We start from the raw sequence: 72,089 nt of genomic DNA, 5'->3' as shown, positions 1-72,089 counted from the left end.
TAATTAGTGTAAAGAGTGAGGTATTAACGAGGGTACAAACCCCCTCGTATACATAATAAAAATATAAGATTATGAAAGTTTGTTACGTAAGTTAATTCTTAAGTTACGTATATTTTTTATTAATAAAAACGTTCATGAAAAATTAAACGTTCTAGTTGCCTTTTTAAGTAACCAAAAAATGGAGGGCAACTAGGCCTCCTTCCCCACCCCTTATTTCTCAAAATCGTCTGATCAAAACTAAGAGAAAGCCATTTAGCCAAAAAAAGAATTAATATACAAATTTCATTTTAATAATTTATGTGTGGAGAGCAAAAACCAAACATGCATTAATTCAAAAACTTTCAGAAATTAAATAAAAAAAACTAATTTTTTTAGCTGAAAGTAAGAAGCGACATTAAAACTTAAAACGAACAGAAATTACTCCGTATATGGAATGGGTTGTCCCCTCCGCATTCCCTCGCTCTTTACACTAAAGTTTGACTCTTTGCCACAATTCTACTTTTTAAAACAATTAAAAACTTTAACGTAAAGAGCGAGGGATAGCGGAGAGGACAATCCATTTCATATACGGAGTGATTACTGTTCGTTTTAAGTTTTAATGTCGCTCTTTACTATCAGCTAAAAAAAAGTTTTTTAAATGAAAGCAAGGAGCAATATTAAAACTTAAAATGAACAGAAATTACTCCGTATATGAAAGGGGCTTTTCCTTCTCAACGCCCCGCTCTTTACGCTAAAGTTTGACTCTTTCTCTTAACTCTACATTTTAAAACAGGAAAAAACTTTAGCCTAAAGAGCGGGGCGTTGAGAAGGAAAAGCCCCTTTCATATACGGAGTAATTTCTGTTCGTTTTAAGTTATAATGTCGCTCCTTACTTTCATTTAAAAAACTTGTTTTTTTTTTATTTAATTTCTGAACGTTTTTGAATAAATGCATGTTTTGATTTTGGCTCTCCGCAGAGGAATAATTGAAACGAAATGTTTATATTTTTTGCTTTTTGCTATTTGGCTTTCTCATAATTTTGATCAAATGGTTTTGAGAAAAAAAAGCGGGGGAGGAAGCCTAATTGCTTTCCGATTTTCGGTTAATTAAAAAGGCAACTAGAACTTTTAATTTTTATTACGAATCTTTTTATAAGTAAAACATATACGTAACTTATAAATTAGCTTATGTAAAGAACTTTTGTATTATTATATTTTTATTACATATATGAGGGGGTTCGCCCCCTTGTCAGTACCTCGCTGTTTTTATTAAAACTTAAATTTTGTCCCAATTCATTAAGAATGACCCCTAAATCACAAAAGCCGCAGAATAAATAGTTGAAATTACTAAAAATACTTTGGCGTAAAGAGCGAGGTATTAGGAGGAGGTATTAGGAGGAGGTATTACCCTCATATGGGTAATGCTTTCAGTTCGTTTTAAGTTTTAATGCTGCTGCTTACTTCCAGCTGAAAAAAAAACTTTTTCATTGTTTTTTTTAAGTAATGCTAGTAAATCCTGCGCTCCCTTCATCGACATTTTCTTCCCCCATGACAAATTCCTCGATGGAAAGTTCCCCCAGCATATTCCCCTCTTCTCAACTCCCACCTCAAACCAAAAAATCCTCCAGAAAACGCCTGTACACTTCCCAATAACCATTACTATATGTAAGCACTGGTCAAAGTTTAGAACTTGTAACCCTTCCCAAGGGGACTGTGGGGGAGTAAGTCGTCCCCAAAGACATAGTTATAAGGTTTTTCGACTATGTTGAATAAAATGGCTATCTCAGAATTTTGATCCGTTGACTTTTGGAAAATAATTAGCATGGGAGGGGGCCTACGTGCCCTCAAATTTCTTGGTCACCTAAAAAGAGCACTAGCACTTTTCATTTTCGTAAGAATGAGCCCTCTTGCAACATTCTAGGACAACTGGGTTGATACGATCACCCCTGGGGAAAAACAAAAAAAAATAAAAAATAAACACGCAGCTTTCTGGTAAAAAATATAAAATTCCACATATTTGTAGATAAGAGCTTGAAACTTCTACAGTAGGGTTCTCTGATACACTGAATCTGATGGTTATTTTCGTTAAGATTGTATGACTTTTAATCGGTATTTCCCCCTATTTTAAAAAAAAACGAAAATTTTCTCAAGCTCATAACTTTGGATGAGTAAGACTAAACTTGATGAAATTTATATATTTAAAATCAGCATTAAAATGCAATTCTTTTGATGTGGCTATTGTTACCAAAATTCCATTTTTTAGACTTTTGGTTACTATTGAGCCGGGTTGCTCCTTACTGCAGTTCGTTGCCACGAACTGTTTGATTTCTATGTTATTGCACCAGATTATATTCGCAGTCGATTTTTCACCCGATGTTTTTTGTACAGGGCAACTTACACCCATCTTGAAAACAGGAAGGAAGGTAGCATTTTTCCTCGGATAGCCCAATCACTGTGTTTCAGTTGTATACAAGCTTCTACGAAGGCCTATATTGTCAAATTTTTGACACGATTGCTAAATGCTAAATCACCACTTTGATTTTACGGTAGGGCTGAATGGTACTGATGCTTTCTTCACCCTAGCTGCTATTTGGTCTGATTTTGTGGCAGCGGGTGATTCTCTTGTCATTATCTCTTTTTATGTGAGCTGGGATTTCGATTCGCCGGTGCATGCGCATATCCTTCTAGAAGCGCTTTTAAAAGGGCTAGATTTTTATATTTTCAGATTAATATATTATAGTTACAATAACCTTAGAGCGCAAATTAAAATGCCCTCAAATTTTGAGGAATAAACTGTTTTACCTGTCCGTAAGAGAGCATAACAAGGTTCAGTTGTGTCTATAAGTTTGCACAGCAATAGTATTTGACAGATGCAAGTCCAAGTAACAAAGTCTTGTGTTTCAAAATAGACTGATGTTATTTTGATGATGTATGCGAACGATCTGCTTGATTTTAGTTGGTCAGCTCATCAATTATCGAGGAGTCCTGATGCATTAAATAGGAAATACAATAACGTGGGTTTGTCATTTAATGTGTCAAACTCTACCGTCTTGTTTTTCAATAGGGACCACTGGAAATAAGAAGTCCTTCTGAGTGATTTAGTTGTGAAACCATCTGGGAAAATTTCTTACCTTGGTTTAACTATCTGTTGAAGCTACAATTCCACCGGGAAAAAGCTTGTGTTGCATAGAAGTGAAAATACGGACTATGTAAGGGTCAATTATTTGTAACAGACGTAGGTTGTGCCATAAACATCTTGCCTCGCTGTATAATGCCAGCGCCCTTCCACTTGTACTGCATATAGCGCCTTCTAAGATATTCTCATCGTCTAGTCAGTTCGAAAGTACGAAATATATTTTTCGATTCACAGAGTTTTCTTTGAAACTCTTACCATGAACGAGTAACTGCTTTATCCAGAGTTATTATGGTGTATAATATCTTGCTGTCTTTGTTAACTCTGTCACCAAGAAGTTTCTGAAAACCCTTAGGTGACAGTGAGCCCATTAATCTTGTGGCCAGCCATCCCTTGCCTGTACTTTTGCTGATGTACATAATGTGTAAATACGCCTGGTGTTATGAAGTACGACTTTTTCTTATTTTTATTGGTTATGCTGTATTAATTCATTTGAATTTTCGGGCAATAATTTTACTTACTGAATTAAAATATGAAATCTTAGTTGGGAGATATTTTGTTCTTGAAAAGTTACTCGTCCTGCGTTGGTATTCCAGTAGCTGTCAATCGAATATATTTTGAATAGAGGTTCAAAAACTCAACCGGTTTTTGAAGTGCAGAGAATAGATACCCGTTTGGATGAAATTGGCTAACTCTTACCAGTCCAAACAATGAATTAAGTTGTAGCATTTTAAGGACACTCCAAGGGTGAGGTTACTCAGAGATGATTTTTATTTACGGAGTAATGATATAGCAATAATTCTTAACACGGAAAACATATAGGTATAGCCTATTAAGGATGTGTTACCAAAGATTTGGGTGAAATATCGCAATAAATTAATTATTTGGATTACTCAAATGATTTTTCGTGAAATAATTAAGTGTTTTTGAGTTTCAAGATAGATTGAAGAATAAGTGTTTTCTTACATTTGGTATGTAGCATAGAGACAAATTAAGGCATAAAATGTAACAGTTAATCAGGGCGATGCACATTTTCAGGGAGACTGCATTGATAACATAAGGAGTAATTTGAAAATAATATTTATTATAATCTTCAGAGTTCAATATTACTATTCTAAAATTATTTTGAGTTTCCTGTGAGCTGAGAAATAAGGAGGCAGCTTGTTCCTAAGGGGTATTGTGCAAGTTCAGCAGCAAAAATCGTGGTGCTCTAATGAAATTTTACTATTTAAAGCTGAAGAATAGATATTCAGGATATTAAACAGAGAGGTTCGGGTTCTGTTCTGTCTATTTCAGTGTCTTGCAATATAATTTGGACAAGTTTCTTTTGTCTCATTATAAGATCTTAGCCTACTTTTAAACAACAGATTATCCGTATTTAAATTTGAAGATTCTATTTTAGTTGAAAGAGGAGGTTGGGAAGTAACCATAGGGGTAACAAGCTCTAGTTCATTCAAGAGATTACAGGGGAAAGTAGAATTGGGATTTTTGTTGAAGAACATAAATAAGCTAAAAAAAATTCAGGCTTAATACTACCAGAAACAACCAATAAAGCAAAAACAATTGAAAAACAACATTGCAAGAATAAACAGATAATGGAGTCCTGAGGTTGCGCAGTGGGTTTGACCTTAGCTTGGTAATACGGGACCCAGAGATCGAATCATGCTGCAGAAATTCACTGCAGGGCAGACGCAGGGACCTTGGTAGTTAAGAACCGTCGTTAATCCGATACAACAGATAATGGTAGAATGACTGTTTATTTAATAGGAAGTTTCATCGGCACCAAATAAACATATATCAACTCCAGGTTTCTACTTTTTCCAAACCCTGTCAATGTGCGTAAGGAAGAGAGAGTAAGTTGAAGATATCTCATACGGAGGGGGGGGGGGTAATTTTCATTAGGTTGACCAAAAACCTAGATCCAAAAAGTAGTTAACATAAAAAAATAATGATGCAAAGAACTTTTCCTGGATATTGAACATCCGAACCAGGATAATGATAAATATTGTAATTAATTAGGTTGTCTAATAAATATGAAAACTAACAACTAAGAAAATCCTTGTAAAACAGGAGGAAAGGATGGAGATACCGAGAGGGCTATAAAAATGTGCCATCCCGACAAAAGACAGAAGCACGATGATCCATTTGAAAGGTATAGACTATATGCAACAAATATAAATCTTCAGTAAGCACGCCCTGAAGACTTTTTTTAGCCCACCATGTCAGCTTATTCCTAGAAAGTGGTAAGGGTCTAATATCTGCAGTCTTATGGAAATTGTGGACCTCAGGCTGGATTGATGAAAATGGCTTTTTACTTTGGAAAGCTTCTTAGACCTCTTACCTAGGGACAAAAATCTATTGTTTCTACCCATTTCGACGGTTCGACAGTACTCGATAGCTCTTAATGAGCTGATCAAAGTATGTATCATCCAGTTTTTGGTAAAAAAATTCCTTCATGAGATATATCGGTTTGAAAGTCTAAAGGGGCTTAGAACTTCAGTAGTATGGTACACATTGAATCTAAAACTAGACCGATAGAGAAATGATATCAGACTCGTATCTTATATTTTAGAAGTTCTCTTATTGCTAAGGAAATTAGAGTTTATCTTGTGACCTTTTTTAAGTGATTATGTTTAAAACTTGGCCCACGGCAAAAGGGTCAACTTTTGAAATAAGACAAATATTTTTTTTTCGACGGCAGTCGATAGTTCTTGATAATCTGATCAAAATACGTGTCACCAATTTTTTTGAAGAAAAATTTCTTTTTGAGGCTTACCATTTTGAAAGTTTTAAGGATTTGATAACTCCTAATAGTAATAATAGAGTAGTAAGGTGCACACTGAACCAAAAAATCGACCGATAGCAATTTTGAGACATACAGGGGAGTTCTATGCAGCAATTGCCTATTAGCTTATAATCATATTCGAAAGTGAGAGGTTTACAACTTTTACTAGTTCCAATTAGGGATTTGCAACTTTAGCGAGATGCAAACTCGCAAAAGTAGGTGTACCTTGAATTTTGTTTACGATCCTTACAGATTAACAGTTCCAGCATTTAGTCACATCGAGGAAACAACACCAAAGTGCTACTCTCCCTAACCTTTACTCGGTGAAGCCAAAAAAAGGCGAAGCCGTGAGGGGTCCCGCTACACCTCACGTTGCTCTGGCAATGTAGATCTAGTTTTTGCATACGTAAGAGTTCAAGATTGAATCGATAATCACAAAAATCTAACAGTCTGGATTCTAAGCAATTTGAGAATTACTTAGCATGAAACTATAAACTGGAAACACAATAAACCACAATATCAACAGAAAATAGAGGAAATGTCCAAACATTCTTTGAGGGTTCAAACTTGCATTCGGAATGAACTCATTAATAATATAACCATAACTATTCATTTCAGACAGTGACTTGCTGTGTGGAAGAGCATCAAGACACGTCACCATGGGTAATAATAGACATTTCAAAAAGATACGATACAAAATAAAATAAAAAATAAAAACTGTGAAATAGGGTCTAGTGTCTTTTCTATTAGTAAACTGTCTTAATGGCTAGACTTTAAAGACATAATCCTAATCTCTTTATATCGATGTTTAGGTGCCAGGATGAGGTATCTAAGGCAACAGAAGAGGCTGAAAATAAATTTAGAAGATATTCATTTTGAGAAGTTGAAAATCTTCAGTCGGAGAAATCCAAAATTGAAATTCCTTTTTCATAAGAAATAATTTTTGATTTAGCTGAGAAATTAAAAAAACCCAGAAGAGGGAGGAAAAAAGGGAAAGAGAGACATGATATGAACATTTTCTTAGTTTTGGCAGATTGCAAAATTTCTGGAAAATCGTGTTTTTTAGCTGAAAACTCCGGAACAAGAACCTTGAGAAGAATAGGATATCTCCATGCTTAGGCATTAAAATGAAGTTGACTAGGAAGTAAAATTGAAGAGTTCTCTCTGAAGATTAGAGTTAATAGTTAGCATCAAAATCAAGTGGATTCCACTCTCTACCTTCTTATCTCTACAGGAAATTTTTTTCAGAGATATCTCGAGTAAATATTATCAGAGAAATTCACAAGAGAGAAAGTTAGGCTAGGGCCCAAGCTAACAGAAAAAATTAAAGCGTTTATTTTACCATTAAAAACACATCACAATTTAAACGAAGAGTAGTAATAGTGGCCAATCTGTACTGAAGCTTTCACACTTGCAAGCAGACTAAACTCACTAATAGAACAGTGATAAATCATATTCATTTAGTTATAACAGTGTTTTACTATGGGGAAAAGCACCAAGACAAGTCATCCATGGCGTTAACAGATATTTAAAAAAAGAAGGTATAACCATAATAATATCAGTGAAATCTGTCCTAATGCCTCAAGATAGATCCTAAGAAATTGGTTACCCTATCTAGGAAATCATATTAGTAAACTTTCAGTTAGGAATATAAATACTTCTGAACTTCCCGGTTTTCAAACTTGACTCTCGGCAAATGACTAGGTTCAAAACTTATATTTCAAAAATAATGCACCGATGTGTAGGTTGCCAGGAAGACTCATTTATTGTAATAGTGGAGCTGAATGAGAAGACGTATATATATTATGTAATTATATATAATATGTATTTATAATATAATATGTAAATAATTATTTCAGCGGAGCTGAAATAAAATTAGAAGACGTAAATTTCGAAATGCCAAAAATATTCAATCCGAGACAGCAAACCTTATAGTTATATTTTATTCAAGATAATTTGCTTATATTAGCTGAAAAACTTAGAAAAAACACAAGAGAGCAGAGAAAAATGAAAAGAGAGATATGATATGAAAATTTACTGAGCTTTTGTAGATTGAAAAATTTTCGATAAATCGTGTTTTTTTGCTGAAAATTCAGGAATGAGAGAGAGCAGGGAGAATAACAAGAAGGGAGAACAAAATACGTCCACCCTCTTGCATCAAAATAAAGATTATTGATAGATAGAACAGAGAAGGTTTTTTGGAAAGAAAAAATTGATAGTCAGATATTGAGCCAACAATTATATATATATATATATATATATATATATATATATATATATATATATATATATATATATATATATATATATATATATATATAATCACTTCCTATCGCCATTTGTCTCCTCCCATCTGGGCTGAAGAATGCTGTTAGACATGTAATGCTGAGTTTCCTTCAAAAATCCTACTGAAACTGTACACAATTTTTTCAAATTTTCACCAAATCATATACCAATATAAAGTGCTTAATTAAATCTCTGTGTTGCCGCAAATTTTTTAGGGCTACACATACCTTTAGAAACGAATATGCTACCGTACAGTCTTACTGCTTCTAGAATGGGGGCTCAATTTGAGTTTATTTTTTTAATAGTTCTAAATCAATTGACAATATCAGAATTTTCACACAACAGCATTTTTGACTTCTATTTGCTAAAATTTTAGCATTCTTTTGCTTTCTCTACCATAAATCGGCTTAAGACGCCACTTTGCCCGGTGACAGACTTTTTAGCTAAGACAAATGTCCTTGTTAACCTTTTATTTTGTTGGACCACCTGCACATTTAGAAACCAATGCACTGGTATGTGGCATTGCTGCCTCTGGAACTACGTCAGAATCTAAGCGTTTTTTGTCAAAAATCAGAAAATATAACTCATGTTTCCAAATGACGTCGTTTGGAGCCCAAATCGAAAATCCAGATCAATTTATGTCTACTTTCAAAGTAAAAGGACAAATTTATCATAGAGCAGGGTCCCTTCTACCGTTCTCAGGCGAGAATCATAAATTTTTACAATTGTACTTCATCAGTGATAGAAATTCTGAATTGAATGCACGTTGCGAAATTTTTCCCAACGTTGAAAGGACAATCGTTTCCCAATTGCAACCTCTTTTCCACAAAAATAATAATTTAGTGAGTCTGTTCCAAACTGCCATCGATTTGATGCCTACTGATAAGCATAAAATTGTTATTTCCGCTGACAAAACGCCTCCTGGACAACATGTGCGCAGATACAATGCTCCATCTGTCGACGAAGTGGCAATCGTTGTGGTCGGTGATCAGTTTTACCTCGAGATATTATTCTTCATAAGCGAAACGCGCAGTTGTTAAGAATTGCTGAAACTCATCGATGCTAAGATGCCCTACAATATCCTATTAGTTTTTGGCATGGAGCCGACGGCTATCACTTTAATATTAAATAATGAATCCAGCCACTAACAAAGAAATGAATAAGAAATGCAGTACAATGCATTATTATTCCTATAGACTAATGATTCGGTAGGATGAAGAAAATTATATTTTAAAATGCCTTGAATTGTTTCACCGATTCGTCGTTGATTTGTATGCTAAAATTGAATCAGAACGTTTACTATATATCCGCCTGAATCAGACCTTGCTCCGCACTGAACAATACATTCATTTGCGAGATGCAGTTATAAATGACGGTAATACCACAAACGTTGCAAGATTAACAATTTTACCTTCGTCATATGCTGGCAGTCCCCGTCATATGCATGAATATGCTCAAGTTGCGTATTGCTATTGCGTATGTTCGTCTCTATGGTCGTCCAGATTTATTTATTACATTTACATGTAATCAATCTTGGGACGAGATACTGCAGCTTTTAATTCAAGGACAATCGGCGGCTCATAGACATGACATTACGGCCCGTGTCTTCCGGCAAAAGTTGAAATCACTGATAAATTACATAGTAAATTTTGAAGTGTTTGGGTCAGTGCGATGCTGGATGTACTCAGTGGAATGGCAAAATCGAGGTTTGCCACACGCACATATACTAATCTGGCTGCATAAAAAAATTACTTCGAACGAAATTGATGATGTGATTTCCGCTGAAATACCTGAAGAAAATGTCGATGAGGGGTTACATGATATTATTGTAAAAAATATGATACATGAACTGAACGAAAATTCACCATGCATGGCCAAAGGAAGGTGCACAAAGCAATATTCTCGACTTTTAGTATCCAACACAATTACTGGCAATGATGGTTACCCACAATATAGAAGAAGATCTACTGAAGATGGCGGTAAAATAGCAATAATAAAAAAGCGTAACGGTACCACCATCGAAGTAGATAACCAGTGGGTAGTTCCATATTCCCCATTATTATCAAAAACATTTAATGCACACATAAACGTTGAATACTGTAACTCCGTAAAGGCAATCAAATACATATGTAAATACGTCAACAAAGGAAGTGACATGGCAGTTTTTTGGCTTGTAGCCCGAAATCAAAGATATCGACTAAATCGTACAATATCAGGCTGGAAGATACATAAGCAGTAATGAAGCTGTTTGGTGAATTCTTTCATTTCCGATACATGAACGTAGTCCAGCTGTTGTTCACTTAGCGGTACATTTACAGAATGGTCAACGTGTTTATTTCTCGGAAACCAACGTGCAACAAAGAGCCCTGAATCCACCGGATACAAAGTTGTCAGCGGAAATAACTATTTTATGCGTATTAGTAGGCATCAAATCGATGGCTGTTTTGAACAGACGCACTAAATTATTATTTTCGTGGAAAAGATGTTGCAATTGGGAAACGATTGTCCTTTCAACTTTGGGAGAAATTTCGCAACTTGCATTCAATTCAGAATTTCTATCACTGATGAAGTACAATTGTAAAAATTTATGATTCTCGCCTGAGAACGGTAGAAGGGACCCTGCTCTATGATAAATTTGCCCTTTTACTTTGAAAGTAGACATAAATTGATCTGGATTTTCGATTTGGGCTACAAACGACGTGATTTGGAAACATGAGTTATATTTTCTGATTTTTGACAAAAAACGCTTAGATTCTGACGTAGTTCCAGTAAGGAAAGTCTTCAATGGCTCTGGTAATGCAGCCAACAGAGGGAGTTTAACTTTTCCTGAGGCGTAACACATTCCCATTGTTTCACGGCATTGAATTTCAAGGCCTTGCAATAGGGACAAATTTTAGACATAGTCCCGATTTGAACACATCTACTCAAGCTATAATCATCGACTGGGCTGTACCTGAATGCCGGGCGATAACTTTCAGGTTGCTCTGATTCCTCGGCACGCATTCTTTTCTTACTTTCTCTACCAGCAGCAAGCCTGATTTCTTGCTGTTCTTTTGATTCCTCGGCACGCCTTCTTTTTTCACTTTCTCTTGTGGCTTTCTGGCATAGACTTTTCACTTTCACTTTCTTTTTTCACTTTCACTTTCTGGCATAGACTCTTTGAGCAGCTTCCTCGGCTGTTGCCATTGTAGGTTCTACAGTCATTTTACAATTAAAAATTTTTCTGTCAACGATCTTCTTACAATTAAAAATTTGTCTTTGAACGATTTCCATGAAATAGTTCGTGGTAACGAAACGAGGTTTGCCACACGCACATATACTAATCTGGCTACATAAAAATATTACTTCGAACGAAATTGATGATGTTATTTCCGCTGATGAAAATGTTTTTTTCCTTTTTTTTGTTATTTTAGTTTTTTTTCTTTTTTTCTTTTTCTGTTTTCCTTTTCTTTACTTTTTGTCTTTTTTCTTTTATATAGTTTTCCTTTTAGTTCCTTTTTTTACCTTTTTCCATTTTTATTTTCTTATTGTTTTCAACCATTTTTAGTTTTTTTTTTTACTTTCTTCTTTTTTAGATTTCTTGCATTTTTTTTTTGTTTTTTTAGTTGTATTTAAATTTTCTCTTTTTTTCTTTTAGTTTTCTTTTAGTTTTTTATTTTTTCGTTTTTTCTTAGTTTTTTTAGTTTTTGTCCTTTTTGTTAGTTTTCTTTAATTTTTTTTGTTTTTTTTTTCTGTTTTTCTTTTTAGTTTTTTTAGGTTTATTTCCTTTTTTAGATTTCTTTTATTTATATTTTTTCAGTTTTTTCTTTATTTTATAGAAGATAGTGTAACGGATATATAAACAACTTATTTTTACATATATATATAGATAGAAGCCATATCTCTCAGATGAAAGCCTAGGAGAAGATATCTTGTTACGATCGAAGAATTTTTTGTTTGTTTTTGTTTCGCTTTTTTCTTGTTCCATTGAGACAATCTTAATTTATTTTGAAGTTGACATGGGTAGAAAGACTTATGATGGATTTGGTTTTTCTCGAAGTTTTGAAACTTATCCCAGTTAGCAAAAATTTGAATTACTCGCAAAAAGAATCATGATTTTCCAAAACACTATCTTTCAAATCTATTCCAGAGCCTCTTTTTCTACACAGTTTTCATCGTCTAAGAAAAAAAATAGACATACTTATCAGGACAAACAAATATAGTTTTTCATTAGAGATTTTGAACGGGTTGATAATGATATCAAATTATCCTGTTTTTCATATTATCCGGTAGTGTTCCAAATATGATGTGTTTACAAGAATATACCAGAAATGTTTTATATTGTAGTTATGAATATGATGGTGAATCATTTTTCCATTAAAGACATCTAGGAAGGGGGCGTTTCTATCACTAATTCTTAATATTTCAACAGATGACACATAATGAAACATACAATGGTCCGAAGAGAAGCTGAGTACACAGTCTGTAAAAATGATTCGATGAATCTTACCACTGCTTCCTGCACTTCTACCCTTGATTATTTTCTGTCTGAAACCAAAAACGTCCCTCAGCTTATCGTTGAAATGACTCTTTTCACTCTGAATAGTACAACTAAATTAAATCTTGTCCTGTTGCATTAAATACTTAAATGAGAATGTGCGATTCTTATGAATAGAGACTCTTCTTTTGATTTCGTGAAACAAATCACTCATACTACCAAATTCTTTGTATGGTAGTTTGACAAATGGGTAGTTAGTAGTGTAAAGTATATCCCTCGTTTTTGGTAAGGATTGACCAATCAAATGGTCTAGCTGTTATGTCATAGGTCTGATCATTTTTTGTAATATAACTTGAATTCTTGAGGATATCAAATAGTTCGGGGTAACGAAATGTAGTAAGGATCGACCCGCTCAATAGTAGCCAAAACTGTAAAAAATGGTTTTGATACCAATAGCTACATCAAAAGAATTGCATTTTAATGTTCATTTTAGATATATAGGTTTCATCAAGTTTAGTCTTATCTATCAAAAGTCACGAGCCTGAGAAAATTTGCCTTATTTTAGAAAATAGGGGTAAACACCCTCTAAGAGTCAAAGAATGCTAACGAAAATCACACAGTCAGATTCAGCGTATCAGAGAATCCTATTATAGATGTTTCAAGCTCTTATCTAAAAATGTGGAAGTTAGTAGTTTTCGCCAGAAGGCGAATCACGGATGTGTGTTTATTTGTTTGTTTGTTTTTTTTCCAGGGGTAATCGTATTGACCCATTGCTCCTAGAATTTTGCGAGAGGGCTCATTCTAACAGATATGAAAAGTTCTCATGCCCTTTTTAAGTGGCCAAGAAAATCAGAGGGAACCTAGCCCCACCCCCCATGCTAATTATTTTCCCAAAGTCAATGGATCAAAATTCTGAGATAGCAATTTTATTCAACATAGTCAAAAAGCTTAACACTATGTCTTTGGGGACGACTTACTCCCCAACATTCCCCATGGGAGGGGCAACAAGTTACAAACTTTGACCAGTGCTTACATATAGTAATGGTTATTTGGAAGTGTACAGACGTTTTCAGGGGGATTTTTGGTTGGGGGAGGGGTTGAAAAGAGAGGGTTATGTTGGGAACTTTCCATCGACGAAATTGTCATGGGAGAAGAAAATTTCCATATAGAGAGCGCAGGATTTTCTAGCATTATTTTAAAAAACAATGAAAGAAAAATATGAAAAGTTGTTTTGCAACTGGAAGTGAGCAGCAGCATTAAAAATGAAAACGAACAGAAATTATTACACATATGAGGGGCTCACCACCTCCTAATACCTCGCTCTTCATGCTAAAGTATTTTTAGTATTTCAACTATTTATTCTATGGCTTTTGTGATTCAGGGGTCATTCTTAACAAATTGGGACAGAATTTAATCTTTAGTGTAAAGGGCAAGGTACTGACGAGGGGGGTGAACCCCTCATATGTGTAATAAAAACATCAGATTACAAAAGTTCGGTACTTAAGCAAATTTGTAAGTTATGTTTATCTTTTACTAATTAAAACTTTCGTAAAAAATTAAAAGTTCTAGTGGCCTTTTAAAGTAACCAAGAAATCGCAGGGCAACTAGGCTTCCTCCACCGTTCTCTTTTTTCTCAATATCATTCGATCAAAACTATGAGAAAGCCATTTAGCAAATAAAACTTGCAGATTTCGTGTTAATTATTCTTCTGCGGAGAACCAAAATCAAAACATGCATTGATTCAAGAACATTCAGAAATGAAATAAAAAAAAATGTTTTTAACTGAAAGTAAGGAGTGACATTAAAACTTAAAACGAACAGAAATCACTTCGTATATGAAAGGGACTACTTCCTCACCAACGCCCCACTCTTTACGCTAAAGTTTTTTACTGTTTTAAAAAGTAGAGTTGAGAGAAAGAGTCAAATAGTCAAAGAGTGCTTTTAAAGTCACAAACTTCAGCAAAAAGCAGTTTAAGACCACCACTTCTGAGCAGACTTTTTCTCCATACCAATCTAAGCAAATCTTGCCTCTTAAGAAACTTGCAAAAAGTTTCTATTTCCCCTATATATTTACTTACAAAATCATCCAGCTCAAACTAAGGAAGACCTGCTTTCCGTTTAGCCCCGGATGATTGACCGAAAAGAAAAACTTTCAGCAATAAATCACCCTTCATCTGAAGAGCCATCTCAAAACCATATTTCATTTGAGCCCTAGAAAATGAGATTAAACCATTCTTTTGATTTTACTGGGTGCAAAAAACAATCTGTAGGCAATATCTCTGGAATCCATCTAGCAAATCCCTCTCCGTTTTTCGTAGCACCTATTCTGCAGAGCCCTGATAAACTACTGTCATCAATGTAGTCTCCAGTATTATAATCTTGGTGAGCAGATTTATATACTTATTCTTCCAAACTTCTTTTGACTATGAAAAAACGCCATGCAGCTTGACTATTAAATTTTTGACATCATCATTACTACCATGAATTCCTTTTATGAATTCTACCTAAGTAAGTGAAGCTGTCTACTTGGTCAATCTTTTTTTTACCTAAAATTAATTTTTCAAATTTTTTCTATTACCCTTAACAATTAAAAACCTCTAAAGTTTCAATCATTTCGCTCACTCTTTCAACACTTTCAATTACTTAAATTATCAGTATAATATAGAGACAGAACAGTGTTACTTTCCCATTTGATTCAATATTGTTCCAGCTGCCACTGCTATACTCCCTTGGACAATATCCATCGAAATAATCCGTAAACGGGGAATAGGGCAAAACCTTACCTAAATTTTGGTTTGAAGCACTCACTTTAGAAAACCTTAATATTACATTTAAATTATTTCTCGTTAGGATATATTTTTTTTGGGTGAGGAGGGGGGGCAACTCAACTCCTTAACTAGCTCACCTTTGGAGTATCAAGATAAACAAGTCGATGCTCATCATCAACAATGGAATTATGATAGGCGGCACTGGCAGGATATTCATTATATTGGGAGTTTTCATATTTTTCACACACTTCTTTTATTCTCTTGAGATCAGCTGCTCCTCTGTCGGCGTAGGAGTTAGATGTGGTGAATGATTCTAATATGTTTGTATATTTCAAGGAGATAGCTTCTGAAACATATGAAGATATATCTTTAGGTTTTGATCTTCAGTGATATCTTGATAAGCGGTAATTTATTTCCTTTGAATTCATAAGCAAAACCAGAAAAAAGGCCCATGTTTTTGTTTACCATAAGAACTATGTGAGACTTTTTCCCAGAAATTTTCTATCCAACAATTGACTATATCTACAAATGAGTTACATATGAAAACAAAGAAAGGAAATACTAAATGAAAAGAGAAAAAACAAATAGGTGAAAAACGAGGATTTTATCAGCCACTAGCAAAATATTAGAACAAGCAAATATTTTGACAAGGAACTCAACCAAATCACCTTCAGTGTTCGAAAAAAAAAATACGAAAGAGGAAAAAAAAACAAAGAGGAAACAAACCAAAAAATCTAGCCTTTTAAATGAGTTAGATAAAAATAAATTTTTTCAACTGAAAATAAGGAGCAGCAATAATACTGAAGAAGGCAGAAAAATCATTCCGGATATCAAGGGGTGCCTGCTTATACCTTACTCTTTTTGCTTAAGTACTAGTCTTTTCAGCACAGCTCCTAAGACACAATGGTAATTTAATTATAATAGAAAATTTGTTTAAAAGTACAAAAAACCTTTTTGCAAGGAATTTACGAAAAGGCAACTCCTTCATAAAATGATATATTTCTATTTGTTTTGCGTTTTAATGTTGCTACTTACTCTCAGTTTAAAAAAATAGTAATATTTATTACAGTCATGAAAACTTCTAAGAAAAAGCTTCCTAATGTAACAAAACACTTTTATGTGTCAGGAATCATTCATAAGAGTGGAAGAAAAAAACATCCAACTTAAGCGTAAAGAGCAGGGTATTCCTTACATATAACCTTCATTTGGTAACAATATCTGCTCTTTTTTAGCATTTATAATACTCCCTACTTTCAGTTGATTTTATTTGGTTTCTGAACTTCTTTTAAGCAAAGTCAGTAAATCTTGTTCACCCTCAATGAAAAGTCCCCTTCCCTCATGTGACTCTGCATCTTGGAAAGTATCTCACATGTGAATTATAACTTCCCTTCCTTCTAGAATTTCCTTCCTCCTAAGAATACCCTTCTAGATTGTTCCGTCCTTTCTAGAAACTCTGAACACCCCTCGATAAATTTTTTTGCATGAAATTCAGCCTAAATTTTTCTATCTTGCTTACTTTTATTAGAAAAAACTGTGTCTCTTATCTTTCTTCCAATAAGCTCCAAAATTCCTATGTCAAGTAAATTATTTCCTGGAAGTTTATAAAACTGAAAATTTCGTCTAGGACTTTCCATGGGAAAAATTGTTCAGACAAAGACAAAATAAGACAAAAAAAAATTAATTCTTTATAGGAATTCTATCAAATACCCAAAGTTTAAAATTTTCTCCAAAATTTTCCTCTCCCCCTCTAAGAAACATCCTGCCACACGTAAAATTATCCCATGAACACAAACCCTGAGCACAAAACCCCCCAAAAAATGTCTCTATACTTCCTAGAAACAAATTCTGTATATACACAATTAGTTAGTTGAACAGCTTGAAGGTCTATTCCCGAGGAGGAAGAGGGTTTATCTCCGAGTGTGTTGTTTCAAAGATGTTTTAGCATCAAAACATTGATCGGACTTTTTTGACGAAAAGGGAGACGGGGGGCCTACTTATTACAATTGTTTGTTCATTTAAAAAGGATATCACAACTTTTAAATTTGCATTCAAATGAGTTTTTTCCCGAGGTGGTAGGACTAGTAGTTCGATATAATTATCCCTGAGAAAAGGGCAAAACAAGCACCAATAATCTAACTTTTAACAAAAAATACAAATTCTACATTTTTACACATAGAATATTGAAAGCTCTACATTATGGTTTTCTTACACGGTGAATCTGATACTTTGATTCATTAAATTTCTTCAACTCTTAAGGTTTTATTAAACCCTTTTTCTAAAATTGTGTAGTTTCTATCGGCCTCTGTGCATATTATGGGTAAGAAAAAGCTTAATGAAACTTAAATACTTGCCAAATATATAATTCATTTCTCGTTACAAATTTATTGATATCACATTCAGTTTCTTAGAGTTTTCGTCCATTTTGAGAGATACCAGGGAGTAATAAAAAATAAGAAGAGATGTCAAATATGTATATGTGTTTGTATGTATATATTTATTTCCTATTAAAAGAAACAGATGGAGTATAAGATAAAAAAGCAAAAAAAAAGACTACACAATAATTTACAAACACAAGAAAAATAAAGAACAAATGGATATCTAACTACAAAAATAAAACCTATTACCTCAAAATAATTGCCCATGAATGAGTAACAATATTAGAGTTATATTTTGCAATCTGGGCTATGATGGTTTCATAAGGGTCAATAATCACATACCGACTTGTCAAAATACGGTTGCTTGTCCATGATGGAAGACGTAAGAGGTATATCGCATATTTATAATATGTAGACCGCAATTTTTTCTAATTTTCCTTTTGGAATATCCTCCAAACTAGGCTTAAATACAAATAATGGGGTAGTGCTATTGCATTGTACAAATGTTCCTAAATCTGCCAATTAAAGTAACGCTTATAAACTACAACGCGGCCATACGTTTCCTCATATGACTCAGCAAAAGTTGACACGTTTCAACAATAGACCGACCAACAGAGATTTCAAAATAAATTATATGTTCGGCAAGCGAAACAGCAGCACCATCCAGCCTAACATCAACACCCGATCCTTGCTTAGCATTAAACAACATCAAATCTGATCTCTCCTCATAAAATTGAAGGCTTATTCTTCTGTATTCTACTTGAGACAGGATAGAACTCTCTCCTAAGCCGCAAAGAAGGCGGCTCAGATTAAGTGCATCGTCTGCATAGCTTCTTATCAATAGATCAGTTCGTCTCAGAATGTGTATCAAATTTGACTTAGATTATGGTTGGACGATGCTGCTGTTAACTGCTGTAGATGAAGTCAAAGCACCCTGCCTTACACCTTTTTTAACGGGAAGCACAGGATTATTTGTCAAGTTTAGTGTTGTCGGTAGCTTAAGCTCAGCTTTTAAATGTTGATGGATATCATTTAAAGAGTTTAACATACATGGGTCAACACCTTCACGACCTATATCTAGGGTAACCTGCTGAGGAATTAGTGGATCGAAGGCCCTTCTGACATCATGCGCAGCAAGAGCTAACCTCTCATCGCTTTTCTTGGCATCTATCAAGCCCAAAACAAGAACTAAAAGAGCGTGGCGACAACGTGGACTAGGCTGAAAACCAAACTGATGGTCTGGAAATGTGCATTTCGACCGTAATTCATCAACAATAAGTGCCTCAAATAACTTACAGCAAACTCTAGCCACAGTTATAGGTCGGAATGACGAACACTGGCATTGTGGCTTACCGTTTATAGGCATAGGTGGTAGCATCCCTATTGAAAAGGAATCAGGCGCAATATCCAGGTTAAAAATAATTTGAAAAAGAAGAGTAAGGTGCTCAGGGAACATCTCGCTGCAAAACAGCAGGTGCGGAACTGATAAGCCCTCACAAACCCACGATTTTTTTTTCTTAGACTTTTAATAGCAGTGCGGATAGAACGCCTCGTAATTGTACACCCGGACTGTTTTCATCTCACTTACTTAAGAAGAAATCATCCAGTTCCGCACCAAAATTTTTTGTAGCCAGATACCAGGAGCCGAAAATTCATTTTTATAATGCTGAACCCAATTATTTGGAAATACTGAGGTCATTGTTACATGAGATCTTTCTTTAAGCAATGAAGACCAAAATTTATTTGGAAGGTTAAGGACAGTGTGCTATGAAAAACGAATGATTGCACTGCGGTGTAGTGAAATTTCTTTCGCGAATTTACGTTTACAATGAATTCAAAGCTCTTTAACCTAACAATCTCTTGGACTGCCAGCCTCACACCAAACCGAAAGCCAAAATTTTGCCAGATTACATGGGTTTTGCAGATTAACATTTGCGGACCAGCCTGGTGCTTTGGTACTAGGCCACGCCCGTCTACATAGTACGGATGACTGTTCAGTGAAACGTAATGCGTGCACAAGCTAACTCAAATAAATGTTCAACCGAATCCGTGATTCCACCAGATATTTCTTTGAACTAACCATCAGCAGATCAAAATAAACACTGATTTATCGAAGCAAGTTCGTCCCAAGTCAACTGAAATGAACTCAAAGACGTACGTTTCCAATCATAATCAAAATAAAGATGCTTCTGGAGCCTTCCAGGAGGAGGCAAAACACTAACATTTAAATCAATATTAAAAAACAACAGAAAATGGGTCTGATACAAGAACCTCACTCGATGTAACTGATCGAGTGTGCATAATATGTTCTAGGTTTGACACTCTTCCCGAATCATGAAGATATGCTAACATCAAATCATGCTGACAGATTTTGAGCTGATAAAGACCTATGTTTTATGAATGAAGATGAATGACGCTGAGCACATAAGACATTGCTCTGAATATCAAATTCATTAAAGTCAATTTTACTTATAAGAAGCTATAAGTTTGAGATAATTTTCTAAAGTTATATGACATTCATAAATATGTCACCATAATAATTCACATATCAATAGCAATAATTAGAATATATCAAAATCTCTTATGAGGAGAATTAAAATAAAGTAATTCTTTCAAGAATTTTGTTAACGGGTCTTTGATAACGTCTTTAGATATTTGATGTATTATTTGTTTGTTTTCAAAATTTGATCATTTCAATAATTAGCTAGCTTACAATTGGCTTAAAAGTTTTAAGTTTACTGTAAAGAAGAAAAACCTTTTTGATGAAAACGAGATAGAGCCATAAGACATTTAACTTTATTCTCCTTAAACATTTTAGTGAAACCTAACCTCATCAAAATTCGTTAAAATATAAATTCTTAGGCAATGGTTGGTTTGGAGCTATTAAAGAACCCTATAAGTGTCCTCCTGTTTTTAAAAGATATGCTAACACTGTATCATGTCCCATTGTATAGCCCCAAATGACGGCAATTTTATAAGCATAAATATACACAGTACCAACTGTATTAAATAAACAAAAGGAAATTTATTCAGGTGAAACTAAGGAGCATTATTAAATTGTAACATAGAAGAACAATTTTCAGTTTATGAACAGGTGTTCTATACAGTAATTACGAGACATAATATTGGGAATGAAGACAATTAATTTTACTTTCTGTACAAAATCAAAATGCAGTAGTAAAGAAAAGAAGAAAAGGATATACCCATGAAAAATCTTATTAAGAAGATCTACAAATGAGAAAAAATGACAGTTGCCATTTTGGGAAAAATCAACAATAAATTTTCCACTCTTTTCGAATCTTGTCGATAGTGTATCTGTTTTGTCTCTGATATGTAACACTCAGTATTTTCTAACGATATAAAATTTTTAGTACCCTGAAAGAAGGCCTAGAAAAAGCACTTAAGACAAGAATAAAGGCATTTTCTTGCGGGGCAGTCATTGTGCTACTTAAAAAGGACATGAACTTTTGATTTCTATTCAAGTGAGCACTTACCTAGTTATTTAGGACAAGTAGATGACAATGCTTCTGGAAAATAATGATTAACATTGAATGAAATAAAGACACCCCTGGTAAATTTACATTTGATCGCTATTTTAAAAATCAGTGAACAATTCTCAGGCCTTATAATTCTTGTAAATGACTTGGAAATTAAAGAGTCTTATAAAAATAGTTTTATCTTAAACGGTAAATCAAGTCAATGGTTATATTGTTTCTCTTATACGATCATGAACCTCCCCTTAATAAATATTCGGCACTAAAAACTGTTTGATATATACTTAATATAAAGTTCAGGAACTAATGCATATAATTGATTGTGAATTAACTGTGATACTACCGGTTATGCAGGATTGCATTACTAAATTTATACAGCAAATGGGAAAAATGAAGAGATTTATTAGGATTTTTCAGAATAATTACAAATTAATGAGAATTAATTTGTATAAAGACTCATTATTGGGGAAATTTTTTAAATATTTTTTGGGAGATTTTTTCGAGAAGAAAAAAAGGTAATTGTAATCCTTGGGACAAAACTTTTCAACCAAGAATATTTGAAAAAACTTTGGAAAGAATATTTGAACAAAGGATATAAAATGGATGCTAAAGGAAGATTCACTCTCCTGGTATTACTGAAGTCATTTCTTTGGGAAGAAAGGATAAGATTTTTGTGATAATTCTAGGGGCTGGTAAAATTTTCAGGATAGATATGCAAGTTTTTGGTTGCTATTGGCTAGTTCACACATACATTTGCTTACCGGGGAATTCTTTTAAGATCTGAACAAAATAGTGCTACCATTACGACGTGAAAAATCGTTCTTGGCATTTGCAACTCATATAAAGTATCACTTTTTTGTGAAAGTTCTACTTTTAACTATAATTTAGTCTTAGAAGAGGTTGAGACTCCCAAAATATTGAGGATTATTTAAAAAGAAATTAAATTAAATATCAAGCAAGAAGAAAGAGCTACATTGAACCGAAAACGAGAGAAAATGAAGTCTGTCAATGGATTAAGCTTATTACGAAGAGAAATCAATATAAGACAATAAATTGAAATGAAGAAATAAAGGGAGACAATATATCAAAACAATTGAATATCATAAGAACAACTAATTCCAGTTTATGATAAGCAAAAATTGAGTTTATGCTTTGAGGTCAAAGTAAAACAAATATCACAAACTATATCAAACTTTAACTTATAAGGTACATAAGCGAATTAGTTCTGTGGTTAGTGAAGGGGTGTATTTTTTGTGTTTTTGTTTAAACTCTGACAGTTCTTTTGATTGATTTTATTGTTTATTCTGTTGGTTCTTAAAGAGATTTAATAAACATATGATTAGATAAGATAAGATAAGATATTTATTTCGAAAAAATCACTATCACAAGCCCTCAAAGGGCCGAATTCGGACTTCGGAGTCGACTAATAAAACAAACAAAGCAAAAAACACAAAGCTAATAATAATAAATAATCAAATTATGAGTAAAAAAAATAAATGAAAAAAATATATAAGTCAGAAAAAAAAGGAAAGGGGACAAAAAAAAGTATAATAACACAGAAATGAACAAGAAATAAACATATATATCTACAAACTAAAAGGGACACTAAAAAAAAGTCCCAAAATTCACAAAAAAAAGAACAAAGCATAAAACACACGAAAAACACATATGAATTAAAAGGGAAACTAAACCAAAACAGCGGGAGGCAAGCAAATTAGTGTAACGACCTAAAGGACCTCACAAAAAAAAGAAGGGGGGGGGGAGGAGAAACTAGTTGGCTATTTTATTTATTTTTTCTGTGATGAAGGGGACAAAGGTTTTTTCGTATCTGGAAGTAACGCAGCGAATGGGAGACAAAACTGGGATAGGCTCAGAAACAGCTCGAGGCTGTCGTAATCTGGATAGTGAGTGACGTTTGGGGAAAATACTTGCCGTCCGAGGGTTCGTTATTGCATTTTTTGAAAAATGGAGGCACAACGACGACCTCCTTCGCTCAAGGGTTTCCAAACTAGCTTTTTTTAGGAGCAGAGAGTAAGGCACCTTGCCTTCTTTGAAAATTATTCGCAAGGCTCTTTTTTGGATTGACTCAATTTTGTCTGATTCTTCACGGGAGATGCCAGGATGCCAAACTGGACAAGCATATTCAAGATGCGGACGGACAAAAGACGTGTACAACCTTAAGGAGTGAGAAGGGGGGACGCTATATTTATTCAGGAGCTTAAGGAGGGCGATAGACGCATTAGATTTATGGATAATATCTTCAACGTGGATATCCCACTTTAAATTTGAAGAAATTGTGACTCCAAGTAATTTAACCGAGGATACATAAATTTCAGGAGGGATAGGCTTAAGAAAACAGGGCGAGGATTTGAGGAAACAAATCGGCATTATCATGGGCTTAGAGGGGCTTACGGTCATATTTAGGTCCAAAGCCTCACTTCCAATTTCATTGAGAATACTCATAAGGTCACTTAGTAAATTTCTGAAGCAACTTTCAACAATCGTTAGGTCATCAACAAATTTCCAACGGTCAGGAACTTCCTTCTCAAGGCTGTTAACCATGACTGAAAAAATGAGGGGGCCTAGGAGAGTTCCTTGGGGTATGCCATTGTAGATAGGGAGAGGATTTGAGCAATGGTTCTGGTATTTAACCACCTGTGATCTATTTGTTAAAAAGGAGGCAACCAATTTTACCAGTAAGGGATCGATATTAAACTCGCTTTCTAGTTTCTCAATTATAATATTGTGGTTAACAAGGTCAAAGGCTTTCTGAAGGTCAATAGAAATTAAGTTTAGCCAGGAATTAGGTTTTTCGAGGATTATCCCGATGTGGTCAATAAGAGAAACGAGGTAGTGGGAAGTAGAAGTTGATTTTAGGCAGTAAGAGGTAGGATATTTTCCCTTAGCAAATCTGCAAGGAATCCTTCATACAATTTTGAAAAAATAGGAGTAAGCGTAATAGGTCGAACGCCATCAAAGCCAGGCTTTCCGTTTTTCTTTTTCAAAGGGGTGATAAAACCCTGTTTCCAAATTGTTGGAATTTGCCCAGACTTAGTAATTTCATTAAACAGGACAGACAAGGGCTTAGACAGGAAGTCACCGAAGGCTCTAATAGGAGGAAATGGGATATCCAAAGGACAAACACTTGTCTTTCTTAGTTTATTAATTCTTCTTTCAATCTCAGACGGGGAAACAGTCGGAAAAAGAGGGGATGGGGCTCCTGTTGATAATTGGATTGGAAATGCTGGAAGTCTCTGGACAATGGAAGCGAGAAATTTATTTAGACTATTTGCAGTAACATCAGGGGGCTCTGGTAAGTTGAAATTAAGCTGGTCAAGACTCCTGCCAAATAGTTTTTTAACCTCGGAATACCAGTTTTTTGGCTTATTAGTGAACAATTCTTTGATCTTATTTTTGTAGTATGATCGTGCCAATTTACGAATTTCTCTTATAATTGATTTTCTTAATATATTGGCTTGATCGAATTTACCATTCTTAAACAGCTTCAATTTGGTTCTAATTAGTGTTTTTATTGTTTGATTAATAAAAGGTTTGTCACGTGAGCACATTTTAAACCTTTTTTCTGGGAAACAAATTTGATATTTATCAATTAGCTTTTTATGAAACGCGGCTGTTTTCTCATCAAGGTTTTGTAAGCTATAAATGTCGGACCAATCTTCAGTACTCAGCCACATACCAAAAGAAAGAAGACCAGAATTTTGAAGGGGGCGGTAAGTGCTATAAGTCTTCGAGAAAGTATGCTTAAAAGTTGAGGAGGGGGGCAAAAGAATGGAAAGATGATAACTCCCACCAAATGGGGGCAAAGTTGAGGGAGGGGTGTACAAATTATACATATTATTTAAAATAACATCAAGAGAGGTATTTCCCCGAGTCGTCGGTGTTTTAACAATTTGCTTCACTTTAAGTGAAGCACAAAAGGAATCCATTTTACGGTCGTTGGCATCGCCAACTAAAAAAACGGCCAGCATTGGGGTACTTAGAAATAACAAAATCAGCACTTGCCCGTAATTGCTGGATAAAATTACGTTTTGACTCTATATTTTGATTTGGGGAGTAATAGAAAACAGCTATTACAATAATACTAAATGGACGAGGGAGTACTTTTGGTCTAACACTTAGCCAGAGGATTTCATCATACTTGGATAAGTTAGGGACTTGAATAACCTTTGGGTAAAGGTGACTCTTAGTAAAAAACAGAACTCCGCCACCTTTTTTCCCGATTGGGTGGTCTGAAGGACGGAGTTTAATAGACTCTGAATAATTTGTCAGGTGTAGGGACCCTGGGTCATGGGATTGAACTTCAGTAACAGCTATAATATCTATCAAATGTGATTCTGAAACCACCTCGAGTTCAGTAAGCTTTTCAAAATTAAGACTTTCAGCATTAGTAACCAAAAGCTTAGGAAAAACAAACCGACTGGGGAATCGCGACAGGGAAACTTGATGGGTTTGAGAATTTCCTGGGGGGTAGGGTTTTAATTTAATTTTATTATGCTTTGGAGAAGAGGGGTAAGGGAAGGATTTGCTTTGGGGATTTGGATGTGGGGGAACGGGCAAGGATATGGACGAAGCACGAGGACTTATCATATGACAATTATTGGACGGAAAATGTCACAGACCTGAGTCACGTTTACAGGGTAGGCACGAGGGATAAAACGAATAGGCTGGGGTTTCGTAAGGTGCTGGGAAAGGGGGGCTGGGTGGGAATAGTGATTCATGTCCGTCAAGAAATTGCTGGTTTCCGGCGGAGTAAGGAGGGTATGGGGCAGCATACTGTAAGGGGGAAGGAAATATAACTTCTGTATACGGAGAGGGAGAGGAGATAACAAGGGGTAAGGGGGGGAGTATGTAATCGGGAAGGGTTTATTAATTGTTGATCTGAGAATGCAGGGGGATAAGAATGAAAGTCGACAGGAACCTGACCAAGAGGAGGAGGGGGTCGTGAGTGCCTTTGACGCTGCCCTAAAAAAGGTTGGGTTTTAAACCTACCCCCTGCGTCTGATGATACATGAGTAAAATTACACGACTTAAAATGCTTAGTACATTTACCAGGATTAAGGTGGCTTCTGGAAAGCCCAGTTTTGTGGAGCCTACTACGACCTTTAATTGGCGATTCAATATGAGCTTTTGTACAGCCAAAGCACCTTCCACTTGAAAACTTTTTACAAATATCAACATGGGGGTATTTACAAAGATTATTTGTACAACTGCTAAAAACAAAAAATTAAAAAAACAAAAACTAAAAACTGCTAAAAACAAATGTGTAGATATTTACAATTATTAGTAATACATCTACTATCTAAGAAGTTAAAACACACATTAGGTTTATTACGCGTAAAATCACTAAGCTCATTTTTTTTTTAATATTTGATTGCATTGTGTAAGAATTTCCGCTTGTCAGTTCAACTGCATTGTCACTTTTCAAAGACGTGCCGTTAACATTGGATTTCAACAATAAATTATCTTCGGTTGAAGCGAGGTCAGTATGATTAGGTTGCGTAACCTTTTTAATCCCTTGAGAACATTATGACGAAGGACGTTCACTAGCCCTTGCTTGATGAACCGAACAATTTTGGTAATGAATATTTGCGGAAGTATCAGCTAAATGAGGAATTCTGGGCTGTGTAGGGGAGTTTAAAGTATGTAAGGCTTCAACAATTGCGAGCTGAAAACCGACTTTTAACAATTTGATTTCTTTGTCCTTAAAGAGATTACTATTCTGGCGCTCGTAAGATCAGACAAGCTATCATAAAGAAATTCGACATTAATAATCCGTTTCTTGAGATTGACGATTTCTGCATCTTTTTTTAGGCAATCTTCACAGGTATGGGGCTCAAACACACTAGCCTTTTTTGCATTGCACGTGACTTCATCTTTACTGGAGCAAGAAATTTGTGGGGTAATTTGAGGTTGATGGTAGGTGGTAATTTTTGCAGAATCAATCGATCCAGGGGAAACTATTTTTATCATTATTCGAAACACGAGGTATGGATGAGGAATTAACAATACCAATTGGAATGATCACTTCCAGTTGATTATCCTTGGAATTAGTTGAATTTTCTTCAATAGAAATAAGGTGAGGCTTTTTAACCTCGGGTGGTTGGATCACTTCAGGTTGGTTATCGCTGGTAAAAATCTCGTCATTTACAACCATTGTTGATCGGCACTGTACGCATAACCATTTAGGGTTTTTTAGGTGACTACTTTTGTGATGCCAGCACAAGCTGGGTGCAACCATGCATTGCACTTAGAACACTGGAATGACCCAGTTCCACATTTTCTGTAGCAATCATTACAAGGATGGGACATTCTAGGCTAAGGAACAAAAACAAGACACAGACCTTGAATTGGAAACTATATCTTCAACTGAAACCTGGTTGCCTAAGCCAGGATTAGCACTGGTACTTGCTAGAGAAAAGTTCAATAAGGCTGATCTCGCGTCTTCACTTAAAAAATCACAGGTGTCATTTATTAAAAAAGAGACGTCTTGACAGGCCAAGATCTAAATGTAGACTCATATTTGTTGGTTAAATTCAAAATAAAACTAGTGAAGGCCTGTAATTAGACTTTCGCCCAATAAGGTTTCTTGCAAAGGGGTGTTCATAAAGTTTTTTATCATATTTTAAAAGTTTTAATGATAATGTCAAAAGTATAAAATCCTCAAAGGACAACCAGACTGTCTATAACACCCTTTTACCCCCAAATAAACCAAACATAATTTTGAAATGATCTTATGGTAAAAATAGTTTAAAGGTGAAGAAATTGTACCTCTAGGCTAGACAAACCTCCCCCCGAATCTCAAGGCGAGAGAAAAATTTTGTGCAGTTTTAATCCTGGTAACATAGGTAGTGGAGGGTTAATTAATCAAAAGCGATGCTATATGCACTCGAGAGTCCCCAAGGCTCTAAAAATTACCTAGATTTGGGTCTTTACCCTACATACTTAGCCACTCTACAAGATAAATTTCATTAACATAATCCTGTCAGCATCTAATGTTTGAACAATTGTTTATTTTTGATATTGAAACTAACATTCAAACTACAATTTTTATCAGGAATTTCAGTGCAAAACTCGAAGGATATAAAATTCACAGTAATGTACAGAATTATAATCAGGACTAAGTGCCCTTCCCGCTCGAAATCTCGCCCAATTATTTGACCCTATTTCTGTCTCTGTTCTAAATATTGGGCATAAAGATAGTGTCATGGCTTGTGTTCCTAGCCCAAGAGACACAGGAAAGAGCATCAGTAATGACCTAGTAGACGAATTTACAAATTGTGGGAAAGAACTCTTGAGTACGAGCTATGAAATTCCAATAAAACTGTTGAGAAAGTATCTCAAACTAAAGTCGTGCAACAGGTCACTAAACTATGGCCAGAAGCTAAAAAAACTTCTAGCTTAAATAGGGTTAAGTTCATTGATGCATGCGATAACACCCTCGTCTTGGTTTTATCCACAGTCCTTAGTGATTTTGACTTAATTAGTTATTACTTCTTAGTTCTTCAGTGCTTTTTTCATGTGAATTAAACTATTGAGTATTTTTGCCTCAGTGAGGTGAGGGGATACAAATTTGGTGCGCTTTTTTTTTACAAGATCTGTATCTGTGTGTGTTTTCCTTTTTTTTATTTGTCTTATTTTTCCTTTTCTCTATTTAAAATCTTATTCACTCTTCTCTTGGTTTCCCTTGTAATATACGTATTGATGTATTTTATTTATTGTCTTGTATTTTGTTTCCCTCTTTCCATGTTATTTACTCTTTTCTTTACTTTTTCACTTGTAAATATTTTCTGTTCTAGAGAAAAATTCAAATTCATGGCTTTGCCATATGAATTTACTGTCATTAGGATGTCTACGTCGCCCCCGATCACTCGACTACAGAGTGGTCTCTATTCATCACCTTTATTGGTAAGTAATAAAGTTTATCGAGGATTACGCTAATCTCACCAAAAATTTAGATGAGTATGAAATTCGAAGAGTAAATTTTAATGTAATTTTGAATAACCCAATAAGAAGAATACCGAAAATGAGTTTTGATGAAAATTTAGATAATATTATTGATAGTAAGCTTGTGGAGGAGTTTGGATTATGGGATGGGTGATCTCGGCCGGAGGATGTCCTCTGGGATGTGCATTTGAATGCCCAGGGCTGAATTCTTTCCTGGATGATATACAGCTAATATGTCAGAATTCTCACCCTGGAATTATTGGCTTATGTGAAACTTTTTTAAATCAAAAGAAACAGCTATACTAATTGATATACCAGGATATAATTCAATATTTCTAAAAAGAAAGTTGGCAAAATAGGGGTGGCTGGGATTTTACATATTGCTTATTCTGGTAGTTGTGAGAAGAAATGATTGGTTTAAAAACGTTGAACCTATATTTGAATTCTTATTCAGAGAACTGGCAACTATCTCAAAAAAAAAGAAAATAATTTTTTAAATTTATAGACCCCCAAGTAGATCAACAAAACAATTTATGAAAATATTAGAGAATTTTCTTGGGAAAGTATTTTCTAAAAAGTCAGAGATATTTTTTATGGGTGATTTTCACGTTGGCATGATAAATATGTCATCGAGTTACGCTTGTGATGTACTGGCAGTAACAATCTCGTCTGGGTTAACTCCCTATCTAAATATACCTACACAAGACAACCAATCTCCAACCTTATTTGAAAATGTGTTCTCATCTCTACATTCTGTAAGAAACGATTTGCTACTATCAGATAATTTCTCAGTAGAAGTTGTAGTTCCACTCTTCCGGCTTGCCCGCAGAATAGCCCCTGATAATAAACCAAGATTCCAAAATACACCAGTAAACACTGAAAACCTCAAAGATAATTCATTCAATATGTCTTGGGAGTTTACAATACCTGAGAGGGTGAGCTAAGAAAATTATAATATAGTATGGGATTTTCTTGTGAAACAGTAAAGGAAAATCTTATGCACTATTTTATATTTTTATATATTTTTATATAAATATATATTATCTAATATATATATATATATTTTTTATATTTTATATTATATTTTATACCCCAACCAAATCTTTTTATGAGATTGGCACCAATAGCTCCAAAGACTACAGCTTTAATACTGAAACTAATAAAGAGGAAGCAGAACCTGTGGAAAGAGTATAGGAATAGAACAAGTGATGCTAAGCTAGGGGTTTTTAAACTATACCGGAAGATCCTTAAAATCCTGATTTGAAAAGCTAAAATTACACATTCTTCCCAAAGGTTTCCAGATTGCGAAGAAAAATAATAAAAAAAACTTGGGTTATAATTGAGGAAGATACGCAACCATCAGAAAGTCATTGAAAGCTCCATAATTCATTTAATCTTCAGACTTAGCTTTTCTCGGACGCAGACCTAGTGCGACATCAGATGACTAAATTTTTGTTGAGCTCGGAAAAATAGCACTGTTAGGTATTATACCCTCTTCAAGTTCTACATCGCGGAAGTAATTCTTCGGTTCTTCCTGTGCAAAATAGATGGTTCCAAAGTCAGTTACTAAGAGTAACTGATAATAATAATTTCATCATCGAAAACTCTTCATCCGGATTCAACCTAGTTCCTGCCAAATTAATGATAAGAAATTCTTTTCTCAATTATTAAACCACTGTGCTACTTGGTTAGCCAGTAATTCAAATTTGGAATATTCCCTGAGCGTCTCAAGTTAGCATGAGTAAAAGCACTGTTTAAACAAGGTGACTGACAGACACAAGAAACTATGGGCCTATATCTCTTCTGTTTGTTTCTTTTAAAATATCTTAAAAGGATCTGCTAAAGCGCATGCAGAGTTTTCTGGACGTGAAGAAGTGCCCAACAGAATACGCATGTAATTTGCTTCTTCATTTTTAATGACATTCTATAGACTTCAGCCTAACCCATTTGGCAATATTTCTTTATGTGAAGAAAGCTTTTGACAGCTTTAAAGACAAGACCCTCAATGGTATGTTGTTGCATCAGGGTAACTGGCCAAACCATTGCGGTTGAGATTTCTGATGAGCATGTTCCATTTGAATACACGGCACTACAAACCTCAGTTCTTGTGCTTTCCCTTTTTCTCGTATATACCAATGACCTCTATGGAATATTTAGAAGCCCAAAATCTAATTTTTTTACTAACTGTGCCAGAAAGGAGATGCTATGTTTGGAGCCTTGGCTACGCCTGGTCAACATGAAGAACTCTTTCTTTTCTCCGACGACAGTACCCTGGGGGCTATATCATCTGATGAATTATCCCTTATTCTCAAGCTACAAGTGATGAAAAAAAAAACATATACCATTGGTTTGATGCAGATTTATTAATTTGAATGAAAAATAGTCGTCATTCTCACGCATAGGCAAAAGCTGCCATTCTGTGACAGAGCTTCAATAATCTAAGGGACACATATCCCATTCAGCTGATCGGTTTATTCACTTTCTTGGGTACTTCTTGATGAAAATGTATCTTTCAAGAGGCATATTGAGTCGATAAAATTAATGTTTTCTCCGGGTCTTTGAATTAATCGGAAGCTGAAACGAGTGTTTCCTTTCTCTATCCTTTTTCTATTATACTTTTAACTTATTTACCCTTATTTATGTTACAGCTCGTCAGTGCGGATGTCTACATTACCATCTTTAGTGATATCTTTACTTAATATCCTACTGGAATCAGTAAGAGTCTTGCAGTCTACCAGCCATATTTCTGTTTAACTTCTGATGATTAAAGATACTCATACATTACACATCTCTTTCATGAATTTCAATATTTCTACGAAGACCCTTCATCAAGTTTTTTTGGGCTCATTGAGCTTTTTAGAGATGTCATGATGTCACGATTATGACGAATGTGAATCCTTATAAACTACGAACCAGGATGATGTGCTAATGCCATCCACCCCTGCAGTGCGCTGGCACTTTTCTTTGATGGTTGCTGTCGGATATATTTTGAACTCTATTCCTGTTGGGATTCAACGGTTCTGTACCGTAGGCTCCTTCAAGAAACAGTTAAAAAAGTTTTTGTTTGAAAAATTAATTTAGATTAAAATATTGATCAGTTACTTATATTGTTTAATTGTTTATATTTAATTTAATAATTGATTAATTAGATTGTATATAATTACTTAATTAATTAGACTGAATTTAATTATGTAGAGCTGGGTGGCATTATTGTTGGATCCTCGATGTGTATTTTGTTATTTTTTTCTATTGTGTTTTTTAAGTATTTTTTTTTAAGTTGGTGGTGCAGAGACCAGTTGTACTCGAACAAGGATTGGCGGGTAGGATTAAAATTTATTTTAAGCGTAAATGTATTTAATAGATACTTATATTTTTTCCCCAAATTACGGGCCATTGAGCCCTTTGGGATATTTGTGTTTATAAATGGATGTATTTTGATACTAAAAGTAACTTGAACTTAAAATTTATGCATGTGTGTCTGATTCGATGTTCATATGTTTCTTTGTCTTTCTTTGTGTGTGTTTGTTCCTGATGTGCTTATTTATCTCTGTTTTTGTATGTATTTTTTCTCTCTCTCACTCTCTATTTCTATTTGGCTGAATGGGTGTTCGTTGTTCTCTGTTTTTTTTTGTATTTTTTTTTTATGTCTCACTCTATACATTCGTTTGAGTTATAGGTCTCTTGCTCTCTTTCTCTCCCTCTATTTCTCTCTCACCATCTGTCTCTGTCTGTCAGTGTGTCTAGGTCTCTGTACTCTCTCTCCTTCTCTCTGTCTCTCACATTTTACCTGTGTGTCTGAGCATATGTTTTTCTGTCTTTGTGTGTTGATTTTGATAATACCACAAAAAGATCTCTATAATTCAGTACAGTCGAGGATTCTCATTATATCAGGCTAAAGTTTGATACTGTAGTGCAGGATATTTTATTACATCAAACAAGTAATATCTGACGAGATGTGGAATTTCTTGGCTAAGACTTTCACCAAGACCACTTTCACCAATCACTTTACAGAATCAGCTACTAATTGCCTTCAAATTCAGAGTCAAAAAATTTTTTAATCCAAGAAAGTTCTAAGTCGAAATTTTTTAATCTAAAGAAATCCTGAGTCCAAAAATCCTGTCATAAAAGAGAAAAATTACTAAAAACATTATTTCTCTAATTGGAAAAATCAATACGAAAATAAATTTATCATCTTCATTTAATATTTCAAAAATATCCGAAACTTTTTTTTTTTTAAGTATGTTTTATTTCATTTTAAGACATGAAAAAAAGACAAAGAAATTTGTGAGTAAACCAAAGTTAAAAAAAAATAACAAAAAAGAGAAAAGCTGGAGGAGGACCATTTATCCTGTGGAGAATCGACCTAGACGGTCATATACTCCTTAAGAAAATGTCAGAGTAATAAATTCATTAGGGAACATAGATTCACCGGTTTACTTTACCTAGCCTACTGATATGAACAGTTTTATTCAATCCAAATAATATGTTTTCATGGAATTAGATCATCAAAACACATATTTAAGTTAATTATGTGAAGGCAAGAATTTGAAAATAAGATACCTTCAAGACTATGCCAATTAATTGGCATAGCTTAGAAATATGCTTATAATTAGCTTTGTTTATGTGAGGGAGAAAATTTATTTGTTGTCTAAAAACAGAAAACGTTCTAGTTACTATATTTTTCACCAAAAAGGAAAACGTAGTAAGTGCTAAGAAAATATAATTTTCTTGATACTGCCAGCATGGCAATAGAAACCTGAGAGTTGGATAAATCCACACCAACAGCTTGACAGTTTTGGGACAACTCTATCAGTTAAATGTAACTGATTGACGATTAATTTCCTCTTGGTACTTTCTAATAGTTTATAACAGAAGTTTTGTGATATAAAAATACTAGCCAATTTGAGTTTTGATTCGAATTTAAAGTATGTTAAGTTTAAATTTCTTTCTTTCTAAGTAATTAGCCATACTATCTAGTAGTTTATATCTGAGCTGGAAGGACTGAAAAATATCTAAGATTGTTGTTTTTTTTTGACTTTTTTGGTATTTTTTACAATTTTATACAAAAATTTTAACAGTTTTACACAAAAATTATAAATTTTAATTTTAAATTTGTTGTTATTTCTTAAGGATTATAAAATCTATCTATTTCTTACACCCGGTACTTCACTTATAGTAACAATTTAAATACACTGTGTCGATAATTGGACTGATTTCAGATTAACCTAAAGTTTTATGTTTAGGCTATTTAAGCAGTTTTTACAGTGCAGTGACAAAGGGGATGTTTAATTCCTTCTAGAGATTAAACAAAAAAAAGTTTTTTAAATAAAAGCAAGGAGCAACATTAAACTTAAAACAAACAAAAATTACTCCGTATATGAAAGGGCCTTTTCCTTCTCAACGCCCCGCTCTTTACGCTAAAGTTTGACTCTTTCCCTTAACTCTATTTGTAAAACAGTAAGAAATTTTAGCGTAAAAAGCGGGGTGTTGAGGATAAAAAGCTCCTATTACATACGGAGTAATATCTGTTTGTTTCAAGTTTAATGTTGTTGCTTAGTTTCATTTAAAAAAATTTACTTTTTTTATTTAGTTTCTGGACGTGTTTTAATTAATGCATGTTTTGATCTTGGCTCTCATGACATAAATAATTAAAATGAAATTTGCAGATTAATTAATTGTAATTATTCGGTTAATTAATTAATTAGTTAATTAATTTTAATAATAATTAATTGTAATAAGATGTTGAGAAAAAAATAAGCGAAGGAGGAGACCTAGTTGCCCACCAAATTCTGATTATTTAAAAAAGCAACTAGAACTTATAATTTCTTACAAATGTTTTCATTAGTAAAAATATTCATAACTTACGAATTAACTTACACAACGAACTTCTATATTTGAATATTTTATTGCTTAGATGAGAGGGTTTTACCCTCGTCGATACCTTTCTCTTTGAATTTAAGCTTAAATCTTGTCCCAATTCCTTAAGAATGACTTCTGAATCACAAAGGCCTTTAGAATAAATAGTTGAAAGTACTAAAAATACTTTAGCGTAAAGAGTTAGGTATGAAGAGAAAGTTAACCTCTCATGTGCGTAACAAATTTTGTTTGTTTTAAGTTTTAATGCTGCTCGTTACTCTTAGTAGAAAAAATTTTATATTTAATTTTTCATTGTTTTTTTCAACTAATCCAAGAAAATCCTGCTTTCCGAAAGTCACCAGATATAAATTGTAAGATAACCATTTTATCTAGCTAAGTCAAAAAATTATAATTATGTTTTTTGGGACGACTTACTCCCCCACAGTCCCCATGGGAGGGGCTAGAAATTGAAAACTTTGACCAGTACTTACATATAGTAATGGTTATTTGGAAGTGTACAGACGTTTTCATGGGTATTTTTGGTTTGAGGGGAGGTTTGAAACGAGGGGGTTATGTTAAGAGAACTTTCCTTGGAGGAATGTGTCATGGGTGAAGAAAATTTTCATGAAGGGAGCGCATGATTTTCTAACATTATTTATAAAAGAACAATGAAATAATAAACATGAGACAGTTTTTTGAACTGATAGAATTAAAACCACTTAAGACAGACAGTAATTATTACACATTTGATGGGCTCACCACCTCCTAATATCTCGCACTTTACGCTAAAGATTCTTAGTAATTACAACTGTTTATTCCACGGCTTTTGTGATCCAGGAGTCATTCTTAATAAATTGAGAAAAAAATTAAGCTTTAATGTACAGAGTGTGGTACTGACGAGGGAATGAACCCCCTCATATACGTAATAAAAACATGAGAATACAGAAGTGTGTTACATAAGCTAATTTATAAGTTACGTCTATATTTTACTAATAAAAATATTCGTAAAAAATCAAAAGTTCTAGTTGCCTTTCTAAGTAACTAAAAAACCTGAGGACAACTAGGCCTCCTCCCCCGTTCCTTTTTTTTCAAAATCGTTTGATCAAAAATATGAGAAAGCCCTTTAGCCAAAAACATAAATATACAATTTTCGTTTTAATTACTCATCTGCAGAGCCAAAATCAAAACATGCATTGATTCAAAAACGTTCAGAAATTAAATAAAAAACAAGTTTTTTAACGGAAAGTAAGGAGCGAAATTAAAACTTAAAATAAACATAAATTACTTGGTATGTGAAAGGGGCTGCTTCCTCATCAGCGCCCAACTTTATACACTAAAGTTTTTTACTGTTATATAAAGTAGAGTTAAGACAAAGAGTCAAACTTTAACATAAAGAGTAATGTTTTGAATTTGATTAGTTTCAACTAAAATTCTTTTATTTACATCTAAGCAGTCGTTTCCTTGGCCTTTCGTATGACTAAGCTCTAGAACTAAGTTGGGTAGGTATATATTTAAGAAAACTTAATAGACTTCAAATGATTTATTACCAAATGATTGTTCAAAATCCTGATTCTTGGAAAAACAACATTTTACATTATTTTGCTTATTTTGACTAGTTATGTACTTGTTTTCTATTTTTCTGAAAAATGATATCTCCAAAAATAGATTGCTAATATCAAATATAGAAATTTTATACAAACTCTCATGAAAGTGTGAAATGGTATGCATCCTAATATTTAAAAAGTTTTTTCGTCTAGCTATTTCATTATATCTTTTTTACTTTATATTTTCTCTCCATTACTTTTTTTTCAATTATGTTATCATTTTTTCCATTTTAAATAGACTCATTTTAAATAAAATTGATAATTTTTAATTGCAGTTTAGAAAATTTCAAACACAATATTAAGCGATAAAAAGATTAATTAACTAAATGAACTAAATTAACTGATATTGTACATAGTGCCTCGGAATTCAATGCATCAACCCGTTTAGCTGAAATTACCAAAGAGTCTAGTATGTGTAGTGAGTAATTAAAAATCCAGGACGAAATATAATTCGAATTTTTTGTCTTAGGACATTAAGCTTTTATTTTTTTTTTATTTTTTTTTGAATTAAAAATATGTTAGTAGCAGAAAATCTAGTTAAATATCTAGCTGCCTAAGCGATAAATTGCAGTTTAAGGGGATCTTGTGACATTTGCCGTTTAGTATAAATAGTGAAGTTTCTTTGTCCTCATTAATTATAATAGAAAATATCTTTTAAAGTCGTTACTCTATATCATTTTCAAGTAAACTACTATTCACTAAATGAGCCTTTTCACAAGTATAAAAATTGCAATTAGATCTATATACTTGTATAAGGTGAGCCAAAAGTCACTGACACTTTATATTTTTCAGTCCCTTATTTATTTCTTAATATTTTTTATTTTCTTAATTGTTTATTTTTCATATCCAAGAAATTAATTGAGGAGAAACTCAGTTCCGTTTAACGTACGGTATATAACATGATATGGTATACGCACGTTATACGTACTATATACGTGCAACGTATGTAGTTGAAAGAAAATAAATTTCCATCGCCTTCAAATTATGATACTAGGATTTCATTCATATAATTATTAAAATATAAAAGCTGTTCAAAATTGAAATGGTTTTTTGACTTTTGGACCACCCTGATACAATCCCAAATTTATTTTTTTCATTAGTCATTTCTTGCTATATATTTAAATTATAAGAAATTAATATTTGTTAAAGTAAACTGGATTGATGTGTGATTAATTTTTTTCTCTAGTCTACAAAATTATCAGTTTTGAAAACACCCTTTACTTAAGTTAAATACAAATAAATAAATTTAAATTATTTTCTATGTCACTAAGGATATGTGCTGGCCTTAAATAAGTAGAAAGATAGAATTTATCTCCTATTCATGTTACGGATTGAATATCATACTGCTATATTATTGTGAAAATCCCTTTTTCATAGTAGGTCTCTGCTGTAATTTGTAACAACAAATAATTGCTTTCAAATAAAAATCGGTTTTCAATTATGGTCTTTATTATTATGCTTTGCCTAAATTAGACTCAAATAGCTTGCAAAACAAAAAAAAATGTATTCAAATGCAAATAAAATTTTCTATTGCCTTATGTAAGCCTTCTGATTTGTTTTCACACCAAATGGGACAGGTTAGAGACGGGTGACTAGGTCAACCATAATCAGATCTAAGAACAATATATGTCTCCTAATTTTTTAACTCGAACATTCAGGCCAAAAAGGTAAACCGTAATTAGAGAAAGGATATTATATTATTCCGAATTTTGTTAATTTATTTGAAAAAATAATACGTTTAAGCAATATTTAAGATCACACAAGTTTGATTTATTCTTTATAATCAATTATCCAAGAGAAACTACAGAAGAGTTAAGAAATAATCTAGGTGAATTTCATAAGAAAATAAAAAAAAGAAAATAGTTGTCTATGCTTTCAGTTTGCTGCTCTTGCTATTCTTTGTTAAGATAAATTGGATTTGCTATCCAGGATAGCTGGTTTTGAAAACTTTTGGATTTTCAAAAAGTGTTGAATAGTTGTGTTTAAAAAATAAATGAATAAACTGAAAGAAATTCTGAATATGGGTCCTAATTTACTATGTTTGATTGTGGCAGTTTATTGATATATGATATTAAAATATTGATTGAAAATGGAGAGCCATTTAAAAAATACAGACTTTAAAAAATAGTGCAATTAAGAAAAACATTTCAGCTTTAAACACAACGGAGTTGGAAAGGTGAATATTTCCTAGTGGATCATTCTAGTTTGTCAAGGGCAGACAAGGAAAATTTTTCTTATTCTATAGAACTCAAGTTCTTAGCCTCGGCACTAGCATCCTTTACTACCACAATAATATAAGAATGCCCTTTTTAAGCCCCCTCAAACATAGGTCTAAATATTGTGCCTTTTTACTATATGTTGAACATAGCGAATCTTTTTCCACGGTGAACTCTAGAAAAATCATTCTTCGTGTAAATCATGGCACTAGTAGTGACGCTATAGGCACTTTAAAAGGAAGCGTATTTTTAAACAGAGCCGGGCCTATAAACGGAGGCCTATCACTGGATTCTGCGAAATCCCTATGCTGTTCATCCACGACAGCTAGCAGGTTCATATTACACCATGAGAGACGCAGGCATCATTTCAGTCATAAGGAGGTAAGACTTTATTTCTTGTGTGATAAGTATTGAGATGTTAAAGAATAGGACTTGTTAGAGTCCGCTAGTCAGGTGGTAAAGTCGGTTGTTACTGAGGAGGACACACAATTGAATTTTATAAAATGACAGTGTACACTTTTGATTTATCTAATGGTAGCACAGATGTTCTATAATGGTGGCGCACTAGTGAGTTGTTACGCAATGACAGCGCAAACTTAAAGGCATTACTTAATGACAATACACATTGGGTTGTTACGTGATATTTAAGAAATGTTATTTTCTTTGGGATGTATTTTTTTAAAGCGTTTTTTCTTCAGGACTCTATTTTAAATCAAAAATTTTTTCAAAGCTTTTTTCTCAGAAAACCTTCATCAACTAAATATTCTTCTCCAAAATAGGATTCAAAAGGGATTTGTCCCAAAAAGAATTCATTACTAGACATTTGGACCATGAAGCCCTTTCTAATCATTTTATTCGACTAAAATATTCTATAAGATAGCCTAGAGAATGCATGGAAAAATACCTGTAACACACACTAGAATGACTAAATTTATTGTGTGTTCCCATATGTCTGCAAAAACTTACGTGCACGGTGGAAAATTGATTATAAGAAATCGCTTACATTTGAGGAAAACCTGCTTGCTGAAGAATGCATTAGAGAGTAAAATCAGATAACAATAAGAGTTGCTCTTTGCAGATATTTTTAGTGTCTTTTTCAAATAAATAGCAGTTTCCAAATGTTTGCAAACAGAATTATACGTTCCAACTAGAATAGAACATTGAAACTTAATGAAAATTTCCCATTGGTATTTCTTCTAGTGACTCCTAGCAATTGAGACCATCGTGCCATAGTATACCAGCCATCCCACCGTGACAACCTTCTGATGCACACTAATAGATATGTATTTTTCAAGATTTTTCCCTTAATATAAATATATAAATTAAGAAATTATGATTATTTTTTTTTGAACAGTGGAAACAGCTTGTTTTGGGCTGATTTTATTTGGTAAGTTTGTAGCGTGCTCGTTTTCGTTCCTGAGAAATGTTGTATCCTCTCTATATCAAGTTTTCTCTACAGTAATGTTGAACACTGATTTTTCCTTTTGTGAATCAAATTTTGATTTTTGAGCTTATTGCGTGCTGCTTTTGATCGTGGAACATATTACTAGCTTATTTATGCTCATAACATTTGTTAATAGGTTGATTTTTCTATTCTATAAGCTTTTACATCGATTTTTCTCCTCGTGAAACTAATTTTGTACTGCTACTTATTGTATGCTGATTTTCATTTGGGAGATTTGTTTCATGCAGATATTTGTTCAAAAAACATTTTGTATTTTCTGTAAGACTTGTATATTGTTGTTCCCCTCGTGAATCTAATTTCAAACAGTTCGTGGTAACGAACTGTAGTAAGGAGCGACCCGGCTCAATAGTGACCAAAACTCTAAAAAATGGAATTTGATATCAATAGCTACATCAAAAGAATTGCATTTTAATGCTGATTTTAAATATATAAGTTTCAACAAGTTTAGTTTTACCTATCAAAAGTTACGAGCCTGAGAAAATTTGCCTTATTTAGGAAATTATGGAAAAACACCCTTTAAAAGTCGTAGGATCATAACGAGAATGACATCATCAGATTCAGCGTATCAGAAAACCCTACCGTAGAAATTTCAAGCTCCTATCTACAAAATGTGGAATTTTGTATTTTTTGCCAGAAGACAAATCACGGGTGCGTGTTTATTTGTTTTTTTTTTTTTGTTTTTTTTTTCCAGGGGTCATTGTATCGACCAAGTGGTCCTAGAATGTCGCAAGAGGGCTCATTCTAATGAAAATGAAAAGGCCTAGTGTTCTTTATAAGTGACCAATAAAATTGGAGGGCTTCTAGGCCCCCTCCCACGCTCTTTCTTTTCCGAATGTCAACGGATCAAAATTCTGAGATAGCCATTTTGTTCAACATAGTCAAAAACTATAATAACTATGTCTTTGGGGATGACTTACTCCCCCACAATCCCTGGGGGTCTGCAAATTACAAACTTTGACCAGTGTTAATGGTTATTGGGAAGTTTAAAGACGTTTTTAGGGGGATTTTATTTTGTTTGGGGGTTGGGCTGAGGAGATGGGGCTATGTTGGAGGATCTTTCGTTGGAGGAATCTGTCATGGGGGAAGAAGATTTCAATGAAAAGGGTGCAGGATTTTCTAGCATTACTATAAGAAAACAATGAAAAATAAACATGAAAACGTTTTTTCAAATGAAAGGAAGAAGTAGCATTGAAACTTAAAACGAACAGAGATTATTACGCATATGAGGGGCTCTAAAAATACTTTAGCATAAAGAGCGAGGTATTTAGGAGGAGATAAATACCTTGCTCCTTATGCAAAAGTATTTTTAGCAATTGCAACTATTTATTCTACGGTCTTTCTGATTCAGGGGTCATTCTTAAGGAATTGGGACACAACTTACGATTTAGTGTAAAGAGCGAGGTATTAACGAGTGTACAAACCCCCTCGTATACATAATATAAACATAAGGTTATGAAAGTTTGTGACGTAAGTTAATTTTTAAGTTACGTATATTTTTTACTAATAAAAACGTTCGTTTAATATTAAAAGTTCTAGTTGCCTTTTTAAGTAACCGAAAAATTAGAGGGCAACTAGGCCTCCTTCTCCACCCCTTATTTTTCAAAATTGTCTGGTCAAAACTAAGAGAAAGCCATTTAGCCAAAAAAAGAATTAATATACAAATTTCATTTTAATAATTTATATTTGGAGAACCAAACCCAAACATGCATTAATTCAAAAATGTTCGGAAATTAAGTAAAAAAAAAAACTAATTTCTTTACCTGAAAGTAAGGAGCGACATTAAAACTTAAAACGAACAGAAATTACTCCGTATATGAAATGGGTTGTCCCCTCCGCAATCTCTCGCTCTTTACGCTATAGTTCGACTCTTTGCCACAATTATACTTTTTAAAACAATTAAAATCTTTAGCGTAAAGAGCGAGGGATTGCGGAGGGGACAACCCATTTCATATGCGGAGTAATTTCTGTTCGTTTTAAGTTTTAATGTTGCTCCTTACTTTCAGCTAAAAAAACTAGTTTTTTTTATTTAATTCTTCATAGAACTTGTTGCATAAAGACTTTTGTTTGTGAGACTTGTTGCATGTTGATTTTTCATCTGTTCAAATTTGTATATTGATTTTTCTCTTCATGAAAACTGATTTTGCTCATGGAACTTAGCGCTTGCTGATTTTTTTCCAGGAACTGGTTGCTTGATGATTTCGTTTGTAGATATCGTTGCGTGGTGATTTTTTTGTTTTTTGAAACTGGTTGCATGTTGTTTTTTTTCGTAATTCTTGTGCATTGATATTTCTTTTGGTGAAACTGATTTTATACATGAAACTTGTTATGAACTGATTTTTGTTTTTGGAGCTTGTTCTGTAATAAAGTTCGTTCATAAAATTGGTGGCACTTTGAGATTTTCCCTTGTGAATCTTTTATATTAGTTTTTCTCTTCCCTAAACTGGTTTTGTCGATTGAATTTTTTGCTTGCTGTTTCTTTGGCGAAAGTTATTGCGCTCAGACGGTGATGTTCAAGTGACTTGTAGTATTTTGATTTTTGATGGTGGAGCTTGTTGCGTTTTATGTTTTTCCATTAAACTTGTTGCATATTAATTTTTCTCTCCTTGATCTTGTATATTGATTATTATTTTTGTGAAACCGATTTTGTTCCTGTAACTAATTTCTTGCTGATTTTTGTTTTTCAAACTTGTTGCGTATTAATTTTTCTCTTTTAAAAGCTTTTCCATCGATTTTCATCCCCGTGAAACTGATTTTGTTCTTGAAACTTCATATTTGCTTTTTTACAGGTGGAACTTATTTTCTAACTGATTTTTGTTCCTAAAATTTCTTGCATGACATTTTTTGTCATTAAAATTTTAGATTGATATTTCTTTCTGTGACACTGACTTAGTTTGTGGATCATGTTGCGCGCTGATTTTTTTGGTGAAACTGACTGCATATAGATTCTTAGCTTTTTCAAACTTGTACATTGATTATTCTCCTCATGAAACTGATTTTATTCGTTAACCCTTTTATGCGCCAATTTCGTTCATAGAATTTGTTTCGAGCAGATTTCTGTTCATAAGACTTTTGAATGTTGATTTTTCACTTTGCGAAACTTTCAAATTGATTTTCCTCCTTGTAAAACTGATTTTGCTCAGGGAACTCATTGCGTGCTGATTATTTTTGCTCAGGGAGCTCATTGCATGCTGATTACTTTTGCTCGAGGACAATGTGCCTTTCTGTTTTATAAGAAAAATATATTATAAGAAAAACAAGTTTTCTTAAATGAAAGTAAGGAGCGACATTAAAACTTAAAACGAACAGAAATTACTCGGTATATGAAAGGGGCTTTTCCTCCTCAACGCCTCCTTCTGTACGCTAAAGTTTGACTCTTTCTCTTAGCTCTACTTTTTAAAAAGGAAAAAACTTTAGCGTAAAGAGAGGGGCGTTGAGGAAGAAAAGCCCCTTTCATATACCGAGTAATTTCTGTTCGTTTGAAGTTTTAATGTCGCTCCTTACTTTCATTTAACAAAACTTGTTTTTCTTATTTAATTTCTGGACGTTTTTTAATTCATGGATGTTTTGATCCTTGCTCTCCACACATAAATAATTAAAACAAAATTTGCATACTAATTTTCGTTTTGGCTAAATGGCTTTCTCAGAGTTTTAATCGGAAGATTTTGAGAAAAAAGAATAGAGGGAGGAAGCCTAGCTGCCCTCTAATTTTTTGATTATTTAAAAAAGCAACTAGAACTTTTAATTGTTTTATGAACATTTTCATTAGTAAAAAATATACGTAATTTACGAATTAACTTACGTAACGAACTTCTATATTCGTATATTTTTATTGAATATATGAGGGAGTTCACCCGTCGTTGATACCTCGCTCTTTACACTAAAGCTTAAATTCTGTCCCAATTTCTTAAGAATGACCTTTGAATCACAAAGGCCGTAGAATAAACAGTTGAAATTACTAAAAATACTTTCGCGTAAAGAGCAAGGCATTACCAGGAGGTAAACCCCTCATATGCGCGATAATTTCTCCTCGTTTTAAGTTTTAATGCTGCTCCTCACTTTCAGTAGGAAAAATTTCTCATATTTATTTTTTCCTTGTTTTTTTTTTAAATAATGCAAAAAAAATCCTGCGCCCCCTTCATTGAAAGTCTCTTCCCGATGAGAAGTTTTTCCATGGAAAGATCCTCAACTCTTCCTCCCAAACCAAAAAAAAATCCCACTGAAAACGTAGGTACACTTCCCAGTAACCATTACCATATGTAAACACTGGTCAAAGCTTGTAACTTGCAACCGCTCCCAACGAGACTGCGGGGTAGTAAGTCGTCCCCAAAGACATAGTTATTAGGTTTTTTGTCTATGGTGAATAAAACAGCTATTTGAGAATTTTAATCCGGTGACTTTTGGGGAAAATGAGCGTGGGTGGGGACCTAGGTTCCCTCAAATATTTTGGGAAAAGGCCCTAGAACTTTTAATTTCCGTTGAAATGAGCTCCCACCCGAAATTCTAGGAAAACTGGGTTGATACGATCACCCCTGGGAAAAAAAACAAACAAACAATAAACAAAAAAACAAATAAACACGCATCCGTCATTTGTCTTTTGGCAGAAAATGCGAAATTCCACATTTTTGTAGATAGGAGCTTGTAACTTCTACAATATGGTTTCCTGATACGCTGAATCTGACAGTGTGATTTTTGTTAAGATTGTATGACTTTTAAGGGATGTTCTATCGTATTTTCTAAAATGAAGCAAATTTTTTGAGGGTCGTAACTTTTGAGGCTCGTAGGTCAGACGAATCTTGATGAAAGTTATATATTTGAAATCAGCATTAAAATGTGATTTTTTTTATGTAGCTATTGGTATCAAAATTATGTTTTTTAGAGCTTTGGTTACTATTGAGCCGGGTCACTCTTTACTACAGTTCATTACCACAAACTGTTTGAAACATCCAATATTGTTCATGAAACTAGTTGCATACTGATTTTCCTTTGTAAAACCTACTGTGTGCCTATTTTATTCGTGGAAATACCTGAAAGTTATTTTTCTTCCAAAATTTGTAAATTTATATTCTTCTCGCGAATCTGATTTTGCTTATGGACTTTATTGCGTGCTGATTACTTTCTTGGAAATTGTTCTTTGCTCTTTTTTTGTGAGACTTGTTTCATGTTGGTCTTTCTGCTCGTGAAACTTTTACACTAAACCTGTCCCAGATAAAACTGATTTTGTTCATTGGACTTGCTACCTGCCGATATTTGTTGTTTGGGCTTTCTGCTTGCAAATTTTATTCTTTAAAGTTGTTTCATATTCATTTTCTTTCCGTGAGACTCGTAAATTGATTATTTTCTCGTGAAATTCATTTTTTCAGAGACCTTTGTTGTGTGCTGATTTTGTTCATGGAACTTGTTAATTTTTTTTCATGAAACTTGTTGCATGTTGATATTTCTCTTGGTGAAAATTATACATCGATTTTTTTTCTCGTGAAGTTTATCTTAATTCATGGAGCATATTGCATGCTATTTTTGTATGTGAAAATTGTTACCTCCTCAGTTTTGCTCGTGAGACTTTTTGTATATTGAGTTTTCTCTTCGTTATACTTGTACATTGAATATTCTTCCCATTGAAAATGATTTCTGTTAACTGAGCGTGTAGTTAGTTAGGCTAGGTCTGGTGAACCTTACCAATTGTTTTGGAGCCAACATAAAACCTATATATGGTATGCTGTGTCATTCTAGCTATGTGAAACATCTAATCAAACTTAAACTAATCTACCATATGCTGGTAAGGAGTAGGTACCATCCCGCTTTTTACAATACTGATAACCTAAGCTAACATACTAAAATTTCTTTATACAAAAATAATTTCAAGAGAAAAAAAAAACAATTTCAAGAGAAAAAAATGTACTAGTTTCACGAAGAGAAAAATCAATATTCAACAAGTCTCATGAACAAAAATCAGCAGGAAAGAAGTTCCAAGAACAAATGACGAAATTCACGAGGAGAAAATACAATGTACATGAATCATGAAGAAAATCAACTTTCATGAACAAAACCAGTACATAACAAGTTCCACTAACAAAAGACCACGATGAGAAAAAAAGTCAATGTGCAACTCTTACGATGATAAAAAGTCGAATTGCAACGAAGTAAGCGAGTAGCTACGTGAAAAAATGATTTGAATGGAGAGAAAAATTAGAGTACTTGTTTTAAAAAGAGAAAAATCAAAATGAAGCAAGGTTCAAGAGAAAAATCACAACACAAAGAATTTCACTTGCAAAATCAAAACGCAACTAATTCCAGGAACAGAAGAGTTTCACAAGGAAAAAGATCGATGAACGGGTTTCGTGAAGAAAAAATTAACATGTAACAAACTTCACGAACAAAAATCAGCATGTAATAAGTTGCATGGACTAAAATCAACCCGAACAAATTAAATTTATAGAGGGAAAAATTTCAAATAACATCCAACAAGTTTCACAAACAAAAATCAGCACAAGACAAATCTCACGAACAAAATTTAGCAAAAACCAAATTCCATAAACAAAATCAGCAGGCAACAATTCCATGAACAAAATTGGTTTAACGAAGAGGAAAATTAACTTGAAACGTTATTCAAGATAAAAAAAAAAAACTATATAACAAGTGCCACGAACAAAATCAGCACGCAGCAATTTCTAGAAGCCAAATCATTTTGACAAGGAGAAAAGCAATCTAAAATTTACCCGAAGAAAAAAATCAACAAGCAGAACTCTTTCACGAACAAAGACCACCACACAACGAGTTTCACAAGCAAAAATAGCACACAACAAGTTCCACGAACAAAGTCAGTTTAATGAGAAGAATACTCAATATAAGACAAGTTTCAAGTGCTAACAAAATCACCATGCAATAAGTTTCACAAACGAAAATCAAAATGCAAAAGGTTCGATGAACAAAATTAGTGTCATGAGGAGAAAGATCCATGTTGAAATATTACGAAGAGAAAAATTAAAATGCGAAAAATTTCATGAACAAAAATAATCACGCAATAAGTTTCATAAGCCAAAGTGAGTAGGCAAAAAGTCTTATAAACAAAATCTATCCTGGAATTAGAAAAATTAATGTACATGTTTCTCGAATAAAAAAATTACCAGGCAACTATTTTTGCAAACTAAAATTAGCATAACACAAGTTCAATGAACAAAACTCAGTATACAACTAGCTCCTAGAACAAAATAAATTACACGACGACAAAAAACCCTCCAAGAAGAGAAAAAAACATTCAAGAAATTTGAAAAATAAAAATTAGCACGCAATAAGCTCCACAAACAACAATCAGTACGCGAAAAGTTCCCTTAACAAAGTTAGTTAAGCGAAAAGAAAAATTAATGCAGTAAGTTTCACGAAAAGAAAAATTAACTTGCAACAAGTTTTGTGATCAAAATTAGCAACAAACAAGCTCTTTGAAGAAAATCAGTTTCATGAATAGAAAAATGACTATACAATGTTCACGACAAACAAAATCAACAGGTAAGAAGTTTAATGAATAAAATTCAGCGCGCAACATGTTCCATGAACAATTTAAACAGCCAACAAGTTCCATAAACTAAAAACAGTCTCTTCAGCAGAAAAATCAGTGCATGAGTTTCACGAAGAGATAAAATAAAAATACAACAAGTTTAATGAATAAAACTCAGCCTACAATAGATTCCGCGAGTAAAAATCAAGACACAATAGGCGCTGTGAAACAAAATCGTTTCAAAATTGAAAAACAAAATCGTTTCAATGAAACAAAATTGTTTCAGAAACAAAAATCAGCAAGCAACAAGTTTCTTGAGCGAAACCAGTTTCACAAGGAGAAAAATTACCCTATGATGTTCAATCAGAGAAAAATCAACATGCAACAAGTTTTACCGACAAAAATCAGCAGTCAGTATGCTCCATGAACAAAATCCTTAGGCAAAAAGTTCCATGAACTAAATCAGTTTCAAAAAGAGAAAAACCAACATGAAATAAATTGCACTTACAAAAACCCATTCGTAACAAGCTCCAGGAAAACAAAATTAGTTTTACGAAAAAAAAATTAGTGTACTTGTTTTATGAAGAGAAAAATGAAGATGAAAAAATTTTCAAAAGCAAAAATCAGCATCCAACAAATTTTAGAAACAAAATTAGTTTTAAGAGAAGAAAAATCAATGAACAACTCTTATGAAGACAAAATCCATCTGCAAAAAGTTTCAAGGACAAAAATCAGCACTCATCAGGCTCTATCAACAAAACTTCGCCAGCAAAAAGTTCCATGTGCAAAATACATATGAGTTTCACAGAGATAAACCAGCTTGCAAAGAGTTTTACAAATAAAGCAAACACGTATAATGTTCCACGAACAAAAATCAGGGCAAAGAGTACTGTGTAAACAAAGCCAGTTTCACGAGGAGAAAAAAAAGTACAAGTTTCATAGAAAGAAAATGCAACAAGTCTTACGAACAAAAATCAGCACGCAACAGGCTTTGTGAACAAAATCACTTTCAAGTGTTGAAAAATCAATTGAAAAGCTTAACGAAGAGAAAAATCACCTTTCAGAAGGTTTGAAGACAAAATTCAGAACAGAACTAATTCCACAAACAAATATCAGCACGAAAAAATGTCAAAGATAGAAATCAGTTTCACAAGGAAAAAAGTAGGTGTACGAGTTTCACAAAGAGAAAAACCAGAATTCAACATGTTGAATGGGCAAAAATCAGGACCCTTTAAGTTTTTTAAACAAAATATGTTTCGTAATAAAAGATGTCATTTTACATGTTTAACATAGAAAAATTTCATATATGACACGTTTCACGAACAAAACTCAGTACCCAATAGGCTCCATGAACAAAAATGAACTGGCAACACTTTCCTTGAACAAAATCAATTCACTAGGCAAAAAATCGATATACTAGTTTCATGAGGAGAAAAATTGAAATGCAATAAGTTTCAGGAACAAAATCGACACGTATCAAGATCCAAAAAAAAACAGTTTCACAAGGAGAAGAATCAAAGCACAAGTTGAAGAGAAAGATCAAAATGCAACAAGTCTCACAAGTAAAATTTGCACACAACAAGCTGAACAAACAAAATAAGCACACAACAGGTTCCATAAACAAAATTAGTTTTACGGGAGGGAAAATCAACGTAAAAAATTCACAAAGAGAAAAAGCGAATCGCAACAAGTTCCCGAAATAAAAAGTCAGGACGAAACAAGTTCCGTAAACAGAATCTGTTTCACAAGAAGAAAAATCTTGTGAAAAAATGTACAAGTTTCACCAACAAATATCAGGACGCAGAAAGTTCCAAGAACAAAATAAGTACACAACAAGTTTTATAAGCAAAATTAATGTACAGAGAAAAGAAATAAAATAAAGGAGTTTCACAAAAAGAGAATGAACTTACAACATGTTTCACGAACAAAATCAGTTTCACTAGGAGAAAAATCAGCAAGATTCACAAAGAGAAAAATAAACTTGAAACAAGTTTAAAAAAAAATCAGCAAATCAGATGTTCTGCAAACAAAATCAGCACACATAAAACTTCATAGGCAAATTTTTTTTACGAGGGGAAAATCAATTTACAAGTTTCACGAAAAAAATTATTATGCAGCAAGTTTCACGAAGAAAATCAGCACACAACAAGTTTCACAAACAAAAATCAGGACTTAGCGAGTTCCATGAAAAAAAAATCAAATTCAAGAGGCGAAAAGTCATTATGCAATGAGTTTCACGAACTTACAACTTTAGCAAGCAATAAGTTCTACGAAAAAAACACGTAATAACTTCAACAAACAAAGTCAGTATTATGAGGAGAAAAATCAACTTGCAACATGTTTCAGGAATAAAAATGACCACACAACAAGTGCCACGAAAATAAAATTAACAAACAACAGGTTTCAAGAATAAAATCAGCCTCACAAGGATGAAATCAGTGTGGCGAGGAAAAACTTAATGTAAAAAAAAAATTCACGAAGAGAAAATTCAAAATGCTAAGGGCTTCGGAAGCGAAAATCAGCATGCAAGAGGTTCCACAAGCTAAACTGACACGAAACAATCGTCTTGAGCAAATCAATTTCAAAAAGAGAAAAATCAACATTTAACAAGCTTCATGTAAAAAATCAGCACGCAACCAGTTCCACAAACAAAATTTAGCTTGAAACAACCTCTGTAAACAAAATTAATTTCACAGAGAGAAAAATAAATGCAAAACTTTCACGGAGAGGAAAGCTAACAGGCAGGAAGTTTCACGAAAAAAATCAGTACGCGACAAGTCCCACAAACAAAATGAGTACACAACAAGTTCCATGAGCAAAATCTTTTTCACAAAGCGAAAAATCAGCATACAACAATTCAATAAGAAAAATCAGCACGCAAGAAGTTACGCGGACGAAAATCAGCAAGCAAAAAGATCCGTGAAAAAATTAAGTTCCACAAGGAGAAAAATCAATTCACAAGCTTCAGGAAAAAAAAAACGTGAAACAAGGTTCTAAAACAAAAATCAGCGCGCTACATGCTCCTTATAAAAATAGGTTTCACAAGGAGGAAAAGCAATTCAAAAGTTTCACGAAGAAAAAAAAAAAAAAACATTCAACAAGTTTAATGAACAAGAATCAGCTCGCAACAATTTCAGAAAGCAAACTAAGAATGCAAAAAGTTTGCTGAGTAAAGTCAGTTTCACAAAGAGAACATTCAACATGTTACAAGTTTTACGAACAAAAATCAGCACGCAAGACGTTCCACGAACAAAAACCAGCAAAAAACAGGTTTCTTGAGCCACATAAGCCTCATAGGGAGAAAAGTTTCACGAAGAGGAAAATCAATTTTCAACAACTTTCAAGAGCAATCATCTACAAGCAACAAGTTACCTGAACAAAATCAGTATCAGGAGAAGAAAAATCAATTCATAACTTTGAGCAAGATAAAAATAAACATGCAATAATTTTCAGGATAAAAATCAGCTCGCAGAAAATTTCACGAATACAACAAGCAGGCAACAAATTACATGAACAAAATCAAATTCACAAGAACAAACGTTCATGCACAAGCATCACGAAAAGAGAAATCAACATGCAATAAGTTTCACAAACAAAAATCAGCACCCACCAAGCTTCATGAAAAAATCAACTCGCACTAAATTCCAAGAACGAAATCAATTTCACAAAAAAAAATAAAATACACGTTCTACAAAGAGATTAATTATTTTGCAGCAAGTTTCATGAACAAAACTAAGCAAGCAACAAATTCCAAGAAAAAAATCAGCAGCTAAGGGGTTGCAAGAACAAAATTAGTTTCACGAGGAAACAAATGAATGTACAAATTTCATAAATAGAAAAAATCCAAATATAACAAGATTCATGGGGCAAAAATCAGCAAGCCAAAAGCTCCATGAACAAAACATCAACACGCAGTAGAACAAAAATGATTGAACAAGGAGAAAAATCCATATACTATGTTCACACAGCCATATTCACTCAAAGCAAGTTACACGAACAGAAATAAGCACATAACAAATTTCACAATAAAATCTCACCATTAAACCAGTTCCACGAGCAACTAATCAGCAAGCAGCCAACTACATGTAAGAAATCAAATTCAAGAGGAGAAAAATCGGTGTAAAAGCTTAATGAAGAGGTAAACAACATGCAACAAGTTTTCCAAACCATTTAATCAGCCGGTGAAAAGTTCTATAAAAAAAATTAGCCTACAACAAATTCCATGGAAAAAACCAGTTTCGTGAGAAGAAAATTTAATCTACAAATTTTACAAAAACAATCAACATGCAACAAGTTTCATGAATCGAACTAAATATGTAATATGTAACATGCAATATGTAACAAGCTACATAAACAAATTATTTACGGATCGAGTCTTATGAGCGAAAACACCACATAATAAGTTCTACGAACAAAATTTGCTTTCATGGAAAGGAGAAACAATGTATAAGCTCCACGAAGAGAAAAATCAACATGCAAGAAATTTTAAGACTGAAAGTTACCGGCCACCAGCTTCAAATAAAAATAACTATTTCATACTATTTAATAAAAATGATTATTTTGAGGAAAAAAAAATTTAAAAACCCTTATGTCTGACAATATACACCAAGAGGGTGTAATTGGGGCTAATATATTATGCCAAACTGAGCTTATTTTTTAGCCAACATTAGAAGAAACTCTAATAGAGATTTTTCATTATTTTTAAATGACTGATTCTAGTGTAAACGAATATTTGTACAGGAATTTGCTTTAAAAATGTTATATGGGTGATAACACCGGCTAGAAGGTGCTGTGTGTAAGCCATTGAGTATTAGAAACTGAATATTGTCATAGATCATCACAAATAAAAATTAAATAACAAGTTTGTGCTGTTCAAATAAAAACAATGTCATTTGTAATTTATGTTTTATGTCATTAATGTCATTTGTCATTGTGTCATATGTTATTAATGTCATAATATCATTTGCATTTGTTTTAAGAGGAAAAGCTTAAGAAGCCTTATTTCAGATAATATTAAATAGCCTTAGGCACCTGAATAGTGTCATCGGGGCTGGTATATTGTTCCACGCTGGCTTCATTTGCTAGAGATCATCAGAAGAACCTCTATTTGGGATATTTTAATTAGGTTTAAATGATCTATGCTAGTATGAGCGGATATTTTTGATGAAAATATTTAAAAAAAAATATCAGATGTGTAATGCTGCTTTCTAATGGTCGTATTCTGTCAGTCATTGTGTGTCACGGGCTTTGAATTTCCACGTAATATCACAATCTAGAAATGTTATGGCAAATTTCCGCAGTTCAAATAAAACTTTTTTTTCAAGTTCATAATTTTTTAGTGGAGAATGCTAAAAAACACGTCGGTGTGATAATATGCACAAGAAAAATGTCATCTGAGGCCGTTAAATTGTTCCACGTGGGCTTCACTTCCTAAGGGTCATCACAAAAAAAGGTGATTATATTTTTTAATACGTTCAAACGATTCATTTTAGCGTAAAGAAACATTTTAACCGTAAAATAGCCTAAATAATATCATATGTTTGAAAACGCTTGCTAGAGGGGAAAAGGTTAAAAATTTCCGAGGAGTGATAATATGTGTTCCTAAGTTCCTAAGTTCCTAAGGTGTCACAACTGGTACAAGATTTTCTGGACGGAATTGGGATGTTGGGGAGTTTGGAGCTTAAGAAAACTTTTGATAGGTATTTTCATAAGAATTAGGGAAACATATGAAGATAAATAAAAAATAAAATCTTATCGGTTGTCAAAAAACTTTGCAAAAATAAACCAAAATCAATAAGGAAATCTTCAGTTCAGGACAATTTTTGTAAACCAGTGAAATTCAAAGACATAGGTTATAGTGCATAAAATTCCCTTTGAAAAAGCATACTTTACATACTTATGGCTTTTAAAGTCTTTTGCCCAACATTTAACATATTTTGTTTGTATTTTCAAAGATTTAACAAATAAAATCGGATTTTTTACCTATTACAAAGAGAGGCAAAAAATATATGGCACTAAAAGTCTTATTTAAGAAAGATAATAATAGAAATTACATGGTTGAATTTGTATGTTAATTTCTGCTAAAATTTCTTGCAACTTTAGCTCAAATACAAAAAATTTAAGATTCTAACAATACTTAAATGATAGAGCATTGCTTACAAGATAGTATTATTTGCAATTTCTTATCCAGATTATTTCGAGGACAACTTGTTACCTGCAAAGCAGAACTTATATAATGATCTAGTCCAAAAGAATATTTTCTGATGAGGAATGTGGTTTCACAAAAAAAGATTGGGTGAAATATGACTGTCAAAAATTATGTTTTTACAGTACATTGTGTCTTCCCTCAGAACTCAGAAGTTCTTGCATTAGCATATTTATGTACTAGGTTATTCATCCTTATAAGCTTGAACCACTTAAGCATTTCTTTCCTTTCATATAATTAAAAAAATAGTTATAAGTGGTGAATCCTAGTGGAATCGAGGTAATTACTGATTAGAAAAAATATACCTTTATGTAGAAAAACTCTTTTGGGGTCATTTTCAAAATGACCGATGTGTAAAACACGATAATTAAGATAAAATAAACACGAACTAAAGGCTTTGCCTAAATTCAAACACCCTTTAGGCAAAATATGTCAACCTTTTGAATCTCAACGGGGAACTATAAATTTTCAGACCCCTCAGGGATCCCAAATTTTCAGACCCTTGAATAGAAGAAAAATTGGGGAGTTTTGTGGAAGTTAGCTGTGCTTAGGAAAAATCAATATACCCTGAACATTTCCATCATCCAAAGTCTAAAGAAAGAAATAGGTTCAAAGATCTATCCACCAGGAAGAAAGGTGCCTTGAACATCTTTGGAAGGAAATTGCAGTTTCTTTAAATTAAAATAAAACATTATTTTACATCATGAAATCTTAAAATGGGTTCTTAATAATGATTTTAGAGTTGTCCGGCTGAAGCCAGAATCACATATTCAACCATATTGAAAAAAGGTTTTGAAAAAAATAAAAAATAAATTAAAACTGTCGTTTAACGTGTTCAACAGCTGACACTTTGAAAAGTCATTAGAACGAATGGTTAAACGTCTGAAGTAAGATATTTTATTGGACTGAATGAATTATCGTAGATGACGAATTAAGAGCAAGGTATATTCTGGTCTCTACAGCACATGGGGTTAGTTAGCACTATTCGTCTTAATTCTAGCTTGTTTTGAGTTTGACTCGATTATCTACTGTATTTTCTCTTTGTTTTGAATTTCATTTGTTTATTGATGGTTGTTTGAGGTAGTTTTATGCTTGGAAGATTTTTTGGATTGATTTTTGCTAATTTGTGGTTATATGGAGTTATATAAAGGATATATAGAGCTATATATGGAGCTTGATAAGAAAGTATATAAATGGTGACGTTTCACCACAATTTATTTATGAGTCCTGGTTGAACTTCGCTGAGGTAAGGATGCTGGGACTGTTTTGAAATTTATTTTTCATTTTAGTTTTATTGATTTTATCCTGTTGTATGTTTTTTCTTCTTATATATTTTTGTATTGCTGAGGATGGTCCTTGGACATAGAGCCGAAATATTCATTCTAATTTGTTTCCACTGTCTTGAGAAATTCCCTATTGTTCTTCTTGTTTTTGTTGTTTAAGAAAGTATATGGTTTGTAAGGGACTCTTTGTGATAGAAAACCTAGGTTTTCTATCACAAACCGGTTTCTATCTGAAACCTAGGTTTTGAAAAAACCTAAATGGTAAATATTGCTTAATTTTTAGCAAAATATTCAAATTATATTTTAACTCAAAATCATTTGAATAGATAAATTGTGTCTTTAAAAAAAAATATACAGCAAAAAAAGCAATCAAAGAGGCATTGCAGTGTGAACCCAACAATTGAAAATTGTTTATTGATGCAATTCAAAAAATGGCCTATCTCAGCAGTTTTCTGGCCATGTGAACTTGGATTATTTGCACGTTAAGAATTTTTTTTTTACCATTTATATTTCCTGATACAAAAAGTATTACTTTATTATTATTATTTCCTCAATTTGACTTGAAAATTACAACAAGATATCATTCCCCAGAAATTTTTCTATGCTTGTTGACAATTTGGACACATTTATAGTCATTTAACTTATTAAAATTACAAGGACAGAAGCTGTAATAGTAGTAGCCGCGAAAGTTTAATTTAATATCCCAAGTCAATCTCCATATATTGCTGAGGTGTCTTATTGGCAAATATATGCAATGCCTTTTGACTTAGATTGTACTTGTAATTACTTTTACTTAGTTATACATGGGTCACGTTTGAGCCTTGTCCAGGCCCATCGTGGTGTCAAGAATTTGCCGACAAGCTTCCCTTCATCGTTCTATTTCAAGTGCAGCTGGATCGATCAACCAAACCCATTATCTATTCCAGCGATGCATGTACTTCTTGAAACTTCCCATTGGCTTGAGGTCGTCTCTAACTGTCGATAACTATGTCTTTTTTTGTCATCCAGAATTCTTCTTCCAATGCGTAAGGTAGTTGGCATGTCAAGTATTGTCTCCAGAACGAAAGATCCGCTTGGTGCACTGTATACCCGAACCATCGTAGACGTCTCGCTTTGACAACCTCTGAGACAAGTGGTATATCACCATTTCTTCTTCTGATTAAATCATTAGATACTCGGTTAGAGAGACGCAGGAAAAGAATACAGCACAGACACTTGTGGAGGAAGACATTCAGGTTCTTAGCCACCCCAGCTCTGACGGACCACTTTCGTAACCATAAAAAGTACAGAGAGGACCAACGTGTTATATATGCAGAGCTTTGTTAGAAGGGATATTTTTTTTCACAGCCAGAGATCCTTCCGAAGCTGAATGAGTGCTCTCCAGGCTGCAAAGATGTGGCTTTGTATTTCGTTTAGAAGTTCGCCTTTGGGAATTATTAGGGAGCCTAGATATATGAAACTGTGAACCTGCTAGATTGGGAAGCCATATAATGTGATAAGAGTTTCATATAGCCTAGAATTGCAGATTGATCCAGTTTTCGATTGGCTGATCCTTAGTCCCATAGCAAGGGATCTAGAAGCATTGTCGTCTATCATGAGCTTTGCTTCTGTTACAGACTCAGCAAAGATATCTATATTATCGACGTAATCAAGTTGTGTTATTGATAGTGTGGGAATATTTGCCACACCTTTGTATTTGTCAAAGGTCTTCATGATTTACAAAAAATGTTTTTGCTCGATCGTGGCTCTTGTCTCGGTCTCAGAAATTGCTTGATTTTTCTTAAATGGTTGGTCATTATCCTGCAACGCCGTAAAATGATTTGCAAAACATGTTTTTGCTCGGTCGTGGCTCTTGTCTCGGTCTCAGAAATTGCTTGATTTTTCTTAAATGGTTGGTCATTATCCTGCAACGCCGTAAAACGGTTTGTAAGTTCGAGCATAAGAGTCTCATTAATTTCAGGGAGTTTAAGTTTCTCTGTGTCTAGGATGCGTCTAGATGCAGATATTTCTTTGGAGCTGAGTCTGAATGTACCGTTGGATTTTAGTAATAACTATTCGGATCTACTGTTTGACCTAGTGTCTGCCAGTCTTCAATCATTGACTTCCAGAAACTAGAAACGAGTAACAGGTCAATTTGGGTGTGGGTTTGACCATCTTGGGTTTTTTATGTGCAAGAGTGGCAAGGTTTTTGTTTAAACCGTGTATTAGCCCCACTGAGATTATTTAGCATAGCAAACACGAGAAGTCTAACTCCATTAATACAATGGTCGCTCAAACCGTGGTTGCAAATGGCCTGTTTAAAATTGCTTGATTTCGTGCCAGCCATGACACTGATGTCACCACCGATTACGAGGATGTCCTCATGAGGAATTTTGTTTAGAGTCAGTTGAAGTTCGGCACGGAATTTGTCTTTCAAGTGGTCAGGGGCATCACGAATAGGAGCATATGCAGAGTGCTTGGTCAGGATATTACTCAGACTTTTTAAACGGGCTGTCCAAATTCTGTCAGACATTACTAAATTGTCCATAAATCTCAATGGAATCTTGGTTATCTTGATCATTTCCACTCTCACGAGGCCAGATCCATCAATCGGGCCAGAATTGAAAAGAATAGCTTTTTTAGCTGAAGGGGCTATTAGGTCAACTGTCGTTCGTTCCTTAAATATTGTCTTTGAAATACACAGTACATCTAGGCTACATAAATAAAATTTTTCAACTATGAATGCTTGCTTAAGTGAGCATTTGATGAAGCAGAGGCTCCAGCAGCCGATATTCAGGCCTTGTCTCCTTGATAAGATGGTTGCTAGATCATTTTCCGACGAGGTTGCCAGCCTCGACGCATCACTTAAAGCCGAGAATGCCGTAGTCAAATTCGCTCTCATATTAGGTATATTCAACACAATTTGGAATGTTCTTGGATGTGATTAACCACAGGGGCCCCAGTCCTACGGGTCAGCCAGAGCACGTTAGCCGTCACTTTGCTTGGCATGAAGCTAGGTGCCGTTTACACCCTCTTACCAATATGAGTCTACTGGTGGGTTTGCTCTACTGTCTACGGACGGAAAAAGGAGCATGCTTGCTTGCAACGCCACCACCACCGTGACAATTTACAAGCTCAGCTTCCACCTTTGCTCCAACTTTGAATCAGCAAAGCCTTCAGGAGATGGAATAAATAGTTATAGGGCTATACGACCTGTTACATGACTAGTGGGGGGAGTGGGAACAAGGACACATCCAATATTCGTAAGGACGGAGCTACTGGACCCATTTTATCATAATAAAAAAAAACGTCTAAAAATGTTGATGGAATTTGTTTAGAAATTGAATAGGCTGGCGATGAAGTCTGCTTGCCCTTTGATCTGTTGACTCTTAAAAACCGAACAAAACTTTATTTAATTTAAGATCCACCAAAATATTTCTTGGAAGCTTCACCTTAATAGTCGTAGCATGCGTAGTAGCAATAGTTTTAGCAACAAAGTGACAGTTCAGGCATAGTACAATTTGTTCCTTTAAGATTCCCTTTAACACATGCTAAAAGTTTTACTTTAAAGAGATTAATAAAAAGAATTTTCCCTGAAGTATTTCTGATTGATTTCTTCATAACAAACTGTGGGACGTAGCATGTTTTGATTCAGATTCATAGATTTTCAATTGTTCTATTTTTTTCCTTAATAGCCTTAGTTTTAGCAGAAAAAGTAGCAGTAGCAACATAATCAATAGCAGTAGCCTTAGCTTTACTGGCAGTAGTAGTAGTGGAAGTAGTAATTACAGTAGAAGAGATAGTAGTAGTATGTATAAAGGCAGTAGTAATAAGATTCAAATATCTCCTTTTGGTTTGTTTAACATCTCACAAGACCTTAAATATCAATCAACAACCAGTTCCTAAAATTCTGCGGTTACGCCATTTTGGAAATAAGCATACAGATGATGTGTTTTGATTATATTCGTCTCTTCCTCTTTCATACCCATTTTCCCTTTCATACCCATAGGTATTATAGTAGTAGTCTTTGTAAAACTATTAGCAGCATTAATAATAATAGATATAGCAAAACTAGATTCAGCATTATTACGCATTGCTTATACAGGTAGCTGCAGTAGGAGTAATATTAAATGTAGCAGTCATAGAAATATTAATACTTGGGTGCACTTTTGCGTTTTGTTCAGAGGGTTTTCTCTTTTAGGATTCACTATAAGTTCCAATTTACTAGCCATATGCTAAAAAATTTGACAATCTGCATAAATATAGCGTTTTTTGATTTTGCTCAAATTTCCCTAAATACTTTAAATGGATTAGTCTGGTAGTAATGCTAGAAGTTGTAGCAGTAGTGATAGCGTGTAAAATTTCCTTTTCCATCACCTCCCTTATCGTATCCTGAAAGTTACAAGCTAAAACTCTAAGTCATTCTTGAATTACATTCTTTTGAAAATCCGTGTTCATATATGATGTTTTGATTTAATTCAACGTTCCCCTCAACATTCTTTAAAATATTCACTTGGATTCCCTTCTTTCTTTTGAAAAATAGTGTTCAAATATGTACACCTTTTTCAATCATGTATGCTGTATATAAGCCATGAACAAATTACATAACTTATAGCCCATAACCTTATGAATGCGGGAAGGTTGACATCCATAAAGACATAATTTTCAGACTTTTCTGCGATGATGAATAAAATGGTTCTCTTAACAGTTTGATGGAATGTGTTTTACAAAATGAGCGGTTTGTTGAAGAGGGACTGGTTGCAATCTATTCACTTTTGATTTTGACTATATCTTCCAATTTCCAACTGAATATGGCCCATCCAATTCGAAGTTTGTGTAATATTCGGTTCCATTAGAGACTTATATGCCTTGGGCATAACTTCCACCTCTCTCCCTTCGGCTTTTGAGTATTGCTTCCATCCTGAAGCTATTATGATGCTATTATACTATTATTGTTTATATGGTATTATGATTATCGTTAACTAAATGACTTTCAAAATTCTGATCGGATGCATTTCGGAAAAAAGGGAGTATAAGAGAGATTAGGGTTAGTTGTCATTAATAGCATTTGAACCTTAAAAGAGAATTAGAAATTTCCAATTGTAATCAAATAAGCCTTTTTTATAGTTCACACAACCTCGTGATCTTTTCATTTTTCTTTGAACAAATGGCTATCTTAAAATTTTGGTCGGATATATTGGTCGAAAGTGAACTGTAATAGGGGGGGTTGGGCTATTTGCCCTCAGATACTGTTGACTCTCAAACAGTGCTAAAACAGAAACAGAGCTAAATTTTATGCTACCACCCCTTCCTTAAAACGAGTATTTAACCCCGAGACACATCTTACAATCCTACACACCAGGCTCTAGGGGCTTGTATCAACCCCAAAACGCTTTGTTCTATAATATTTGTACTGTTTTCTTAAAAAATGGTAGTCCCAAAAGTAACATCGGACGCATTTTGAGAAAAAAGACTGTAATTGGGAGGGGGATTATTAACCCCTCTAATTTATGAGGGCTCTTATGGAGGCTATCTTTACTTATGGGGTCTCTAACTTATGATCCCCCTCCCAGGTTTGTATGACCACACTTTGCATAAAAGTATTATACTTTCCACGGGAATCACTTGCAACCATTGTACTGATGGCTTTGAGGGTTGTTGTCTCCAAGGACACAAGTACCAGAGCTTTCAACGACAGTGAAAAAAATATCTATTTGACTGTGTTAATTGTATATATTTGGGGAAAAGAGGGATTTAGAGGGGATGGTTGATTTCTAATCACATTCAACTTTGAAGTAGAGAACTAGACTTTTCATTTCAAATTGAATGAACCCATATCAAATTTCTTATGACGACCACCTTCCTTATAAAAACTTTGTATGTTCCTAAGGTGTAACTTACAATCCTTGTACTGAGGGCTGTTTGGGGGTTGTCATCTTAAAAAATATAATTTTGTGACCATTCAACTCTGCTAAATAAAATGGGTATTACAAAATTTGGAATGAATGTGTTTGGGCAAAATATAGATGTGGCCTTCGGATCAATTGACACTATTCAAAAGACAACTAACCCCTTTGTTTTCCAACTGAATGACCCCCTTTTGAAAATCCTACTATATGAAGTGTTCTGGTTTAAAATATCACAAAAAATTAATAAATTGTGTCCACATTGCTCTTTACATAGGCGCTGCTATCGTACTGTTGTAATTCCAATATTTTATTTCATTTCTTTTTTAATTTTAGTGCTAAGAATTTCAACCCCTTTAATGAATTCAAATCTTTTCGAGGCTTATCAACCTCTTTAATGCTTGTTTTAAGCTTTTTCAAGAGTTAAAATAGTTTTCGTGTTTGAAAGACAAATATGTTGAACCTTGTACTGTCTTAAATTCAATACTGAATAGACTAAACATATTATGCTAAAAAACATTTAGCAGAGAAGGAATTGGTCATACTACTAGGCATTTAAATGGGAACAAGATGGTAGAAATGAGTAGAATAGCTTAGTATCTTTTGACTAGTTTTACAACAACCAGGCAAATTATCTAGTCCCGGTAAAACTATTGAAAGACTATTCAGTTAAAGATGAGTAGGTAATAATTTGGTTTTATGTACTAGGTTTGTCATATAAATAAGTTGAGGGTTTACAGGGATTAATTTGGTTAGTTGAATCATTATTTACAGATGAACCGGCTAACTACAACACACAAGATATATTCTCGGTGATTACTTTAGCACAGTAAATTTGGGTTTTATATTAAGGATTTAAAACATCATAATTGTTCTCGTTTACGGCTTAGCCATTGTGCTCTCTTCTCATATGGGAACGTTGGGAATTACCCTTGCATTCAGAATTGAAGGATAGACAAAGGTGTATAACTTTCTTATGTTTAGTAAATGATAATATATTAGAAAAATCAAAATCGAACATCAAAGGCCTCGTAACACAGTTGCAAATACAGTTTGACAATCTTTGCACACTAGACATACATTTTTTTTCATTGTTATCGTTGCTTCTACTTTTCTGTTGTCAATGGCTCAAGCGTTGTCATTTTCCTTGGGTAGATCTGTGGTGGTCCTAATTTTCAAGGTGACCTGGACAGTAGGGCTTTTCATGCTGAACGAAACCTTGTTTTCCTTTGTAATACTTTTTTATATAATAGTAGTTTGTTGCTACGGAAACAGCTTTACTGTATTTCCATTTCAATACCCAACCACTTCATCAACCCAGAAGTATGAACAATGAAATTCCTTCTTTTCAATAGCTTTGGTTTCTTTAAGACAACATCCCTTAGAATAATTCTCTGTCAGAAAGACTATGGCACGGAATCCTTGCAGTTGAGGCTGGGTGAGAAAAATTTTTATGGGCATTTATTTCAGCAACAGACAATATGTTTTTGCGACAACCTTTATAGCCAAGGGTATCGTTGAGTTTTACTCACTACTACTACCTTTTGGCTACTACCTTAAGAGGCAAAAATAAACTAGAAATTATCAAATGGGAACATTGGGCCCCAATTGTTGAAAGATTACGCGATAATAATTTAGCTAGATAAAACAGGGTTTTCAGATGAATCATCACCCTGTCCTCAGTGAAGGAGTTTGATTAAGATATATCTGTTCCAAGCTTGTTCGTTTAAATGTATAATCAGAGTCATGAAAATTGGACTAATGAGTTTGTCCCTGCTAATTCTCTAAGTTTTAAAAACAAACTGAATTCAAGAAGAGTATGCATAGAATGCTATACAAGGCAAAAGCTGGCAAATTTAATCTTTTAAGTTTAGTAAAAGCATAAACAACGGCTGGGAGTACCAGGGAGATATTAAGGAAAGCCTTAAACATTAGATGTAAGTGCCAGAAGGATTTACTTATTCATAAAGGATTTCTCTGCAAAGAAAACTCCACAAATAGGATTTAGAACACCAGTCTGCAAGTTCTGACTGAATAACTCGTAATATGATACACTCAAAGAACTTAAAAATTGACACCGATCTGTTGTCAAGGACAAGGACATCCTTAGAAACAATAAATTACGGATTGGAAAATATAACAGAAAATGTTGGTAAAGACTCGTTATCCAATTAATATGTCAATTAATTTGCCTTCTGAGCTCACTCTTATCTGTTGTTCAGCCCGCACCATCTTTAAATGAAAGAAAAACATTGTATGACCTCATAAAATAGTTTTAAGGTGACAGCTTGATTGCAGGTTAGCCAAAACGAGCGTGAAACTCCTAAGACAAAACTACTGCTAGAGAAGACAGCAAATAGATTTTCATACAAATAAAATTAAATTTCACAGTAAAAACCTTATTATAAATCATTGGGCAAGCTTACAATTCACCGTATGCTTCACAAAATCTTAGTTCTTAAGCAAAAAGTTTAGATTTCTTATAATTTTTCTACAGCTAGTCACTAATAATATCAAATTCTTAGCATACAAACGGAATTTAATTTATAATTTTTTTTCCAGTAATTTATTGTTTTTCAAAATTCAAGTTGAAAAAAAAAATGGAAAAAACACTAATTGGATGAACGAAACTCAAAAAGAACGGACAACTATAGGAAACTTGAAATCTCCGGCCCCCTTTTTGTCTTAGATAAATGAACCTTTCTTTTTCTTTTAAGTATCTCTACTATGTCATTTCCTGTGACGCCCTCCCCCCCTTTTCTTTTGCTTCTAATGCAAGGTTTTATCTGAGAAATAAAGAAAAAAAAACAAAATCTTACATCCAGAAATAATGGAAGTTCTTTCCTTTTTTGTAAACTGCTAAATTAGCTCAATTTTTACTGCGTAAATATAAGTATGACTTATCCTTGCAAAAAATAATATATTTTTGGACAGACTTCTTTGTTGAAAACTATTAGGAGTAAAAGGGAGAACCAGAGTATACATTCTGGCTTTAGCTGGCAACAAATGAGGATTTTAAAATGTAGGACTTGGCACACTGCAACCGGATAAGTTTATTTGTTTGGTGACAAAAAGAATGTTTATTTTTCAGATATAATATAACAGACCTTTGGAATGGCATTTTGGGCCAATTTGCAGGGTAGTTCTACACCTTGGGGGAAGTACATTTATTCAAACTCTTCCGGTTGTTGGAAACCAACACAGTAAGTGATACGTAGAAATCCGCAGCGTCTTACCGTTACTGTTACCTCTGAAGTACCGTCAAGCCATTCTTGTGGTTTTACAGATTTCCCATCAGTGGTGGAGATGGAGTAAGGACTTCTCCTTCTCGGAGAATAGTGTCATCTACTGATGACACTATTTGAAAGGGCTTTCAGAAGTAGTGGTAGCAAAAGGACTTGCGTTTTTGAAGAAAAGAGTGGATTTAAAATAGAAGTAGTAACGTATAAATAATTCGCATGGAAAGTCAGATATGAAGTATTAAGGATTTAAGATTTTATGAGCAAGGCCTTAGTTAGGAATAATGCATAGTATGAGTGAGGGAAGATTTGGTGAAATAGAATTGAGACAAATAATGAAACATAAAAACTACCAAAAACAAATAAAAAAATGACCGTTTTCTCTAAAATAATGAAAAATGTAACATTTTATAATAAAAAAATAAACAGAGTAATTGAGTCTAGAGTTTAGAGTGTGGGAATCTTTCCTTACTAGAAAGCATTACTGGGTGTCAGGACCGATAGGGAAAAGTGCAATCTTTTACTACGATTCACTGGATTTGGCGTGATTGGATATAATTTTCTCTTGTGGAGGCTATAAGATCATCAAGACTTTAAAATAAGCGAAAAAGTCGTCTTAGGGCACATTTTAAAATAAAGGTGAGGCAGCCCTATCATTTTTGATAACCAGCCGAAATGAATATTACATTTCGAGTGGATCCAGGGGGAACACATAGTTTGTTTTGAAAAGCTGATTTCCCTGTGTGATTTTTCATCCAGTTAATCCATTAGTAGCAAATACTACCGTCTGTTCAGTCTACTTTCTCGTCAAGCCCCTCTAATTATGATTTTCTGAGATTTATCACATGCGTCACTAAAAATTTTAAATAATAGTTCCGTGAATTTATTTAGTATATGAAAGCTGTTGTGCTTGCCGTAATTGGCCAATAAATTCAACAATACTACCGACAAACATCGTGCGTGTTTTCGTATTCGTTGAGATTTGCTTTTATTTCAAATAGAGACATTGACAACTAAGAAAAAAATGTCCGATGAATTTTAAGACTACGGTTTATTTTTTGAGTAAAATTTGACCCAGGACCTGCTTCAAGGATATTTAACAACAATAAATATCTACATAAGATCGAAACGATTTGTCAGAAAGATGGTGATAAAAAAATTCTTAGGAAATTAGCTATTGAATGTAACACAGCATTCCAGATAGAATACCACTTTTACAAAGGCCGAGGAGGCTATTACGAAAAATTTACCAACTTTATAAGAATGTCTTTGAAAGAATTAAAAAAAATGTTGGTAAGACATTCTTTAAAGGGTACATTTGCTGATGAAAAATAAATTGGTTAGAAAATATTTCGGTACCCCTGGTGCGTGTAATCGGGATCTAGAGAGTGAATTGAGTTTGACTTGGTCTTCTACTCTGGAGCAAGATTTTTCTTTCAAAATGTAGGATGAGGGGCTGAAAATTAAAACAAACTGCAATTGGCAGTAATTTGCGGACATGTTTAACTAACTGAAAACAATTCTAGACTGTGAAAAATATACGCCTTATACTAAAAACTTTATATTACCAATGATACAGAGCAATGGTGTCTAATGAGACATGATAAACCAAGCAAAATTTGTAGATTATTTGATCTTCACGACAAACAATTGAGATAAAATTTAGAAAGCGACAAGATATAGCAAAACGAAAGATGATATACAAATTTAGTCAGAGATATAATAAAGTAAAATTTAAAAAAAAAATACAAAATTTTGATAAGACGAAAAAGCTTAGGATAGAGGAAAGGATCCGGAACAAAATGAAGAAAACTTAAGATAATTCAAGGAAAGACTTAGATGGATCACAACGAGTTACAGAAAGGTTGAGAGGTACTGAATTTTTGGTTGGATGGGAGAAACTTGGGAGGGAATCTGACATTTTTCCTATCAGCTCAAAGAAGATTTTGGTAACTTATAGTAGAAAGTAACGCTTGGGGAAGATCCACTATGGAAAACTTAAAGAAAAACAAGTTTCTTCAGCATAAGACCGGCGAGCCAGTTGTAATCCCTTTACTGAATCCTTGCCTTTTCAGTCTTCAATCTCATCTTCAAGTGGCATCACAGTTTGTTCTTTATACAATTGGCCAAAAGATAGGACCAAGAAGAAATATATTCATGGTTCACTAAGATTCTTACCGGGTTTTTTCGTACCTCTATCATTTTTGCAGGTCTTTTTTTTGCCATGGATGATTTCAAATTTTCCAAAGGAGTACACTTTAAAACTACTCTGAGTTTTGGTGTGGTTTTTACGGTAAAAGATTATAAGGCTAGTCTAGCCAATAGTTGCTTGGTCAGGTCCTCTGGCATCAACAAATGTGCCAGAACCTGGCTCCTCCTTAATGTAAATTTGTGAGAGGAAAAATATTCTCCTTCATCGTGCTACAAACCCCTGATTTAGGTTGACTTATACCTGTAAGATTTTAGCCCATTTGAATAAGTTCATTATGGAAGTAAATTGGGGATTTGAATTCACTCTGGCTATGCCAGAAGATTACTTGACGAGATTTGCACTTGAAATTTCGGCTAATCTTGTGGATATTTATTTTTCAAAGTCTCATAGCTCATATTAATACCCATATATTTTAGACCCTGTTGTTCCGAAGTGAAAATCCATGAATCTCGGTAAATCTGGAGCCAAGCTGTAAAACAAAAAGCAAAAATATTGATCATTGGGAGAAGAAAAAATAGATAACAGGAAGAAAAAATCTGATGTTTTGTGATTTTATGATTTGTGGGTTTTTTAGTGGTACGGCACGAGGCTCTAGCCCAGCCATAGGAACAGTCCCCTTTCCCTTAGAAAGGAAAATGGGGATCTCTGGTTGTTTTTTGATTTTTTTTTGCCTCTTTAAAGTATGTAGTCTATGAGATGTCTTGCGACTTCTATCCTCCTTACCTTTTGCTTATAATCCTTGGCTGACTCTAAGTATTAATGATGTTAAGCTTCCTGTTATTCTCTTCAACAGCTAAATTTTTTTAGCTTTGTATGCTTCAAACATTTGATTTTATTTGCCTGGTGACAAAAGGAACGTTATATTTTCAAATTCTTGTATAGACATAAGTAATATTTTCATGTTCAACTTTTGAACTCTCCTCACGAGCCTATAGTAAAATATGTTATTTGAATACAGAAAGAGTTGGACTCAAGGATACCTGGTATAAGAAATGTCATTCCAAAAGAAAGAGAAACAGAGTTGGTGGAGCTTGACCCGTGACTTCTGGCATGGTATCCTGGGAAATTGAGCTTGGCACTTTAGTGATGCGGGAAAGTACGCTTGTCAGAACCCTTATGGTTGCTGGAAACCGACAAGGCTTGAACACATAGAAATATGTAACTTTTTAGATCTACCCTGAACCCTGAAATAACGTCTGTTTACTTAGGTATTGCTAGATGTCTCCAAAGAGCTGTGAAGGTGATGTAGGGACCATCCTCTTCACCAATAAGATGATTAAATCAAAAATATTAATTTGCTAGTTATGAAACAAATCTGCATATGATATACAAAATAAACAAAAATTTGAAAGAATAATAACCTCAAATAAAAAAGAACTGAACATGTCGAAAATAATAGGGCCACTCCCGGCCTCTTAACCCACAAAATGCTATATATATATATATATATATATATTTCAATCTGTATTTCCTGAAGTTTTCTTCTTTAGCTAGTTTAAATTATAATTTTGCCAGAAAGCTTAAATTTCAAGTTTTTTCAGTTAATATGATTAGATTTAATTCATTTATTCTGCGTGTTTACTATCTTGGTGAAAGGCTTAAGGTTTTAATTGAATATTTAGGTTCTTCCTCTCTTATTGTTTTTGCTTAACAGCATCTTGGATTCAGATTAAATCTTTTTTCGGTTTTAATTGTTTACTTACTGATTCAGAATACCAAAATTTGCCATTTTAGTTTTCGAATATAATATACAGCCTCTAAGCCTCTAGCCTTTATACCCTCCAAGAAATTTCTTATTGTTGTGATTTTTTCTTATGAATGTGTATATGTGTCAGGTGTGCCTTAATTAAATAAAATAATATTTGCTCTCCCGAATATAATTAAAGTTATATTCTTTGAGTAATGTTAGATTTGCATTGTTCAACTTTCAACTTGTTCGTTTATGATTTTGTTGTCTTGTAGAGACAGGCAGACAAAGTATTGTGACTTCTCAATTGTTACCCATATTTCTAATGTTCTAGTTTCATACGATAAAATCCGGTTATTTTTGAATAGGTCTTATCTTGTCTATTTTATTGTTGGGTTTTGTAGGACATTTATAATATTTATGTAAACGACACAAATAGATTATGTTTAAATAATTATATTTTCTTATTGAATATTAAATATATACTAATGTTTAATAGTATAGAAGTTTCTTAGAAAATATTCTTACCTTTACGTTCATGAAAGTAAATGGTAGTAATATAGCTAGTGATGATTATCCAGGTCAAAGTGAGAGCCTTTCGAGACAAAATCTGGGTTAAAATTAAGCTGAAAAAAAAATTTTCAGGATATAGAATGAAAAAATAACCTAAGTTCAAAAGGAATGTACATTTATTTTTTTTTTGACTCAAGAACTTTTGGTACGAATTTATAGTATCGATTGGTATCTTCTAGGAATTACCTGAACTTGCATGAACTTACATATTAAAATGTTCAAGAGAAAAGGAAGGGGGGCCTTTTGTTATGAGACTCTTTGCCGAAGAAGTGATGTTCAAATGGTGGCCCACTTTATTTCATGGGCTAAATGTAGGTTTTATACGGCAATCCGGGGAAAGAATTCTTTCTTTACGTCATTACATTCCTAGATCGTCGTTTGAGCTAGATCAGTTTGTGAATTTCTTAGAAAAAATGTCTAGTATATCAGGAAGATATATGAACACAAATAGGGTCTTAACAAATGCCCCATTCAATTAATAAAAGGTATATTATACTAATCAAGAGAGGTTTCATAGAGAGTATTTCATTCTTGTGTTCAAAAAAGAAGTGTATATTTTTTACTCGTAAACTGGTGGTAGCAAAACTTCATAACCATATTCTCGTTCAACATGGAAAAATGTGAAGCACACTATAACGTGATTGTAATTGTTGTAGGTATTCGACAAACAAAATTTAAAAGTATGCCCTTTAAATTTATCTATGGTTACCCGGAATGCTGGTTCAAATTTTAATTGCGATCATTGTGCTGGACTCTCAATTTGGGCTTAACTGGAGTCAAGATTAATTCGATTAATCTAATCGGCTTTTTCATGATTCTTCTTCAGCAAGTAATTTTGCTATCAATCACAATACGACATATTTAAGAAGCAGCCAGGTGTGTTCCATCCCACTAAAACTCTCAGAAACATCTCAATTATACATAATCACAACAATTGTGTTTTCTTCGAGTTTTAGTAAAGGGAGAGAAAATTCACATTCCTTATTTAATTGAGGAGTTCTGGTGTGATTTCAATCCCTTGTTAATCTTTATATTTTCCATAATAATTTGTTTTATAAGATTTGTTTTCTTTTGGGAGGTGATCGACCATTTTTATAATTTATTTTGCTTGTTTCTTTGTTTTGCGGAGCTAATAATGTATTACTTGATTACAAAGTAATTTTGACGTGAAAGGCGATCTCGAGATTTTGCTCAATTAGCTTATTACTTGAAATAACACATTCATGTATATTTATTCTATTTTAGTCATTTTGGGGAAAAAGTCCATTTTCAAGGTCAAAGATAGACTTTGCGAATGCTTGCTATTCATAGTCAACACGCAATATCTGCTTTTTGGAAATAATCTCTTATTACTTCTAGAGATGAGGTTTTGACCGACGAATTGATTTTTTCACTATGATTACTTAGGAGCTGGAAAGCTGAACAGTGATATACATCACTTTCAATAACTAAGACTTTCCCATTAAATTTCTGGTCTTGCTTTTCAATATAGAGCCACAATTATTCTATATATTATAAACTACTATGTGACATCATTGACTTATCCACAAGGACAAAAACAAATCCATTATCCGATTGTTAGGAATATAACAGCTCTTGAATATAAGCTTGAAGTAATATGCAATACAATTTGCATTTTACCAAAAACGAAATTTATTTAAAGAAAAAGTAAGTCTGACAAGATTGCTAATAAGGAAAAAGATTATATTTACCAATTAATTGTACTGATAAGCAGATTGAAAATATTAATTTAACTGAAATTTTAAATCTGCAAGACGTGAAATACGCCCTTTCAAGTAATTTGAAATATAATGATACTTACTTACTTACTTAGGTCCTCCCACGCCTGAGGGTGCATAAGGCAGCAACAGTGGTTTGCCACAACGACCTGTCCTGAGCCTTCGAACAAAGCTCCTCCATCGAAGACCTCGCCAGCTTCGCTTCCTTCTCTAACATCCTGCCAACTGTCATTTTGGGTCTCCCTGACTTGCGGAGGCCGGGGGGTATCCAACACCATATGTCATGAGGTAGCCCTCCATCACCTATTCGCACCATTTGCCCCCAATACATCCATCGTCGCTTTCTAATGGTATCAAGGATGGGGGTATGATTTGTTATGGTATAAATCTCATCATTTCTTATTCTCTCAGTCCAATGTAAATTCAAAATATATCTTAGGCAGTTATTATCGAATGCCCATAGTCGTTTTCCTAGTTGCACAGTGATACTCCAAGTTTCACAACCATATGTAAGGACGGAGAGGACTTTGCTATTATAAATTCTGAGTTTTAGCTTCTGGGAATATTTACTATTTCTCCAAACATTTCTGAGACAATTGAAGGCAGAGCCAGCCAATGCTATTCGGCACAAAATTTCTCTTTCAGGATTGGCATCTTGCGTAAGAATGCTGCCTAGATATTTGAACTCTCTCACTATTTCAATTTCCTAATTGTTGACCAAAAGTCCCTCAGCTAAGTCAGGAATGACTGCATTTGACATTGATTTAGTCTTGTTAGCGTTTATGGTCCAACAGCATTTGCCACACGCTCAATTTCATTTATATTGTGTTGCATATCTTCTGATTCGTGAGCGAAGAGTACAATATCGTCCACAAAAACACAATCATGGAGGGTTTTTAGTGGGTTTAATTGTAGACCCTCACTGAAGCTACATCCACGAAGCACAAAATCTATGACTATGGCAAACAGTGGCGATAGAATGCAGCCCTGCCTTACACCCGACTGAACGGTAAACCAGTCCGTTCGGCCACCCTCGGTTTGTACTGCACACTTAATATCGAGGTAAAGCGCTTTAATTATATTTACAATTTTAATCGGGATCCCGGAATTTCAGGTAATTTGAAATATAATGATAGTCGAGTTTTAACTTATAAATTGAAAATATTAATTAACCTGAAATTTTATATAAGCCGAATGTGAAACAGCTCTTTCCTAGAAAATTTTTATAAAATTAAAATAAAGAAGAGAAGAATAATAGACTACACCAACAGGAGGATTTCTGGATCTATACTCTTAGTATAGTTTATCCTTTTGGGCTAAGTGATGGTTTAGCAAACATGGAGACATGTCTCCTGTTGTCGTTAAATGTACTTAT

This window comes from Artemia franciscana, chromosome 6 (assembly GCF_032884065.1).
Source record: "Artemia franciscana chromosome 6, ASM3288406v1, whole genome shotgun sequence".
NCBI lineage: Eukaryota > Metazoa > Arthropoda > Branchiopoda > Anostraca > Artemiidae > Artemia > Artemia franciscana.
Note: the sequence above shows the minus strand (reverse complement) of the source record.